Source organism: Mixophyes fleayi, chromosome 7 (genome assembly GCF_038048845.1).
Source record: "Mixophyes fleayi isolate aMixFle1 chromosome 7, aMixFle1.hap1, whole genome shotgun sequence".
NCBI classification, from domain to species: domain Eukaryota; kingdom Metazoa; phylum Chordata; class Amphibia; order Anura; family Limnodynastidae; genus Mixophyes; species Mixophyes fleayi.
The window spans coordinates 5,343,863-5,415,951 of record NC_134408.1 but is presented as its reverse complement, the minus strand read 5'-3'; the positions used below and the strand labels follow the sequence as shown (position 1 = coordinate 5,415,951).

General features: G+C 38.8%; 2 protein-coding genes across 2 annotated transcripts; both read right to left on the bottom strand.

Annotated features, from left to right (window-relative positions):
• Positions 1-16,014: 16,014 nt before the first annotated feature.
• LOC142097162 (guanylate-binding protein 6-like) lies at positions 16,015-38,503 on the bottom strand. The gene is made up of 11 exons (XM_075178783.1): positions 38,405-38,503; positions 34,790-34,972; positions 34,578-34,705; positions 33,381-33,490; positions 29,517-29,704; positions 28,430-28,678; positions 27,866-28,146; positions 24,335-24,547; positions 22,076-22,178; positions 19,965-20,158; positions 16,015-17,559 (listed from the first exon to the last, which is right to left on the bottom strand). The coding sequence occupies exons 2-11, from the start codon at positions 34,968-34,970 to the stop codon at positions 17,344-17,346; spliced, it is 1,863 nt and encodes a 620-aa protein (XP_075034884.1). The 5' UTR covers positions 34,971-34,972; positions 38,405-38,503; the 3' UTR covers positions 16,015-17,343.
• Positions 38,504-48,839: 10,336 nt separating this feature from the next.
• On the bottom strand, positions 48,840-57,896 carry LOC142097048 (uncharacterized). The gene is made up of 4 exons (XM_075178648.1): positions 57,724-57,896; positions 56,260-56,333; positions 55,135-55,567; positions 48,840-49,029 (listed from the first exon to the last, which is right to left on the bottom strand). The coding sequence occupies exons 1-4, from the start codon at positions 57,894-57,896 to the stop codon at positions 48,840-48,842; spliced, it is 870 nt and encodes a 289-aa protein (XP_075034749.1).
• Positions 57,897-72,089: the final 14,193 nt, after the last annotated feature.

The following is a 72,089-nucleotide window of genomic DNA, read 5'->3' as shown; positions in this document are numbered from 1 at the left end:
TTACTAAATGGATTAATATAATGATCCAGTGGTACAATTATTTGTACAGAAAAAAAATGGATGCCTGTCAATGATTATCTGCAAGATCTATGTATATAAGACCATGACATGTCCAGGGAATACAGCAGGTTCATTATAAAATATAAGGCAGCTGATATATATTGAGTTCTAGCAGCCAATAAATGTATCAGTTGATAGTGGGTCCATATCATCCATATCCCAGCAGGTACAGCTACATATATACTAAATACACATTGTTTGGTTATGTGACATAAACGTTGATCCTCCAGCTTTCAGCCCATAGTCTTCTTATTGTTGTATATTTACCAGATGCTTCGGATGTAATGTTTATTCCAGTTTTATTAGTCACAGATTGTCACTTTCACTGAGACCTGTCCTTACCTATTCCTGTATGTAGTGGGAGATGAGTAAACAAAATAGCCCCAGCCTGGTGCTACCAGAGATAGTTGATGATGGGAGAAGCCACTGAGTGTCTGAAGACAACAGTGATGCATGGTGAAGGTTCCTTGCAAGTTTGTTGATACATTTTAGCAAGTGGAGTTGGGGATTTAATCAGGATTAATGGTGTCCTCGTTCTGAGAAATAGAGGCAGTATCTTCATCAGTATCTTATTACTTATATTATTATTATTATTAGTAGTAGTAGTAGTAGTAGTAGTAGTAGTAGTAGTAGTAGTAGTAGTAGTAGTATTAAATAATATTTAATATTCATAAACAATTAATTGAACCCCTTTAGTTTATTGAATTTTTAAAATTATATTTAATAGTAAAAGTTTAGTTTTAATAGTAGGGATTATACTAACAAGTAAAATAATTAATAAATAAATAAATTCAAAATAATGAATTAAAACTAAAGGTTAAATATGATCAGATATACTATAATGTCAAATATGATTAAATAGATCATTGTAAATAGAACATGTTTAAATAGATTATAATCAAAATTCAAATATAATGAAAATCTCGTCTGTAGGTCACATCTAAACATTAATAGCTATGATCCCCTATGTCTGGATAAGTAGGTTACATTGAAACGAAGGGGGTGGGAATATCTATCTGGAGCATGTTCAAATGTCAATCACTGGATTTAGTATCTGATTGGCTTATATACATATAAATACCTGACAGGCAATTGAATCAGTTTGATCCTTTGAAAAAGCAGTGGTAAAATGCGCGTTGAGTGCAGTTTGCGCTGTCATCTGGGACCTCATTGTAAAATTAATATATGCCCTTGACATTAAAATTACTTATCATACTTGAAGCACTGCAGTCTCATGTAATAGGTCTTGTCCGTCAAAAGTAAAAGATCAGTCGACAGTGCTTTATGCTCTACTGTCAGAGATCTCTCTGCAAAATTAATACGGCTCCTTTAATATGTAATGAATGAAATACTTAGTCCACACAGCATAGATAGCTGAGAGGAGCGGACATTTGAACAGTGACAATATCTCAGTTTCAGAAAGCAGAATTAGATTAAGTAAATAATTGATGGGCAGCTGTGAGGAGCGGACCTTTAGACTGTGATAGATATGTAATCTGTATCTGTGTATCTTCTGGGAACACCACCCGAACATTAATGAGTTGTGATAAGATTTAATATATATCAAGTTTCAGGAATGTAATAACCTGGTGCGATGATAAACTTTTTTCAGGACTAATTACGGGGGTACTATACAGGGATCTATATACAGACAGTCACTCTTTGCAGGAGTACAATGACACTATACAGGGGTCTATATACAGACAGTGACACTATACAGTGGTCTCTATACACACAGGGACACTATACAGGGGTCTATCTACACACAGTCACATTGTACAGGGGTCTATATACTGTACACACAGTGACACTATAAAGGGGTCTATATACACTCAGTGACACTATACTGGGGTCCTTATACACACAGTGTGTCAGGTGCCGTCACCGCACCTCTCCTGGGTTGCGGGGAACGGCCGCCTGTCTCCTCTCCGATGCTTGCCCCGTTGCCTAGCAACAGGACATTGCTTTTGGCTCCCTGGTTCCTTCTGTGTGAGCATGCGCACTGCAGCCGCGTCCCATTGCTAGGCAACAGGACGCTCTCTTCGGGTCTCTGTCGGCGGTCAGATGTGCTCTGACCGCCGGAACTCTCCCTCTCCTCCTATCAGGGGCCAATTCTCCCTATATTAGGACCCTCCTTCTCCTGCCTCATTGCCAGAGTAATGATTCACCAGTCTCCAGCATTCCTGTGACCTACTCCTGCATTTTCTATTCTGATTTTGACCTCGGCTTGCCCCATTTGCCCTTGTGATTTGTAACCTTTTGTACGCTAGTTTCTGACCTCGGCTTTCCTGAACATTCTTCTGGTTCCCCTTTTGTACTTCATTCAGTGGCTATCTCTACTACAAAGGTGACACAGTGCCATAATACAGAGGTCCATATACAGATAGTGATACTGTGCAGTGATCTATCTACAGACAGTGGCACTATACAGTGGTCCATATGCACACAGTGACGATATAGAGGGGTTTATATACAAACAGGGATACTATACAGGGATCAATATACACACAGTGACACTATACAGGCAGGGCCAGATTATGGAGGGGTAAAGGGGGCCCCCTCTCTCTGAGGGCCCCCGCCGCCGGCCGCACGCTGATCAGATCACCTGTCAGTTGGTGATTCTATTCTTCTGCTTGGCGCCCTAAGGGAGATGCTGCGGGATCTAGCCAGAGGAGCAGCCTGGACGTATGTGTCCTCATACATTGCAGCACAGCGACAGGCACATTATCCGACGATGAGAGGGAGTCGGTGGATGCTTCGAGGTCGCATGCTGAGTAGTGCTGATGGATGTACATTCCTACAAGGTACCGTGACCTATATCACAAGATAAATATTGCCTGCTCCCCAGCCCTAAAATCCTACCTCCACAAAGATTATTACCTTTAAATACCCCAGAGGGCTCTCTATAGCCCTTCACGAAATAGCCCTGAGCCTGAACCTACATTAATTGCTGAGGGTTTAAGATGGCAGCTGGGCAATACAGTAAGGACGTAATTCATAGCAGTCTGACAGGACACCTCTTCTCATGATTAAAACTACAAATGAATCAATATACATCTCCAGATCCATTACACAACAGAGATGATCTATATCCTGCTGGGGCATTTCCCTAATTTGTCACTGGACTCACATATAAAAGCATTACCAGCCTTATAACCATCTACTTATCTACTAATTAATCCTAATATTCTCTTGGATGCTGCACTATAGTCACACACATTGCTACTGCTAGACCTGAAGGATTGAATGAAAAACTATCGGCGCCATTTGGAGAATCTGGTTGCATACAGTTAAGAACAAGCCGCTACTGACTACTTACTGCTTGTTACAGATATAGGGGCCTATTTATCATCCATCTTTTTTTGTGTTGAAACTTTTCAATCCTTATCTCCTTGATAAGGATTCAAAGTTTCCAGCAATGTATCAAGAAAGTATCAAGCAGTGCAGATATCCCGCTGTCCCTGAGAAGTGACTCACCTCTTCATCGCATTCTCTTCTCATCCGAAGCAAGCTGCGTTGAACGGCTCTTCTTTTTTTTGTTAGTGCGTATGCGCCGACTGAAAACCCTGGGCATGCGCACTAACATCCTGGACTGCAAGAAGGTGAGTCATGTGACAGGGAGGGATCACATGATCCCTCCACATATGTCCTGTCCAGCTCTACTCTTCAGAGCAAAGCTAACTGCTGCGAAAGATTTCAGTCAGGTTAATGGCTGGCGTACATTAACATGTAGAAAAAGAGAAAGATTTCACTAGGCAGACTTTCATACATAGCGGTAATGAGCACTTCCCATAAACTGTTATGGGGAGAGCCCTGGAAAACGATAGGAAATGCAAAGCAGCGATATCTGCTGCGATGCTACAATAATACATAACAACTTTGCGGTAGATCCTCAAAAACAACAGTTTTTGGGGATTTAACATGGGGGGGGCAGTTTGATAAAGAGGCCCCATAGTGTGCTATAGTAGAATTGAGACTGATCTATCTTGCAACTGTCCCTAGTCCTGCATGTCTGTTGGATTATTTGATGATCTGACTATTTCCAAAGCTGGGACACATATATATATTCCGGTGGTTATTGCTCGAACTCACCTTTGAATGTTTGCCGGCTAAGCATACAATTAGCCTAGACGCTTTTGTTTGACCCAGTGGTCTAAAGATTGGACTACAAATTTGCCTGCCCCACTCAAAAGGAGACATACACGCAAACCTCTACAGTTGTTCTGTTTGAAGGCAGTATCGGCACAATTGTTCACTGTCTTTATTTTTCTCCTACAGTTCTGCACTACGGACTGCAAAGTTTCAAATCTGATTACATAGTGCCATCTAGTGTCAACCTCTGCTTACTATGACTAAATATTGTTAGCCTGCAGTGTTCTAATTTACATTACTAGACCTCGGAAGAGTTCCCTAACTGAATTCATAACTTGCATGTATAACTCTATTGCATTTTCTTTTCCCAAATATTTCCAGAAGTTCCTAGTTTTTTATATATCTAATTGAACGAGATTATTACTTGAATGCTAATGGTATAATTCTGTAATATAGCTGACAGTTTGATTTGGGAAGCAGTTAATTATCTGAGAAAATACTTAGTCCTTGGTTGCAACCTAGTGGTCATTTTCAATTACTGTTTGACTGCCAACTTAACTGTACTGGGTAACATAAGTATCTTGTAATTCATTAACTGGGGAAATTCTCTGATTCATTTATTTGTAAGGTACCAATGGTGAGGGAAGGGACCTGTGGGAATATTAATATCCCGCTCATAATTCTAGCAAAGATGTAATTCAATTTCTTTAATGTAAATTTCTTTGGGTGACCGTGCTTTTCAATTCTCTATTTTTATCTATGTGATAGACAAATTTGTAGACAAGCCCAATCCGTTAAAAACAGTCTCTCAGGATACTCCTTCTAAAATAGGCAAGCCTAGGCAAAATTCTAACAAACCTTCCTCACAACCTTCCCCTGACATTGATCATTCTCCACATGAGATGATTCGGGAAGATCAAGTAGTGGTCTTGGCCCTAATTCCATTGCTGAAGTAGCCAAAGCTATTTCTAAAATAATAATGAACGAAATTTACAAAAAATTTGAAAATCTCCAGATATCACTTGACGCATCTCCAAGCTCTTATTGAGTCCAATACTAATAGGATCTCAGCAATAGAACAACGCACGAGTGATGTTGAAGATACTAGTCACTCTAACCAAACTCTGATTGAATCCCAATCATAGGCTCTCCAAACCATGTCAGAGAAGTTAGTGGATTTGGAGAATAGAAATCGAACAAATAACTTAAGATTGGTGCGTATCCCCGAATTAGTCAAAAACTCCCAATTATCAGAATACCTAAGTTCAAAACTACCTACTGCGTTGGGTCTCTCTACTAGTGAGGATCCGGTGCATATTGAACGTGCCCATAGATTGGGACAGGTGAGGCAAGGTGATGCTATTCGCCCTGTCATTGCAAGATTTTTGGATTACAGGGCAAGGGAAAACATTTTAGGAGCCTTAGATAAAATGCCCCAACTGCAAATAGAGGGTCAAAAATGTTTAATCTTTCTAGATTTTTCAGCATCTGTTGCGCAAAAGCGTACAGAATTTTCCACAGTATGCTGCCATTTAGTAGAGCATAACATCCGTTTTGCTCTCCTGTATCCAGCTAAATTAAGGGTGAAAGAGAATGGCCAAACTGATTTTTACAGATCCTAATACGGCTACAGCTCACTTTTTGAATGTCCGTTCGTCTGCACAGTCACCTGATCATTAAATAGACATTTAGGTCATAAAAAATTGTAAATAAGTACCTGGTGAGATTCGTGTAATTAATATGAATCTCACAGAAATGTTTATTGGTTTGGTAAAGAGAGAAGAAGCATTTGATATATTTGTTCTACTTGTGCATTGATTCTCTCTCGCGGCTGGGGGTACAAAAGTGTGATGGAGATCCTGACTCCTCCGTAGGCTGGGACGGAGGTTCAGCAGGTTTTGCAGTTATCTTCCGATTTTTCTCTTTCAACATTGAGGGGGTAGGTTGACCAAATTTAACATCCACTAACATGTAATCCCATCCTCTTTTAAGGTGGTCTCCTGGAATGTAGGTGGACTGAATTCAGTAGTTAAACGTAAAAGAGTGGTTACTCATCTTAAAAAATTAAGAGTCAATTTGATTTTCCTCCAGGAAACACATTGGGATAATAAGGATAGGTCATCCTTAAGAGCACCATGGTTGGGAAACTGTATCTCTGCACTCTTTCATAGAAAGGCTAGAGGAGTGGCAATAGCTTTTGGAAGAAATGTCCTGGTTACAGTTTTAAACAAAATTGTAGACCCTGAGGCCCATTTCCTGATACGTGAAGTAGTGATTTTGAACCATAAATATACTCTTGTTAATGTACCGTATTTGCCGGCGTATAAGACGACTTTTTTTACCTGAAAACCATGCCTCCAAGTGGGGGGGTCGTCTTATACGCCGGGTGCCAAACTCAGGGGTCTCAGGGGTGCCGCGGGACAGCGGGACAGCCATAAAAAAAAAAAAACAGAAACACTTACCAATCCGCGCGGCGCCGGGACCCAGCATCCTCCTCTCTCACGCAGCCTGTCATATCAGTGACAGCTGCTGCGTGAGAGAGGAGGATGCTGGGTCCCGGCGCCGCGCGGATTGGTAAGTGTTTCTGTTTTTTTTTTTATGGCTGGGGCGCGGCAGATGGGGCAAAGTGAGAGAGGGAGAGAAGGACAGATGAGAGTGACAGGAGGGGGACAGAGGAGAGTGACAGCAGAAGAAGGTAAGTGTTATTAGTATGTGTTATGTTATGTTTGTTTTATGTTATGTCATGTCAATGCAGAGTGTGTGATCAGCATATATGTGTGTGTGTGTGATCAGCATATATGAGTGTGTGTGTGTGTGGGGGCCAGTGACTTAATGCAGTGTGTGTGGGGGCCAGTGACTTCATGCAGTGTGTGTGGGGGCCAGTGATTTAATACAGTGTGTGTGGGGGCCAGTGACTTCATGCAGTGTGTGTGGGGGCCAGTGATTTAATACAGTGTGTGTGGGGGCCAGTGATTTAATACAGTGTGTGTGTGGAAGGTGTGCGGAAGAGGGGGTAGTCTTATACGGCGAGTATATAACAAACTCTATAATTTTGAGTGGAAATGTTGGGGGTCGTCTTATACGCCCAGTCGTCTTATACGCCGGCAAATACGGTATATGCCACTAATATAGACACAAAAGAGATAATTATACTCTCATAGTCGGAGGTGATTTAATTTCTGTAGACAATCCTTTATTAGATAAATTTCCCCCTGTAAGGGAAAATAGATTGAATTTGTGGAAACATATCCAGATGATTAAGCATGCACTCCACTTAACAGATCCTTGGCGATTATTCAATCCCACAGACAAGTCCTTTACATTTTTTTCTGCAGTACATCACACATGGTCCAGAATTGATTATTTGTTGGCATCGGACTCACTGATTTCTCAAGCTCATAAGGCTAATATACACAATATAGTCATCTCAGATCAAGCCCCCATTTCTATTACATTAGAGCAGGTAGCACCCCCTTATTCGGAACGTCTCTGTCGATCCCCAAGCTATTTGGCAAACTCTAATGAATTTTGGCAATTCTTGGTAGGGTCTTGGATGAACTATCAGGATGACAATCTTGAACATTGGGATGACCCAGCATTGTTCTGAAACACCTCTAAAGCAGTTTTGAGGGGCCATATTATTGGTTTACTTCCAGGAAGAAGGAGTCCGATGCCACTTATAAGTCTCTTCACAGAGCTTTAGGGGACACTTTGCAGCTATATATGAACAACCCACAGGACTCGTTTCTTTCAGATTATTTGCAGGCAAAACAGCTGCCTGACACTTTACTTCTCTCCCAGGATAAGCGTCAACTGGAATTTGCTAAATATAAATACTTTAGATGGTGAAATACGGCAGGAAAACTATTATCTTCAATGTCCAAACCTTGGCATAAATGTACATATATTACTGCTATAAGGAGAACTACTCCATGAGTCTTATTGACAAAGACACAGAATATATTAGTGGAACTTGAGAGATACTACTCAGAGCTATATTCAGACCAATTTATTGATAAAAATTATAAACCCAGATCTTAGATAAAGCCAAATTACCTAAATTGTCCCTATCTCAACATGAGGCACTACGGGGCGATATTACTCTGGAAGAGGTTACCAGAGTGATTAAAGGCCTAAAATCTGACAAATCTCCAGGACCCGATGGCTTCTCTAATGATTATTATAAATTACTACAACTACAACTTTCGGTGGCTCTGGTAGAGTTGTACACAAATATCCACAGACAGGGTACTACCTGTCCGGGGTGAATGATGCCTATACAACATTAATTCTTAAACCTGGTAGAGACCCCCAGTTAATGGATTCCTATTGCTCCATTACATTACTAAACACTGATTGTAATCTACTAGCAAAGATTATGGTGGATAGGTTGAAAACCATTTTACTCCCCATCAATTGGTTTTTTTTCAGGGGCAACATTCTGTTAAGGGAATTTGTACTGCTGTGGCCGCGGTGATAGCCTCTAAAACTAAGCCAAACATTTAAAACACTCTACTGAGTTTAGTGTTGTGGTCTCACTTATTCGAAATACTTCAATAAAGAGCTTTTGATAAACATTACATAGGTATAATTAAGGGATTATATTTTAATCCAACCACAATGTTAATTGTTAATGGTTGTAAGGGTTGTAAAATCTCTATTCATAGATGGACAAGGCAGGGTTGTCCATTGTCACCTTTACCATATAACCTAGCACTTGACCCACTGATACGCCTTCAGAGTAGTGATATATATACCCCCATACTTCTGGAGAGTGAATTTCTGGATGACTTGGATTTAGTCAGTTTCATACATTTGCATGACCAAGAGATAACGTGTGACAATTCTTTGTTAAGGTCTACAAGGAAGATTTGGCACATTATTCACCACAATGCTGGTCTGAATGGGTACAAAGCGTTTCATTTACATTTCCTGAAGAATCCTGATTTTCAGGATGTGCAACGGCCTATCCCTTCTCCATATGGAAGATGGGGGAAATCGGAACAATTGACTGTCTGAAACACAAGATAGACAGACATCCTTAACATTTACTGAAGCGGTGTCAAAATTTCCTAATGTTGAAGCTTTTCCATTGGCGTTCTTGCAGGCTCAACACTATATAAGTTTTGTGCTTAGGACATTTTCTGAACTAGACTGGGATAATCTGGTCAATAGACTTTTCTCCAAATGCTAAAACGAAAGCTATTTCTTTACAATTTAACTATTGACGCACTCCTATAGATCTTTCTTCATCCACTGTGGGACTGGGTAGATGGTTGTCTGTTTTCCCCACTCTTTCAGTCAAAGAATTATTGTGGGTTTTGGAACTATCTTGTAAACGTCTTCCTTCCAGCATTTATGTAGAAATGTTTATAAATATTTTCCATAGTTCATACCTCTCTCCTCAAAGAAGACAACATATGGGACTACACAATCCCGATGTGATAGATGTGGTATGGATGATGCAGATCCTAATCATTGCTTATTGCATTGCCCTCTGGTCAAGAGTTTCTGGCTACAAGTCCGAATTTTAGCTTTGAGAGATTTGGTTAATTATATGCCATTCACCCCAGAGTGGACTATATTCGGTATTATTCCCAAAAACCAGAAAATTACTAAGGGTAGTAGAAAATTGTTATTAGCCATCAGTGCGGCAGCACATAAAACTGTACTGCACACCTTGACACAACGGGACTCATCCCCTATAAAATTGTTAATAGAAAAGCTTTTCTTTCTTTTTAGAATGGTTGGAAGTGTCACTGGAGAAGGAGGTAAAGGCAGAACGCTATTTTTTCAACATGGCAAAGTTTTATTGAAACACTACCACTAACCACGAAAAAACTAATTCCTGGTATAATTTAAGGGAGCTTACAGGGGATCTGCCTATTGTCTTATAATAGTTATTTTATTCAGAGAGTTACGAATATGTGTCGAAGCCTGTTGTTTGCTTCCAGCCGCGGGAGATATAGAGGCAATAATGAATTAGTTGAGAAATGCTATTTGTTTTATGAGCACATTAATGCTCATGTTAAGCTGTTTATTGGTCTTAATGAATATCTGATTCAATTGTATCATTATCAGTCTCTAAAAAAGGATTTATGTAATACCTTTTTTTTCGATAGCTTCCAATGTTTAAGCTGATATGTTTATTTCCTTTACAATATTGTAAAACATGTGATTGATGTCATAATTGTTACATGTATAGAATGCTTCTAATAAAAAAATATTGTTTAAAAAAATAAATTTTGGACTTTTCAAGCAGGGACTTTGGAATTAAAAAAATTTTTGGGAAATGATTCAAACATTTTTAGATTGAAAGCTGCTGACAACAAATGAAAACACCAAATTGGTGAGTTTTTGGGGGTTTATTATTTTTGAAAAAGGTATGTGGTATGAATGAGGGTGCTTACTGTATTTATTAGAGTTTTATTACTTTTATTAAAAGTATATGGTTTTAATGAGTGTGTTGCGGTTTTGAAAATATTTTCTTTTGTGGAACTACAGGTCTCAGCCAGCCATGGGTTTCAGGGCATATTGGCACTTGTGGTTCCCCAAGTAACAGCATGCCCTGCCTGCCATGGGTATGCTGGTGCTTGTAGTTATACAAGCATCAGCATGCCCAGACTGTTTATGGCACTCTGGCATGGCTGGGACTTGTAGTTCCACAAAACAAAATGGTGTCTGTTTATTTTTTTAAAGTTATTTTTAGCCGTTTTTACCCTACACCCACTGCCCAGGGGTGTGGTAAATGCCCTAGTGCTTTCAGCACTGGGCTGGGTGTCCCTAGAGTGGGAGCCCACTCATTTTTTTCGGTGGCCCCCACTTCCTAAAGAATCCAACCCAGCACTGAACAGCCTGGGGTTGGTTGTCATTATGGCAGGGGGACCCCTGCCGCGTGTGTCCCCCTGCTATTGTGCCACCCACACCGGGCTGGTTTGCCTAGTGCTGGTTATGAGAAAATTAGGGGGACCCCATGCAAATTTTTCCCAGATTTTCACGCAACCAGCAAAAGGCTGGCAGTACTAGGTTTAATAGTGGCGGGGTGGTGGGACCACACCCTTTTTTTTTTAAACTTTTATCTATTTTTAAATCTTTGACAGCCATGGGTACCTGCGGCTTTATAGACAGACAGTGCAACTATGATGTGTTTACTAATCACGCTGCTAGCAAGCAGCGTGCTGTATCTAGCAATTTTCAAAGCAAACACAGAAGAGTTTGCTTAATCGCAGCTTCATACATTTGAGACTTGTACAGCCAGAGTGGCAAACAGTCGGGACTTTGATCTTTATCGATTTGGGAAATAGCGATTTTCACAGAAACACATCTCTGCCGATTTTACATGAAATCTCAGATTCATACATCTGCGAGTTTCAACTCTCCCGATAAAATTGCTGGATTTGCAAAATCGCACCTTGATACGTTTACCCCCTGATGTGGAAATTAAATAAAAACAGAAAATAATTCATATAGTGGACCTTGTACTTCAATGTGTTATAATATTTGAAACAGAGTCGAACACTATGCATTAAATCATAATATAAAACTGTTACAATGAGTGAAACAATCTCCCAAATATATGGAAATTATGGTGAAAGTGCCCTGAAAAGGGATCCTTTCACCCATTTATTGGTTTGAATTAAATAAAAAACATATAATTGGCTTGATCATTCAAACCATTAGGTATAAGATTATTCATTAAAAAGATTTATTTGGATTCTCTTTTCAAAAATTATTGTTGGAGATTTACCCCCCTAATTCCTAGGGTTACTTTTTCCATTACAAAAGCTTTAAATGTGTCTAGATTGCCTTCGTGATATGACAAAAAATGTTTTGCCACCGTCGTAAGTGGTTTTAATTTTTATTTATCACTGAGGGCATTTTTGATGTTATTAACATGTTCTAGAAGATGCCTTTTAAATGGTCTCGTTGTCATGCCTATATATCTCCGACTGCAAGGGCAGACCAAGCAGTAAATGACTCCTGCCGAGTTGAAATTAACAAATTCATTAATTTTCCATATTTTGGAATATCTATCCACATATTCTTCCATCTGAATTGTCTATTTACAAATTTTACACCTGCCGCATTTGTGAAAGCTGGTGATGGACTTTGATGGCTTTTGTTTATTCGTAAATTGACTGTGGACCAGACTGTCCTTCATGTTGCGAGCCCTTCGCCAGGTCATTAAAATTATTTTATCTAAGTTTTGTCTGAGATCATTGTCAAGTAAAAGAATATGTCAATGCTTCTGAAAAGAAATCTGCGATGTCTGTCCGTTCAGAGTAGAATGTGTCAATCATTCTTAATTTGTCCTCAGAAACAGATTTAGGTAGGGGAAGATCAAGGATTCCCTTTCTCTTTGGTTCACAACGCAAACTGGTCTTCTTATAGATTTGTTACTGTAGCTTCTTTGTTTGAGCCTATTTTGTAGTTCTTCTGATCTTTTTTTTTATAGGTATTAGCCTCTGAGCAGTTCCGTTTTGTCCTGAGAAGTTCGCCTTTGGGAACCCCCTTGATCATCGGTGAAAAATGTGCACTTGTATAGTGTTACAGACTATTAGTGGCAGTTGATTTTATAAATACATCTGTTACCAATTTTCAATCCGTATTGATTTGAATTTGAAGATCGAGAAAATTAATCTTCTTTTCATGAATTTCAGAGGTTATCCATAAGTTCAGATTGTTCTTGTTCAGTTGTTCAGTAAACTCATGAAAAGGGTCTCTTCCCATTCCCAGAGAATTAAAACATCATCTATCTATCTTAGCCATAGAATAATATGGCTAGTATACATTTCGTAATTTTCACTGAAAACTATTTCCTTCTCCCACCAACCTAGGAGCAAGATTGCATATGTTGGTGCACTCGTTGTGCCCATCACAGTTCCTATAGTTTGCAGATAATACTTCTCATCAAATACGAAATAATTTTTCGCTAATTGGAATTTCAAGAATGATATTATAAAGTCATTAAACTTGTTTCTGATATCCATATTAAGGAAGTATCGGAGTGAGTTGACTCCATGTTAATGAGAGATATTATAGAGGGACTCCATTTCATAATATGCCAGGCTAGTATCTTGATTGAATGTGATGCCATTAATTTTTGATAAAACATCTAGTGTGTCCCTTGTGTATGATGTGGTGACAAATTTTCGACAAATTTCCTGCCGCTTTCTGTCAAACTACCAACCCCTGAGACTATGGGTCCTGAGACTATGGGTCTACCTGGTGGATTTTTTTCACAATTTATGGATCTTAGGTAGAGCATAGAATGTTGGTATCCAAGGGTTTTGAACCTTAAGGAACTCATAAACTGGTTTGGATATCACACCATTTCTAAATGCACTGGTAATAAAATTATCATACACTATCAAGAAATTGGCTGAAGGATTAAAAATCAGTATTTTAAGCACTGCATGTTGTTAAGTTGTCTATAGATTTCTGTAGTGTATTTAAATGCTGGCCACAAAACAGAGTTGCCCCCATTGTCAGAAGGCTTTATCACAACCTCCTACCAATGTTCAATCTCACGTAGGGATTTAAATTCCTGTTTGTTTAAATTATTGTTGACATTCTTTTATCATATTCTTATATTCTTTTATATTTTAAGTCTATCCATCTTAGAGAATAATTTGATCTGTTATCAATAAGGCCTGTCTTTCATCCTCTGTTTGGAAAATCACTTTTCCCGGGTGCATATTATTTTCGTCAAGATTTGATTTTGTTGTTCATTCCTTAAATTTTTATTACTGTAAAATTTACTGAGTAAGAGTTTCCTTGTAAACAGCATCAAATCTTTCTTACATTCAAAGCGGTCAAAAGATTGAGTAGCTGAAAACATTAAACCTTGACTCAATACCTCTATATGAATGGGATATAATTGTCTATCCGTCAAGTTAATAATCCTTGATAAATCCTATAATATTTCAGGTGTATGTCGCTTCTATGAAAGGGTTCGGGGCCCTCCTGCCCATCCATTTGTTTTCTTTTTCATTCTAATGACATTGTACCCCCCCACTTCATATCAATTTGTGCCCGTACCTCCCCATCCTTTGGTATTCCTGAGACCTCTCACTAAAAAGCTTTTGTATATTGGGGATGGTCTCTTTTCTAGGGGAGATATCAGATATCATCGAGGATTCTATTTCAGAGGTTCTAAGCGAGCTGTGGAACTTATTTTATTTCTGTATATCCCACTTGAAAAATTTATTTAGGGCATAGTCATTCATATCCCATGCAAATTACTTGTGCTTCTTTTCCACAATAATTTTTTCAAATTCATCCAAATCTGATTTGAAGTTACTAATCCATATATCTGTTACTTATAACTATGCAGATTTCATGTTTTTTTTAAATAATTTAAAAACATTTTTTATCCTCCCGTAGTGTGAGTGAACTTGTAGTAAATGAACACAGGTGTTATGGTTGACTAACTGATGTTAGAAGTTTTTATATATATTTTTATACATTTAGAATACTACATTTGAGTTTATACAAAAGTTTGCCATATAATGGTGTGGAAGTATATGAAGGATTGCCCCCTTTTGTTTAACCAATGTGATTATTTTTATCACGGACATTAGGTCATATGATTGGCCCTTGGATGTTTAAATAGTTGTGGACAATCACTAAACAAAAGAACCAGTATGGGTTCGAAACGCATTGGTGGACACATAGTATTCTACGGAGGAGCCTCACACCTACCCGTAGTTTGCAGATCGTTGGCGCTTACCGAGCCGGAGATACATCTAAACTGGTTGATAACGCTGACAGTCCTCAGGAAACTCAGTATGGGTGAATTTGCTACGTACACTATAGGATTTATTTTTTACTTGCAATTTTTATGTACGCTGTTGATCACTGTATGAAGCATTAAAAGATTTTTTGGAGATAACACACTACGTGCTCGGTATGCATATTTTTATCTTTCATATGCAATATACAAATATGAGCACATATCAGAGAATCAAGAACCAATGAATGACTTTGATTGACTATTCACATTATAAAGTAAGCAGTTTGCAAGGGGTTCAAACCCCGCAAACTTTTGAAATGGAAATCACTCACAAAGTGTTAAGTACTATTTAATTGCGCTTTTGTATACTCCACATGTGGTGGTAATTACGAGTGTTTTCTAAACCTACACACTCAGTCTCTAAAGGTTTCCTACTTTTGGGTCTACCTATATTGAGAGAGATCATATACAAGCTCTTGTTTTCTCTTTTTATTTTTATGTCTGTGGAAAATATCGGAGAAACTTCGGCAAAGATCCAGCCTATATAGGCAGGACATTGAGAATATTGAGGACACTGATCCGATATTTTAGAATTTTATACATCATAGGAGAACTTTTTTGCATAGACTGAAATGTATACATTTTATTACTAATGTTTTTTGATACAGTATCTCAACAGAGTTTTTAACTCATATGCGCCCGCCTGAAATATACACATTGCTGTATTTATAGTTTAGTGGATAATGTCTGACAGTAGACAGTCACTGGTAATGCAGAAGGATATATAACACTGATTCAGATTGGCAAACTGTCTCTGGTACAGAAGATTATCAAAGAATGTTATTTGTAATCTGCACTTCCTAAATGTAAGTGTGCTTGTACTGATACTCAGGGAAGGGAAAAGTGGGGGATTCAAGTCCCCTAGAATATGGTATAAATCAGAGCTCCCAGGGTGCAGGGTAGATAAAGAGGAATACATGGTTTGTCTGAGGGGGTGTGAAAGTGTAGGGTGTCAGTAGCATGTAATAGGTAGGATATAACCACGATAGGAAGTACTTTTTATTCCAGTAAACTTAAATTATGCACATTTAATAAATGAATCACAAAAAGCAATGTACAGTCACAATAGAATATTTTATGGCAAATATATATATAAAGTGTTGACCAAAAAAAGCACTAAAGTTGAATTTAAAAAAGTATGCTGTATAAAGTAAATAATTACATGTATGTCTGCTTTAAACAAGAAAGCAAAACATTGTTCAGATTTTCCCCAAATGTGTAGGTACTCACATGTCTGAAGCATATTGCCTCCACTACTTATTGCACCAATGTATTGAAACTCATGCCAGCAGTATGTTGCCTCCGCGTCTGCACCATACTGCCCCATCTTTTATTTATAAATTGCTGATGTCTTCAACAGCGATGTGCATTGAAGGGATCATGAAACAAATAAATTGAATACAATTACATGAAACAGAAGGTAAATATTGCCCAAAATGAGCTTACAATCTAAGAGCTGTGGGGAACACTTGAATCATAAGGCAGTGGAATAACAACTGGAGCTGGAGCTTGGGAAAGTGTGTTTGACTACTGTAAGACAGAAACATTATCAGTCATAAATATTAAAGCAGCAAAAAGCAGCTGGCAGTTGAGTGCAGCCCCCAGTGGTGCGATATGGTCAGAACAAAGAGAGACAGCAGAAGCTGGAGACTATTACATGAGCTGTAGAAATCTTAAAACAATTAGTTGATGTCAACTATAACCTTTCTTCACCATTCATCTTAACTGAACATTTGTTCAAGAAAAGGCTTTTCTTTTGTGCTGCATGGACATTCTTGTGGATATCTTGTGGTATCACGTTTGCCCCTGGAATTAGTGCCAGTACAGTTGTTCCTCATGTTTGGCGGCATATGCAAGGGGGTAGCCGAGATCACCATAGGAGGAACAGCGATGGCAGCAGCAATAACAGTTGTCAGCAATGACACTTACACTGGTGCAGCTGAACTGAGATGATAGATAGATCTTCCTAATAGCTCGGTCTTTGGCATCATGACAGTCATCAGCCCTATCATGTCATTTCCCACTGCCTTCATACTGCATTGTTTGACATCTAAATATTTGTGAGAAGATAATTATGCAGGATATAGTGCTGATCTAAAGCCACTAACTGCCATCCACATGCCCCATAATACTCATTGACTTAGTGAAGGGACACTGCAACTTACAGAAATGCCTGGTGACCTCTCTTGTCATGTGTGTGGCCATAAGATCTTACATTATCTGGCTGCACTGCCAGAGCACCAGAATATGGACAATTCAGAAGGAAACAGGGACATATTCGGGTTTGGGTCTATAAAAGGGAGTCATGTTAAATAAAGTAACATATGCCTTATAAAATAATACCCATGTAATTTTTTTTTTTTATTGAGAAGATATCATTTACCAGTGCTTGATTATTATGAATAAAATAATTTTGCTATTCCTGAGATTATCTTTCCAGCTATGAAGATTTCTGGATATAAAATACATACAATCCCTTCAAGAGCAGTAGCTACTAAAGGCACCCATCCATGATTCTTCACTTCACCTCTCTCCTTCTGTAAGTCTTCTATCTGTGCCTTGTACATTCTGGCACGATCGTCAAACCCCTGTGACACGTATGCCTGCTGCTCCTAAGTACACAAAAGTTACAAGAAATACATTAAATGGGTGAACATGTGGAAAAATTAACAATAACAGTGAAATGTTGTCTACAAAATTATGTTACGTGGTTTTTAAATAAAATAGTTGTGACTTTTTAAAAACGTATTCTTAAGATCCCTGAAATAATACACAAAATGACATTTATCACCATATATTAAAGTTAGTCTAAGGGATACGCAGTTAGGATGTTCTTAACTCATGACTTCCAATGTGAAGGAACATCACAGTTACACAACACAGTTTAACAAACAGCTGAGGACTAAATACAAAACTCTACATCTGTTACATCTAGACTCTGCATTTTTACATCTCACTGTCTGACTGTTGAGTTTATATTTCTCTACTTATTTATTTGCATTAGTCCATTGTCAGATAGTTCCTGATGTTGAGTTGACCTTACACTAGTGTGCATAGCATAAATTGCCAAATTTGTACAGTGCATGGCCAAAAAGAGGATACACGCATGTGCGTGAGTGCAGACTTGTGTGTCCCTTGAAGCTGGAGAGGAGAAATAGGGGATTTAAGGAGGTGTGCAAATGCAGCCATGGAAAGAAAGGCGTGTGCATGCAAATGCGGGTCATGCAGATCTGCAGAAATACGCTTATACAGCTGTTAGGGGGTGTGTCTTTTGCTTCTCCTTCTTCCACCAAAATATTCCCTCTAATCTCTTCTCTTCGCCTCTCTCAGTGGACCGGCTCTTGAACTCACTCTACTTATTTCTTAAACACTTCTTTCCCTATCTTTGACCATCACCCGATCACCTGCAAGCTCTTTTCCAACTTTGAACTCTACCAAGCCTCCTCATATCCACAGAAATCTCAACTTTATTGCTTTCAGTGTTCTTGTCTCTGGATCCAACTCCTCTCCACTTTTCAATCAGCTGGAGTATCACAAGGATCGGTGCTAGGCCCTCTACACTTCGTCAAATGATGGCCAAATTTATACCCCCGGGGTCAATCACTATCTGTGTTGACTTGCATTAATAAACTCTAATCCCCACGTATTACCTGCTCCCATTCCCAGTTACAGGAATTGTTTTTCTGTGCTGCATCCAATCTGTGGAATTCTATCGCTCGTACTAGACAACCTTCCCCTGACTTCCAAATGTTCATCCATATTCTGTAAGCCCACCTAATATATCCAATTACCACTACTCTACACAGTTCACTCAAAAGTACATGTATTCTTTTTCTACATTCAAAAGCCCCCTGACCCATGACCTAGCCACACTATGCACTTTTCCTATTACTATCTGGCTGAACCAATGTCCAAGAATTGGCACTTAACCTCATGTAACATATTCCTATTTTCCTATAGATGGTAAGCTTGCAAATAGAGCCCTGTTACCTCGTTGTCTGTTTTATAATACCCAGGAATAATAATAATAATAATAATAATAATAATAATAATAATACCAATAATAATATTAATACCTTTCAGGCCCTAGGGTAAGACAACAGAAATTTGAATAGGCATGATATCAATGATAAATTATCAGAATCTACCAAAGAAGCCACAAGCCATGTGGTTTAGACCTCTTTAAAGATTGGTCTTTAACCTAAAGGTTACTCTTTGTCGGTAAAAAAGTTGATGGAAGTGAAGGACCAGACTAAAAGAGGACTGAAATAATTCCCAAAGATGTGCTGTCCTGTACAGATACTTGCTTCCTTCTTTATGCTGTCCCCCTAGCAGCCTGGAACACCCCATAGAACCTCTACAGACAATGGCATTTTATTCCAATGGGATTTTGATCATGAATTTAGCACATTGGCATTTCATGGACAGCAAACAGGTAAATCAACTCTCCACAAACAGACCGCGCTCAGATTCCACTTACAGGAGCTCAGCAAATATTGCTTGGTGGAAATTAGAGAAATAGCATTGACATGTCCCCTGCCTTTATTTACTCCTGCAAAGACTTAAGGTAAATGAAGTATAAATATTATTACTATACAGGTTACAAAGTTCTCATATGAACTTATTAACCGCTAGGAGTTAATCCAGCCATAGGGCAGAATTTTGCACCTTGGCAAAACCATGTTTTGCTGCAGGGGAGCAAATTGAAATTGTGCGGACAGATTAAGACTTGGAGGACACGTCCTAACTTAACTCTAAATCACAGTGTAATAATATGCCCAATATTGGTGTGATGCATGTAAAATCAGGTAGTATTTTCTCTGTATGTAAAAAATAGCATCAGAACATGGTTTGTCCAGGTGCATATTTGCTCCCTTTAGCTGATTTGCTCCAGGCTCTGGTAGTCACATAGTGTCTGGTAGTGACATAGACCGATTATCAATTCACTCACTAACAGAAGAAGGTGAAGAAAATAAACAGATACTAAATGCAATTTGCAGTCTATTACAGTACTTACCCTCTTCTTCTGCAGAATGACAGACGTGAGTTTATCATCCATCATACGTCTCTCGGCAGAAGTCTTCTCCAGCAGCTGTTTAGTGTTTTCCTCAATGGTTCTTATGTGATCTGTTAACTTTTCATTTTTATTTAATGATTCAAGATCCTCAATTTTCTTCTTCATTTCATCTTTTTCTTTTCTCACTTTATTTTCTAATATTAAAAAAAAAAAAAAATAATGACTTGTAGTTGTCATGTCTCATATTAGTTATACAGAATGCTACATTGCAGCTAATATTGTGCAATTAGGCAATATTACTGTATGCATGTCACCTACAATGAGTGAGAAGCTCAGTACTAATACTATTAAAAACAGTTGTTATAATCATTATCTGGCACTTTAGTAAATGTGGTTGGACAAAAGCTATTGACCTGTGTATGTGATCAACGACTGACCACTAATACACCCCAGTGTAGACCCTAAGTAACCTGGGGCCTGATTCATTAAGGATCTTAACTTGAGAAACCTCTTATTTCAGTCTCCTGGACAAAACCATGTTACAATGCAAGGGGTGCAAATTAGTATTCTGTTTTGCACATAAGTTAAATACTGACTGTTTTTTCATGTAGCACACACATACTTAATAGCTTATTTGTACACTGAAATTTAAAGTTGATATTTGTGTGCTCCATGAAAAAACAGTCAGTATTTAACTTATGTGCAAAACAGAATACTAATTTGCACCCCTTGCATTGTAACATGGTTTTGTCCAGGAGACTGAAATAAGAAGTTTCTCAAGTTAAGATCCTTAATGAATCAGGCCCCATGTCTTTAAGTGCTGAATAGCTGAAATTAATCCAAGTTGACCACTCATGTGTGTGGTCACATTGAACAGTCATGGCTGCATTGTCTAATTTGTAGCTGAATATTAAATCTTCTGAAGTGATGTCATCTAAATGAACTTCCTAATGTAAGACAATGTTTACCAAACCTAGATAACTTCCATGACAAACAGTCTGTTGTTACAAAGGGGTAAAGAGTGTACAGGTCATACTACATACATGTGAGAGAGGACCAGTGATGTTGGCATCTGTAACATGCTTGAAGATGATGGCGTTCCCAAATTGATTGCATTTAAAATGTTCCTCTGTTTAGTCACAGTTTGGATTTAATCTTCATGGACAAGACTAAGTCTAACTCATACTTACCAACCTTCTGTTCTTCAAATCCGGGAGCCTGCAGAGGAGGTGGGCATAACGGGGGGCAGGTCTCCAAAATGCACGTCATGACGTGATGATGCAAAACGCGTCATTTGACAGCGGGGCGGGGCCAAACACCGCGATTCACTGGGAATCGCGGAGTTTGGGATTTAATTCTGCCCACTTCACTAGGAAGTGGGCAGAATAATCCAGATGCGGGAGATTGCCACACTCCCTCGGGAGTCCGGTAGACTCTCGCAAAATGCGGGAGTCTCCCGGACATTCCGAGAGAGTTGACAAGTATGGTCTAACTCTAAGTCTTTTGATATTAATCTCATCCATGAGTCTGGTAAGCCCCAACCCATTTATTTTACGACATGTAAGTGTAAACAATGAGAGATTAGAGAGTGTGATCTGACCTCTTTAGTCACCTTTATGAGTTGGTACCATATCTTAGTCTGTATATTACACAGTCCTTGTCACTGCAAAGAAATGTAACTCGATGAGACTCGTTAGACGTCCTTCTATTTCTGCTATTATATCTGCCCGAGCTCATATCTCCATTGTAGTCAGTGACTGGTACTTTATTTCCTTATACTCGCACAGGAAACTCACTATAGCCGCCAACAATGACAATATCACATGGTAAAGGCTGCGTGACTTATTTCTATGGGTTTACTAAATGTTTATAGCTAATACGATAAATAGAAACTATAACTGTATATTTCCCTTTCAACAATTCATGTTCTTAAAGATTTAGATTGATTATGTTATTATATGTTTTTAATGTAAATTTAAGATAACCAATTCATTTTCTTTTTGCAGACAGCATGCATACACACATTGGAAAGTCCCATCTCATAGATAGATTATATAATGTCTTATGCTAAATGGACATCAAACACGGATCTGTAAGCCATGATCACGGACCTTCCTCTTTCTTCTGCAGTTCAGTCAATGTCTTGTCATTCATCATAATAGTAATCCCAATTGTTTCTTTTGATTTTCGAAATTCCTGAAGAATTTCTTCAGCCTATAACATGTCAGGACCAGATGAAAAAAATGGAATGTGACAGGAAAAACAGATCAGATCTTCCGCAGAGATGTATATTTAAATCATACAGAAGGGTAAATTTATCAAAAATTCTAAAAAGGAAATGCAGAGGTGCTGTAACCAATCAGATCCTACCTATAATGAATCTAGTACATTCTGTAAAATGATAGCAAGCATCTCATTGGTTGCTAAGGACAACGCCTTCTTCTTTCCTTTGTAGAAGGTTTGATAAATCTACTGCAGAGTATTTTTTTAAGGGGCATGAAAACAGTTTTTGAGAATTTGTTACTTTTAGTCTTTTTTAATTTATTTCTAAAGTTTGTTTAGATTTTTAAAACTATGCAATCGTCAAATGTAACATCACATGTAATGTTTACATGTAAGATCAATGTTTTCCATACAGCGCATTTTTAGCCATTAGCAAAAATATCTTTAATTGTTCACTGTCAGCGTCTGTGTTTCTATATAAATCATTCCCACTTCCCAATTCACAGACTTTGATCAATAAAAATAAACTGCCCTTTTAGCAGTTATGCTTTAATACTGTTTGGCAATTGTGCTTTAACTGTTCCATATAGATGTAGCACACTGCGCTGTCCCCTTGGACTAATTTGTCCTGCTCCAATAGGGTCTGATTCATTAAGGAGAGCGAAGCAGAAAAAAGAGTCAATTTGCTCCTGGACAAACCATGTTACAATGCTTTTTCATGTAGGACACACATACTTGATAGCTTTATTTTCCCAATGAAACTTTAAATATGTCCTGACATTTTAAATTTACCACCCCCCCCTTCCAATCTAACATAGTTTTGCCAAGGTGAAAAATTGACTACTTTTTTTTGCTTTGCTTTCTTTAATGAATCAGTCCCTTAGCATTTATCCTGTGGCTGAATATGGAAATTAAGTCACATTAGGGAATAAGTGACATTCCGTAAACATAAGTCGGAGCACAAACTGGGTGTAGTATGGGTGTTTAAAAAGAGTACGCAAACTTTGCGTAGTTCCACCCATATTCAAACCCAAACATTTCATAAAATACGTTATGATTTCAATAGGGGTGAATATATTCTCTGTAAAAATGTACTTTCCATAAACACAGATACACATACAGGCTGAAGTCATTTCTAGGAGTAGACATTAAAAAAACAACTTCTAACACTATAATAATAAACCAACTAAAAAAAAAAATGAATAGATTTAACTTATAATTTTTTTTCAATATCTTTTAAATGAATCTCTTATTTTAAAATAAGTAAATAAATAAATGAATAACTCCTCAATATGTACATGGCATACAATGCATATTGAAAATAAATCTTCAATGCTCTGTACAAACTACTGAGACGCATGCACCGTTACTGTACATGGTCTATGCCTTTCAAGTTGTAAGAGGTTACAAGTGTTAAATGCGTGCGGGTATGAATTCCATGCAATTGTCTGCAGGTGCTTAAGTTTGGATTCTGGACATGCTCAGTGCGAAATCGCTCAACATATGCTACACAAATGTTGTACGTCCAGACTTGAATCAGACATTGTATATGAATCGTATTTATTTATTTTTAATGGACAATACTGGACAATGTCAACACTTCTCTCTGCCAATTTCCCCACCTCCCCATCAGGGACCCGGAGTTATTTTCAATTTGTTTGGTTACAGTCATTTTCCTTTAAACAACCATGTTTTATCTATTAAATAAAATGACTGAATGACTGCTGAAATCGATAGACTCCTAAACCATGTATCATTTGGTCCCGTCCCAAATTGGTGGGTTCAGACTCTGACACACAACTCAGTGAGACAGGAGAGTATAGTGAGCTAACTTTGTAAAACCAGGAATATATTTTCTTACATTGGGAAAATGCTTTAAATTGTTCAACTGATCTCATATATATTTTTAGAATTGAATGGTAGATCCCTTTAAGCTGAAATCACTGCCAGCCATCATGTGTGTAATTTCAGCTATTCTACATTGCCAAGTATGTGGTTTTAAAAGAATTTGTCAAAAGTCCTGATGTGCTAAACAGATAAAAAATACACCATGATAAATTAAAAGAGTCATTGTCAAAATCCTTAAAATTATAGACTTTCATAAATACATCTCTTTGTCATTATAGTAAAATAAGATCTACACCAACCTGTGTGCCTTTTTTAGGTTCCCTATTGTATTTGTCTTCTAGGAGCTTCATATCCTCCTTAAACTTCTGGTACCCACCAGGCGTGGAGTACACACCTTCCTTCAAAGCATTCTCCAATACTTCAGATTGTTTTCTAATCAGCTCCTCACAATACCCGCGAGACGTCAAATCGTTCATCTTGAAAAATTCACTTTTTTTCTCCTCTATTTTGATCTGTAGAAAAATCAATCATCCTCAGCGTTTACTTACAGAATTTATAGCACCTTACGACCAGCCATACACAAACAGAGCATAATGCAAATAAATATTGGAGCAGGAGAACAAACGATATCATAAGACATATCTTAGAACAGAAAGAAAACTTTACAAGAGTACAAGGGAGTGAGGACAGGAGACGAGAGGTAGAGAGAGCCATGGTCATAAGAGCTAACATTCTAGAGGGGTGAAGCAACAAATGTAGATGATATGGGAGGTGGGATACAAGTGGAATGGGCAGTTGTAGTGTAAGGATTGGGTTGTCTTAGGAAATGGCATAGTGGTGAAGCATGAAGAGATGAGATTTGAGCAAGTGCTTTAAAGGTTTAATGTTTGGCCTGGTCAGGCAGAGCAGGGAGTTTCAAATGTGGGTATCAGCACAGGGGACGTCCTGCAGTTGGGGCTGAGGAGATAGGAGTGGAGGCGAGGCAAAAATCATCGGCAGAATGGAGTTTGCATGTCAGTGAAATTTCTTGACAAGGGCGAAGACATTAAAAAGGACTTTATAGGTGAGGGTCAGCAGCTTGAATTGTATTCTGGTTTGAATGGGCAGCCAAAGGAGGGCTTTGCAGAAAGGCACGGTAGAAGAACGTCGGGAGAGAAAGATCAGATGTGATGCGGCATTCAAGATAGACTGCATGCAGGACAAATGTTTGACAAGTAGGCCAGAGTGGAGGAGATCACAATAATCAAGGTGGGAATGACAAGAGCATGAACAATGATCTTGGTGACAGTCAATAACAAGAAAGGGCTAACCTTGGATATGTTGCAAAGTGAAGACAACAGAATTGCGGATGCGGGGAGTGAAGTTGAGGGCAGTAAATGATGAATCCCTAGACAGAATTCATGACTAACAGGGGTGTGGGTCTTGTTATCAACTTTGATAGAAGTGGGAGGAGGGGAAGTAACAATGGGTGGTGGAAAGATGACAAGTCATGTAATGATGTTAGATCATACAACGTTCACATTCCAAAATGAAATGGTTAAAGTAAAACTGATGAAAAATAAAAAAAGATTATTAATATTCCTCCGCCCAAGAGGTTGGGAGTAGCTCATCCGTGCGGCTGCCAATAATGTTTAAAGTAAACAGACTGCACTGGATGCTGTCAATGCAGATGATTGGACATGCTGAGCGAGTTGTGAAGGTAAAGCCCAGTCCAGCCTGTTTAGATTCACATTTCTCCAAACTATTATGACTGAGGAAGCAACTATACCAACAGCAGTGGGGTGAGTAGCTGCCAATTCACATGCATCTCGGCATCGAACAGCACAGTTTAATTTGTTCTGGTGAAGATGGTGCATTAAAATAGATTTTATTTGCTTGCAGTCCTCCTTTAAGCCCACTTGTTTTCAAATTGTTTTTTTTCTAATTCTCTCTTAACCAATTAAAAAACAGAGGGTTTTAACCTCATTGTGACTACACCAAATTTTGGACTTTGCAGGTCATTGATTCATCTTCAGCTATTTATATAGCGCAACTATTTCCGCAGCACTGTACAGAGAACTCATTCACATCAGTCCCTGCCCCATTGGAGCTTACAGTCTAAAATTCCCTAACATACACACACACAGACCAAGGTAAATTTAATAGCAGCCAATTACCCTACTAGTATGTTTTTGGAGTGTGGGCGGAAACCGGAGCACCCAGAGGAAACCCACGCAAACATGGGGAGAACATATAAACTCCACATAGATAAGGCCATAAAATAAATTTATTATGATGTCATTAATGTCTACTGTACATAACATGCAATTTTACAGTTGCTTTTAATTGCAGACACATGTTCTAGAATGCATAAATAGCCATCATCTCTAGCAATCAGCACTTACACCAGACGTGTAGCTAGTGCAAGTGATACTGTCACGATCAGCCTGCAGCTTACTGCTTTGCCTGGCAGCTCCTAACCTGGACTATCAGACTTTTACTATTTGTGTTCATTTTGTGTGTTAGCAGCAGTACCTCTGTTCACCAGAGGTGCTGCTATTGTGCCTGTTCCTATTTCCTTAGGAGTTAACACTGCCTCACTCATTATCCCATGCACCTGGGTGTGTTCCATATATACCTGTCACTCCCAGCACACATGGCTGGTTATTGTTGTCATATCCTGTTGTTACACCCTGTGGATGCTTCCTCCTGCTTTGCTTCTGTGTTCATGCTGCCTGGATCTCTCCATATTACCACTTACCTTCATCAGTCATCTACCCGGTATTTATGTACTGTCACGATCTGCCTGCAGCATACTGCTTTGCCTGGCAGCTCCTAACCTGGACTATCAGACTTTACTATTTGTGTTCATTTTGTGTGTTAGCAGCAGTACCTCTGCTCACCAGAGGTGCTGCTATTGTGCCTGTTCCTAGTTCCTTAGGAGTTAACACTGCCTCACTCATTATCCCATGCACCTGGGTGTGTTCCATATATACCTGTCACTCCCAGCAAACAGGGCTGGTTATACTGTCACGGTTCAAATACAAGTACAGCTCAGGAGCCAGGAATGAAGTGAAAGCACACAAAGTTTATTGCTGAACACACAGGAACATGCAGGAATAAATACCGGGTAGATGACTGATGAAGGTAAGTGGTAATATGGAGAGATCCAGGCAGCATGAACACAGTAGCAAAGCAGGAGGAAGCATTCACAGGGTGTAACAACAGGATATGACAACAATAACCAGCCATGTGTGCTGGGAGTGACAGGTATATATGGAACACACCCAGGTGCATGGGATAATGAGTGAGGCAGTGTTAACTCCTAAGGAACTAAGAACAGGCACAATAGCAGCAACTCTGGTGAGCAGAGGTACTGCTGCTAACACACAAAATGAACACAAATAGTAAAGTCTGATAGTCCAGGTTAGGAGCTGCCAGGCAAAGCAGTTTGCTGCAGGCAGATCGTGACAGATACAATATAAAAATACCTACCTTACAGATGCACAACGCTTGTATCGGACACTGCTGCGTGTGGTCAATCTTGGCACGCCCATACTGTATATTGACTACGTGCATACACCCAGCCCCCTCCCTATGCCGACTCTGAAATTGTATGCTGTAGTAAGGGTCCTTTGCCCTCGACGATGAATTAGACATTGCAGCATTCTTTGGCGTATGGTTTATTTCAGGGTGTAAGCAGAGTGATTTTATGCAAACTATGGCATTTATCTGCATTTACGTTGCTTAAAATTCAGGCCCAGAGACTCCAGTCGGAAATAAATCATTGTGGCCAACCATGAGCTGGTTTAGATTACTCTATTAAGGATATTTTTAGAAAAACGACTCACCATAAAATCTTTCTGGAACACCTGATCATTGTCCTTGAAGGCTATTTTCAGGAATATCTGAAGAGCTTCATTCTCACATTGTCTACTGAGCTCTATAAACTGATTGAGTGTCTCAGTAAGGAACACAACACAGTCCTTCATCTTGGTTTCATAGTATTGTATTGCGTCCCGTACAGCTGCCTTGTTTTGTGCCTCAGATATATTTACGATCACATCCGCCATACAGGCGACATTAGAGGAGCTAATAGCATCTGTGTACATATGTGCCAGATCCCCAAGTACTGTAAATGGAAAGTAAATGTATGTGATATTAACCCTTTGTCCACAACCAGAAAGAAAGTCACAGATGACCTCTGTTATAAGTATTTTTGCAATCATGCAGCTTCTGGACACCAAACATATACGTACTTTATAGGTTAAATAAACACACTAAGCAAAGACATTAGGACCATTATAAAGAATTAGTTATTTTGAAAGCAACATGTATTTATACATACTACATGCAGCCTATATTGCAATACTCTAATAATAAACACTTATAGATTTAAAAGGAAATATTCTCACTTTTTCCAGTGACCAGACGTATATCATCAATATATTTAACATCAGCCTTCTCATAGATGTAGTCACAGAATGTCTTTGTCTGCTCTATAAATGTAGGATTGAGTTGTTCCTCAGATACCTCATCCATCCTCTGGAGAAAATCTTTATTCCCCGTAGGAAAATCAAACACAAAACATTTGCGAGAACTGAAATACATCCGGATGCAGTCTCGGCACGCGTTGCGCTCTTGTATCTTCCTTGTGTTCTCAGCTTTTAAGGACAGAAAACACAATTAATTAATCAATCAAAGTTGTAATTTGTCTATGATAAGACAAACCTGCTCTTGCTGATTCTATCCACATATTACCACTACAGCTTAGTACATGTATAATGCTTCTCTGATCTAAGTTACAGTGATATAGAAGTCACTGGGGGTCATGTAAGATGAGTGGTGCAGCACATGCTGTTTCTACCTCTGTGTCCAAACTTAACTTGGGGTTTGCCAGTAAAGTCAGCTATTTACTTATCTATACACTTTAGAAATGGGTTATAGATATTCTGTATCCTATAGATATTAGGAATACGGAGCTCTGCGTTGATGTGTTCTATAGATCAACTAAAAGGACATTATGTTGGCACTGATGCAAATGACTGCAGTGAATATTCAGAAGATACCAAAACACCAAATTGTTTGCATTGTTTAAACTCTTAGAGAGATTAATAAATATTGACCACAGATAAGTAGACAAATATGACCTAACCATACATACATTGAGTTGTAGGCTTGGGTTAAATTAAAAATAAAATATATAAGAACACTCAAAAATTATAACACTTTTACAAATAGTGCACAGCTAATATACACTTATCACAAATGTCTTTACAGTCTTCCTGTACATAAGTTATTATGTGTAGTTTCAGACCTGCAGCCTTGTGACAATGATAAACCCCACCACCACTATTACTTCCCAAATTTAAGTCACACAATTTACAATAAAGGAAAAAGACTAATTTTCATTAAATGTTTGTTAGTTTCAAACATTGTTATAAGTGTAATAAAACTTTATCCACCATGCACCACCTTTTACCAATGTGTCCCACTTCTTACATTCCTGCAGCTTTAGAGCATTCTCCAGGTATTCGTCCTCCGTAATCTCTTTCCCGTTTAGCTCCAGTTTTAAAGTGATGTCTCTCACCACCCAGATGAACATGGGAAAGTGTCTGGATAATTCAGCCTCCTCATCATCATTGTTTTTAGTTTTCACTTTGATTAGTTCAGATATTTCCCCCACAAAACTAGTGAATTTAAGAAAGGATTTATAATTCAGATTTATAGACTACAAAAACGGTTATATCATCATCATCATCAATTTTTATACCGCCAACATATTCCGTAGCTCTTTACAATTGGGGACAAACATAGTAAACTAATAAACAAACTGGGTAAAATGGACAAAGAGGTGAGAAGGCCCTGCTTGCAAGCTTACAATCTATGGGACAATGGGAGTTTGACAGATTAGGTTAAGTCTTCATTTTGCATTTCGGCCCAGCCAGACTACAAAGGTAAAAGTGACTCATAAGCTAAATGATCCTGTCACACAACAATGTTGGTCAAGGGTTAGTTGTCTTGTGTGAAATTGTGTAACCAGTGGTAATAGGGTAATGTAGTGAGGTTAAGAGGGTGGTTGAGGAATATTATAATCTTGTCTAAAGAGGTGGGTTTTCAGAGAGTGCTTGAAAGTTTGTAGACCAGAGGAGAGTCTTATTGTGCGATGAAGAGAATTCCATAGAGTGGGTGCAGCCCGAGAAAAGTCCTGTAACTGGAAATGGGAGGATGTAATGAGGGTGGATGAGAGACGCAGATCTTGTGCAGAAGGGAGTTGGCGAGTTGGGAGACAAGAGAGGAGATGTATGTTGGTGCAGCTTTGTTGATGGCCTTGTAGGTTAGTAAAAGTATTTTATATTGGATTCGGTAGAAAACAGGCAACCAGTGTAGAGATATACAGAGTGATTCAACAGAGGAATAACGGTTTGCAAGGAAAATCAATCTTGCCGCAGCATGCAAAATAGATTGTAGGGGTTTGAGTCTGTTTTGGGGAAGACCAGTAAGGAGGGAATTGCAATAGTCAGTGCGGAAGATGATAAGTGCATGAATTAAGGTTTTTGCAGTGTCTTGCGTGAGATATGTGTGATTCCTGGAAATGTTCTTTAGATGTATGTAACGTGATTTAGATATAGAGTCAATGTGGGGAACAAAGGATAGGTGTGAGTCAAGGATTACACCTAGGCAGCGAGCTTGTGGGGTGGGAATTATGGTCATGTGATCAACAGAGATAGAAATGTCAGGTATGCTCTTGTTGGTGGGTGGGAATATTATTAACTCTGTTTTAGAAAGATTAAGTTTGAGTTGGCGAGAGGACATCCAAGATGAAATGGCAGAAAGACAGTCAGTTACACAGGAAAACACAGATGTTTAGAGAAAAGGAGAGGATAGATAAATCTGGGTATCATCCGCATAGAGATGATACTGAAATCCAAAGGAACTTATTAGAGTTCCAAGAGAAGCGGTATAGATAGAGAACAGCAGAGGACCTAGCACTGAGCCTTGTGGTACTCCAACTGCTAAAGGAAGCGGAGCAGAGGTGGCCCCAGAGAAATTAACAGTGAAAGAGCGATTAGAAAGGTAGTATTAGAACCAGGATAGAACAGTGTCTTGAAGACCTAGGAATTGCAGTGTTTGTATGAGAAGGGAGTGGTCAACGGTGTCAAATGCAACCGAGAGATCCAGGAGATTTATCAGAGAGTGTTGGCGTTTAGTTTTAGCAGTGATCAGATCATTGACAATCTTAGTCAACGCAGTCTCTGTGGAGTGTTGAGAGTGAAAGCCAGAATGAAGAGGATCCAACAGGTGTAGGCAAGTCTCTCTAGAAGCTGGGAGGGGCACGGGAGCTGAGAGATGGGACTGTAATTTGAGAGAGAGTTTGGGTCGGAATTTTGTTTTTTTGGAATAGGAGTAATCACTGCATGCTTGTATAGTGATGGAAAGATGCCAGTAGAGAGCGAGAGATTACAGATTTTAGTTAGAGGTGAAATGAGCACAGGAGACAGGGATCTGCCAATTTGCGAGGGAATAGGATCAAGAGGACAGGAGGTAGAGTAGGAAGATAAGAAGAGAGTAGAAATTTCCTCTTCATTTGTGGGGTCAAATGAAGAGAGGGTGTCAGAGGGTAGTGGGAAGGAATTGAGCTGATTGCTTGTCAAGGAAGAGGATACCATTTCTAGTCTGATCTTATCAATCTTGTCCTTGAAGTAGGAAGCAAGATCCTGGGCATTGATAGTAGACTGAGGATTTGGGGTGGGAGGATTGAGTAGAGGTTTAAATGTGTTAAAAAGGTGTTTGAGGTTAGAAGCCTGAGCATAGATAAGATATTGAAAGTATATTTGTTTTGCAGTGTCCAGAGCATTTTTAGGAGCGGTAGATAGAAGTATATGTGAGGAAGTCATTAGAGGTGAAAGATTTACGCCAGTAACGTTCTCCTTTACAGGAAAGTTTTTGAACATTTTGCGTTGCTGTAGTGTGCCACGGCTGACATCGATGTCGACGTGTAGTATGTAGTGTAGCTGGAGCCACTTGATCAAGGGCTGTTGTTAAGGTTTGGTGAAAATGAGGTACTGCCATCTCAGGGGAGGAGAATGTAGGGATAGGTGAGAGAAGGTGTTGGAGAAAGGTGGAAAATTGTCGAAGATTAATAGAATTAAGATTTCTGCGGGTATGAGGAGGCTTGGTAGAGTTAGAAAGTAGAGAGGTTAGAGCAGTGGGGGTTAATGTGTAACTGATAAGGTGATGTTCCAAGAGGGGGAAGGGTGTGTTAAGAAAATTAGAAAGTGAGCATAGTCTAGAGAAAACAAGATCAAGGCAATAGCCATCCTGATGAATAGACAATTTAATCCACTGGGAGAGGTCAAGTGAGGAGGTTAGAGAAAGTAGTTTGGAAGCAGCTTTGGAAAGTGGGTTATCAATGGGGATATTGAAGTCACCCAGGATGAGGGTGGGGATGTCTGAAGATAAGAAGTGAGAAAGCCATGCAGAGAAATCCTCAATAAACTGTTGGTGTGGACCAGGGGTGCGATAGATGACAGCAACACGCATAGAGAACGGGTTAAAAATCCTAACAGCATGTACTTCAAAAGATGTGAACGTGAGTGATGGGACATTTGGTAGAACTATGAACGTGTACTGTGGGGAGAGAAGTAGTCCAACCCCACCTCCTTGTCTGCCTTCAGGTCTGGAGGTGTGGGTGAGATGGAGGCCACCATGTGAAAGTGCTGCAGGTGAGGCAGTGTCTGATTGCATGAGCCATGTTTCTATTATTGCCAGAAGGTTGAGGTTTTTTGAGAGAAAGAGGTCATGTATGGAGGTAAGTTTGTTACAAACAGAGCGTGCATTCCAAAGTGCACATCATGAGACACCTGGTGGCCTTGGAGTGACCTCTCTACATCTAATATGGACACCACAATCATTGTACAATAAAGCATTCATGTCAACATACGTTATAATTTTCTGATTCAACTGTATATACATTCTACCATACAATGTGTATTTCTTGTTCTAGATTTCCTAGTTAGATTGCATCCCTTGCCTTCTCCCAGTTCCTGCCTATTGATAGTATTTTTGTGTTTAAATGGAAGGGAGTAGAGTATACATAGAACTTTAATATTATAATTATGGTGTTTCTGCCTCGTTTTGCTCAATAAAATTGGTGTTGTGTCACATTCTTAGTCCAAGCTACACCAATATAAGTGACCTGAGGTGGAAGCATGGGGGCAAGGTCAGAATGCTGGATTATCCTCTCCCCACAAATAGTAAATAGCCTCAAATCCATTGATGACCTGGGTCTAAAAATATCTCAGCTTGTCAGAGAAGTAGAACAATTTTTATAGATTTATTATTGAATAGGTCATTTAAGGATACCGTAGCTTTTCAATGGCATCCTCATCAATTACTCCTTTGCTGTTATACACGAAGGCGCTGCTCAGCAGGACGGCCAGACAAAATATCTCCATGTCGTTCTTCGTGTCCCCCTGTAATATAATGTGACAATATTTTCCACCATACAGAACAGCAGGTTTAATGAACTGAATAAACCTTATTGTTTTTGTTTCTGGAAGGTGAATGTCGAGTGAATTTACTTATCAAGATTTTGTCTATCTCTTAGTGCATTAGCCAGGAGTATTGGGTGGAGTAGGGTGTTAGGCCTATTTACTTGTTTCTTATTCTCAGAAAGGATACGTGTATGAACTTCCTGTAAGTGTAAGGATAGTTTGAGCTGTCCATGAGGAGAATAGTGTAGCACAGTCCCCATAGTAATTCAGGGTGTCTAAGGTGAGAAGAGCAATGGATGCTGAACAACAATTGTCCTTGTGCAATGTATATATTCCCCATTAATTTGGGAATTCATTGCATCGACTTGCTGGACCACAAGTTAAGGTCTCTTGAATGTTCTACATGGTTTTACTTGTGTGTGATCCAAGCAAGATGCCCCACCCCACTAACTCAAGACTGGTTTGCTGAACACTTATGGAAAAATAATGAACATCTTTCATTTGTAAAACATGAAAAAGGGACAGGATCTCTTGAAAGACAATCATTAAAAATCAGCAGTCCAAATAAGAAGCATCATGAAACACTACAATAAAACACTCAACCTAATTTTAATAAATTGTTGTGAATGAAGAGGCTGTTTCAGTAATTAACTTAGAACATAATCAAATGTAAATAGATAGAAATCATTTCTAAGCTTCTAGAATGGACAGAATTCCAGAGAAACCCCCATCCTGCTTCTCTTTCAAACCTTATTTACCATGTTAGCTAATAGGGAATTAGGCTGTGGTCTTTCCCATATCAATATTCAGAATAGTAGAGACTATATGGCATCCATAGCTTCAAGTAAATTTGCTTGTGGTTCCAGGAACTAAACTTGACGTGTAGAGAATCATAGTCAATAAAGAAAACCCAGTTTCAGCAGACAACTTTCTTGCTCTATACCAATGTTTGTGCCATTAGATAATTATAACATTATAACAACCTATACAGTACACTGTGAAAAGTGGGACATCGAAAAGCGTGTGAAACATTTCAGGTCACATTAATTATGTGCTATTAACTCACCTTCTCCACATCTCCCAGACCTTCTGTGTCCAGCAGAACCAGTGTGTGATTCTCCAATGTGGGATGGGGAAAACACCACATCCAGATGCCCTTGGTCTTAGCTTGGACAGTTGAGCCCAAATCAAACCCTGCCAATACATGAAGATTATATGTAAGAACTCACCAGGACAAACCCCCTGCACATAGACAGATGTTACATTCACACTTCTCACCTCTTTGGGCTCCATACAGCTTGTTCATTAGATAGGACTTCCCTGTACGATACATTCCCACAATTGCCACCACCACCACCGGCTGGTTAATCTTGGATAGGATGGCAATTGCTTCAGCATTTACCTGGAATTTTCCACTTTCAGGGTTTTCAATCAGGCACAAGGGAGCTTCCATGTTCATACCTTGAACAAACCACAACCAGTTTATTTAGATTTGATAAAGTGTGAAAAAGCAGAAAACACATTTGCAACTTGTTATGCTATCAATTTATAGGTTTAAATTTTTTAAAACCTTGATGAGATACGGCACCGAATCACTCAACAGTACAATAACAACAATAATCAGAGATATGACTTATGTACACATGCAAAGTTTCTCATATATATGTCTCTAAGCAGGAAACAGATCGCATCTGATTTTAACTTTGCTTAAAAGTAGCACACATAGGTATTATAAAAAAAAAATTGAAGACTTATAAAGTCTTATAAAATGGGGATTGATACTTAATTATCCCTTTATAGATAATACAATTAGATATGGTTTATTTTGCAACTCACTAGATGAACAACATATATATTGTGACAGAAGCACTGGGGAAGTTGTTAATGGGAGATATATATGCCCCAGGTTACTGTTGTATGTGTTTTAAAACAACAGGGAGAGTGTGTGTACTGAGAGTATGTGTATTTGGTTTCCTAAGAGCGGTCTGGCTTAAGCAAGTTGGTGTAAGGGTCCCTCGGGTTATGAATGGAGAGTGAAGATTGGGCTCTATTCATTAAGTCCATTCCTGGTCTTACAACCTGCTAGTCAATTGCTGGCTAATTAGGAGTTACACCTGTGAGGTGCAAAAAAAATGGCTGTGAGGCTGTCCTCTCAGTCTCTTACTGCCTGGGTAAAAAATCAGAGGCCTGCTGAGAGACAGCGCTAGGCTCATGAGTTCGACTACCAAACAGGGCCTTATGTGTGTGAAGTTTGTATGTTCTCCCAGTGTTGGCAATGAACAATACATCATTATCACACTGATTGCATCTTCCCACTCAGAGGCAGTGGAAAGGAGTGTGGGTAGTGATGAGGTTGGAGATGTAAGGGGGAAGGATTGGTTGAGGGCTTTGTTGTGACATAATCCCACAGATGAGGGAGGACTGCAGCAATTCGCTGTCAGAACATAGGTCAGAAAAGAGGCAAGCATACGCGGAATAAACTTTTATTTTATTGCACGATAAACTATTGTTAACATCAGATGGTTCAGAACATTACCCAGGTGTGTAAAAAGGAAAGAAGTTGTTGTTTCATAGAGCAAAACTTGAAAGCATCTTGTTACACTGTAGACATGGATATTATCTCATTTACTTTATTGGCAGCTTTAGAAAACACATACAGTACAATAGTTACCGCAATAAACATTGCTATAGCAGCTGTACTCCCAGTTATGTTACATTAATCCTTAAAAACGCTTAAAAAACATATATAAAGAGAAAAATAAATAAGGGCTGATAATATTACAGGTGTTAATCTTGCAGTAAATAAATCAAGATTTTCTGTAATAAAAACAATACATTTGTAAAAAAAAATAATAAATATAAAAACCTAATAGCAACAAGTGTAAATCAAATTATAAATACATTATAAAAATTGTGGTGACACTGAATGTTTTCCAATCTATAAAAAAGTTGTTTTATTATGTATCAATACAGTAGATCTCTGGTATCAAATGCATTTTAAATGTAGGTAATCTGAGTGCAATTAATTATCCAGCATCCCTTAATTACTGGTTTTCTATAGCAAGTGTCCATTTTAAAGAAGAAAATCATGGGGAATAAAAACACTCAGAGGGGTTACGCCTCCATCAATCAGTACACAGTCACATATGGCTCTCAATAGATTGATTATTGGCAAAGTTGCTAGAGCTGTAACATTATATATATAAAATATACTGTACTGTATGAATCCTTTATATTCTGATCTGAATAATAGCAACAGTGAACCTTATGATTCAATATTTATCATATAGTACTTTCAAAAAAATTTCCATCATTCAGAAAAACAAAAAGTCTTCTTAGTCTACATCACTAACGCATGTCTCCAATCATAAAAGGTGGCATCTTCAGAGGCTCTCAATGTGGGTGTAATTTTCTTCAGAATATGTACATCCTGAAGAGCCAATCGGCAATCACTATCAGTAAAAACTTCTTATTATTATTACATATAATTATCATTGTCATTTAAATAAAAAGTCAATAAAAGTTGTTAAAGTTATAATAATCTAAATAAACCATTACTGAGAAATGCAGTAATGATGGAATATAATTAGTGACTGGAGCTGTTGCAGTTCTGCTGAATAAGGAAGTGAGGAAAGTGTCACGCTCCCTGTGTGTGTGTGTGTGTGTGTGTGTGTGTGGGGTGGGGGGGGGGGGGCATAATACAGTCAGCTTTCCCTGAGGAGATTAAACAGTCATCACTTCCCCAATTTATGGAAAAATATCCATTTATAGATATTTAAAGTTTCTTGCATTAATGCCAGAAATTAAAAAGAAAGCGTACAAGAGGCAGGTGTGCGTGGCATTGAAGGGATGTTTGTAATATTATAAATTAATATTCACTGATCCCCAAAAAATAATAATACATTATATAACTATCATTTTAAATTTTGAATACCATTGAAACATTGTGTAATAAATATAATAACTAATAATAATAATGCATTTTATTTATAGTTATATAGTATTGTTATTATTACCTCACTAACTAATACTAAAAAAACAAATAATAAAGTATTTTTTGTGATATATAGTGTATATATTTTTTGTGTATGTATATAGATACATAGATAGATAAGTATATAGATATGAGATAGATAGATATATAGATAGATAGAAAAATAGATAATTATATATATGAGATAGATATATACTATCCCTATGAAACCTATAAATAAAAAAGATATATTACTGAAAATGACTATGGAATTTGGCAATAGTGGGATTTCTTATAATTGAAACATAATTACTGGAACATCTCATCATGCTATAACTTGGCTCTTGCTATTGAACTCATTTGCATATTGTATACATTATCCACTGTTAATTTATAACTATATGAAAAAGATAAGCTGTCTTACTATATCATTGAATCAGACAGGTTATATCCTTTCACTTTCCCTTTTACACGCTGATTTATGGGTCAACAAGAAGGCATTCTTATAGCCTATTAAATGCTAAAAGTCCAAATATACAATGTAAACAACTGGACCCTGTGTATACGTGCTTTATTAGACAAGTCTACTGTTTGCAAGAAAAAATTCATGTTGCATTCTGCATGCAGAGGTGATATTACTCAGTAAAATACTTTAGAGTTCTATGTCAGAGCGTGTTTAGTATGAACTGGGAACACAATTATAATGTTCTGTTAAAAGAGACAATCAGTAAAAGGTTTTTCAATGCATTTAACAGGCATTGTTTAATGCACATACATGCAAGGTATTAAAGACACCAGTTATACAATGTATCTGTGACATCCTAATAGTATTTACATCAAATCACAATTACATTCAAGCAGGGATTTTCATTTGAAGAGAAATGTTGGTATTGCACGGTGAGATGTTTATAGAATGTTACCTGTTCTTCACCATCTATTTCCCGAGCTATCTCAGAAGTTTCGTTCTCAGCAGCCAGTGACAGTTATGTTATAATAACAGCCAGAGTGTGAGAGAGATACTGACACAGTCTGAGGGTTAAATTTCTTTATGACCACACCTATATCTGGTAATGTTTAACTTCCTGCTGTAAGGAACAAATACACATTATTGTTCTCTATAAACTGCATAGTGCTGATGTTTCTTTTTCATTACACCAAAGCCCATTTCATTTGTTAAGACTTATTACTGTAAGTAATTAAATAAAACACTGACACCCGTAAATTTTGGTAATAAAGGTCACAGTTTATTAAATCAAGACATGGTGGCGGAGAAGGCAAACTACGTGTCATCCGGCACTAACTACTGGTCCTAGGAAATAATCCTTTACGATTGGCTGGTGCTAAATCTGGTGTCATATTAACTACACCCCTTCTGCACTCACAATGATGAGCCCACACAAAACAGGACAAAGGATCCCCCACACGGAAGGAACATGAGTCAGGTTACTTCAAAAGGGGCAGTTACCTGCGGCCAATCAGCGGAAGCACCGTATGAATTAGCCGCTGACTGCAAATGCCTTCACGCCCAACTGTGCCTGCTCTGTATGGAGGGAGAAAAAATCATTAAACCTAAACAGACCAATGCAGGGGCAAACGCAGGATTCGACGAGGGGGGTTTCCACGCCACGATACCAGAGGGCGTGACCAGCATGTGTAGGGGCGTGGCTACAAACACACATTGGGTCAAACACACAGACATGTAAATTGTCCCATACACAGACACGCACAGACTCACATATACACAAATACGTAGACATGTAAACTGCCACATACACAGTTAAGCACAGACACAAGCATACACAAACACACACAGGATCAAACACACAGACATGTAAACTGTCATATAAACAGATAATCACAGATAAACACAGACAGGATCAAACACAGACATGTAAGCTGTCATATACACAGACAAACACAGACTGACACACATACACAAACACACACAGGATCAAACACAGATATGTAAACTGCCATATACACAGATAAACACAGACTCACACAAACACAGATATGTAAACTGCCATATACACAGACTCACACATACACAAACACACACACACAGGATCAAACACACAGACATGTAAGCTGTCATATATTATACACACACACACATTCTTACCTTCTTCTGCTGCCTCCTGCATTACACCCATGCTGGCTGTGTGGGAGAAAGGGGCAGGGCCACACTGCCGGCAGAGAGCTGAGCTCACACAGCAGGGGACTGACTGGGAGACGATCCTCCCAAGCTACAAGCAGGAGAGGGGCCACTGTAATCATACAGCACCCAGGTAGGACAGGGGTTTGTGGGGACTAGGAAACCCCCCTGGGTGCGCCCCTGCAATGTAAAATAGCACAGATACAGATGAAGGGAGGGAGGGTGGGATTTCCTGCAGCAAGAAAGAGGTCCAGCAATCACTGGGAGGAGAATATATAGAGAAACTGAAGCTCCTCCCATGGATATTATTGGCTGGAAAATACACTGGAACTGAGACAGAAAAAAGTGACAGCAAGAATGGAATGTGGGGGATGGGATGTAATATTAAATTCTGTAACTGATGATGGTGATACACAGGAAGGTTCTTTTCTTATAGTAGCAGAAGTATTTGGTGTAAGCCTACAGTCACAACGCTTCTTATTTAGGTTTAGAGTGCAGCTGGGCAACTGTTATATTTAGAAAAACTGTCACACAGAAGTAATGCGCTTACGTGGGCTCACACTGAGTTACGCGTACAACCGCTTGATAAGCGTAAAATACACATATTTGAACTGGGAATGCTAAAAAATGGATATACCTATATCTGTAAGCAGATCTGACATCTTTGCCTACTTACACTTGGACAGTCGGAATGGAGGATGAAATGTAGACCATGTAGACCAAATACAGCAATTGTAAACTGAGCTGGAGGAGTCTGAGTGCTGGTGTGAATACACACTGATAATGGTGACGCACATCCAATGCTTACATAGCTGTCATGGCTTTAGTGATCCACTGTGCAACAGGATCCTGGCTGTCCTACTTGGTTCTTCTTGCAAACACTTTCTTCACAGACAATTGTTGTTTAAGACTATGCTTACTCTTCTTGGTCCCCTTCTGTATAGAAGTATCACCCCCAGCAGCAGATGCCTCTTGGGAATCATGAATTGGAAAACCTTTAATGAAAGAGGGCATCATCATAGACACTGATGCTACAAGATGTGAAGAAGAGGTCATCAAACTGACAGCAGCATCATTAAACATTTAGACAAGTAGAAAGACAAAAGTGGACTATACCCATAATAAAAAACTTGAAAGACTACGCACACAATACATTTTGAATGGTAGAGGGCATCCATCGTAGACATTGATGCTGCAAGCACTGAAGAAGAGGTCATTCAATTGAGAGCAACATAAATAGACATTTACATAGACAAATGTGGGATTTAACCATAATAAGACACTTGAAAGACTACGCACACAATAGAATTTTACCGGTATAGGGCATCCATTCCATCTATGACAGTGAAGTGACAAAACCTGAGTAAGATGCCATTAAACATAAGAAATACAAAGGTGGGCATTACATGTAATAAAAAACTTGAAAGATTACATACACAAAACATTTTCAAGCATGCCTCATGGAAAGTAGAGAGACAGTAAAAAGCAGAGTTCACATAGCAGATGGCTCAAGATGCAATTGATGCAGATGTGGTTACCTAAAATATCTGTCTTGACAATGCAATTGAAATTCCACATTCTGAGAAATTTAGAGGACAGAATTTGGTACTGGCAGAGCATACATGTATAGATGAAGATGTGATGGCTGACGATTTATGCCGTGTGATGACCTTAGAGAACCGTGTAGACTGATGAAGCGTTCTTAGAATTGATTTGGAGAAAGCAAATGCATCAATGGCAGAGTTACAAAATCCTTCTACAACACGATAGAGAGAGCCCTGTGGCGTATGGATCTTTCCTGATATTGAAATTATTGTTATAATCTATCATTATGTGTGTGCAGACATTCAGTTGTGTCTGTAATTTAGTTGGAGAAATGTATCCATCCATGGTAGTCAAAGATAAAAATTGTCAAAGAACAGGCCATGTCACCGATACGCAGATGGCACCAGCTTACTTACATTTACAGATTGCAAAACATCCTTTGAATATAACCCAAAACTGTTTTCTACTTGTATCTTAGAAAAGGGACATTTTTTTCTGACACTAGTACTTTTAGGAGAAGCTGAAGCAGGAGATGTGTTATGTGTGACTTGAGCAGACAGCTTGCTCACAAGGAGCCGTTTCTTTAGAAGTATCACCCCCAGCAGCAACAGCTGTAGTGTACAAGGATGTTATTTGGGGATTGTTGTATTACTGCTGTGTGGTATACCTTTAAGTCGCTAGTTGCATGTGAAGGGTAGTTGTCAGGATTGGTGTGCAAGCAATTATTGGAGTGTAGCTGCAGTTAGGGTAGGGACAATTTAGGTAGGGAAATTTTACTCTGTTTTCAGGCAGCGGTTGGCAGATGAGGACATTGGAAGACCCAACAAGTTAGATAGCCCCCTGGAGTAGCCGGAACAGCAAGATTCACAGTGTTTGACCAGCATATTGTAAGTATAGTAAGGAGTGGGCCATTCCTGGTTGTGAGCTCACCCTGCAGAGCTGTCCCCCTTATATTTCTTCCACCTTCAAAGCAAAATGAGTGCTGCATTTGGATATTCGGGCACCTTTACCCTTTTCCCCATTCGGTGCAGACACTGTCAAAAACAGTGAAGGCACTCCCGGGGAGGACAGGATATCCACGTGGTGCATAAAGTAAGTATTTAGTCTCCTCCCTTTTCATAGGTACCATCCTCAACCCCCTTACAAGAACATGTGAAAATTGATCTGGGGAATGTAGATCCTTAAAACTCCAGCATGAAACCGAAAACAATAGAAAAATTACAATAGTTTACACTGTGTGATTGATCAGTTTGATTTAAACGTTAAAAAGACACTCACCTATTGGTGGTGGTATATGCACTTTGACACAGATGCCTGCCATTGGATGTATGGAGTAACATTGTTGATTACGGTGTCCAGACAATCAAGGATTATTTTATCCTCTGATTTGTCGATTTTCTGGAGGCAGTGTGTCCCCAAAAAGAGAAAGCCCACATAGCAGTCATGTACGCTGTCGAGGTTTGTGCAAAATGCAAGGTTGATGCACTCACCCATGTTAAAAGAATATTGCACTTTGGACATTCATTATACTGATGTCTGTCAGGAGTCTTAAAAATCTTTCTTGAATGAATATTCTCACAATAAAATCTTCTCATATGTGAAAAAAAAAAAAATTAATGGAAAACATATTTATGTATAATTTAGATTTATTTCAGACCGAAAACATTTTAAGCAAAATGGCACAAAAAACGCAGTAAGAACAAAGTCATTAAAATCAATCAAAAAATATTTATTAAAATATTTAATTTCATGATAAAAAAATAGAAAAAAAATGTAATGTATTTTTATTAATGATTATATTTTTACAGGTGTAAATTTATTTAATATATACACATGCATTGTGCATATGCTGCAGTGTGTTCTCTCTGCCTAAATATGGCAAGTGTCATATAGGTAGAGCGTACCTTTATAGCTTGATGAAACCTCTCCCCATGCTCCTTACTGAAATCCCCAAGATTATCCTGAAATCTGTGTAAGATCAATATCTGCTTTATCATTTTCAACAGTACACAAATAAAAAAGATTCCTTCCACAGCTAGATACTTAATGTACAATTCTGTTGTGCTTTAAATATAAAATATATACATAATGCAGGATTAACACTTTATATACATTTATGCTGTACAGGATTTTTTCCAGTGGTTGTTCTTACCCATAAAACAAACCAAAATCTGAAACAAGTTCAGCAGAACAGATATTTGCACTTGAAAATTTCACCCCAGCAGATCACTTAAAGACAAGAGCCAGACACGAGGAGGTTCTAAAGTTTTTCTTGAAGTGATTAAAGATATTGAGTTTCGGATGGAAAGGATTCGGGATCCAGAAATTGAAAGACAGCGAAGGAAAACTTAGCTAATTTTGTCCATGAGCGTGAAATGAAGATACAAAAGATAACATGAAGATACAAAAAGATAACATGGAAAATCAATTAAGAGCAAAAGAAAGAGAGAGAGCGAAAGAAATTGCAGACAACCAAACATGTGTTTTACCGTAAATCCTGAAGTCTAAAAGTAAATGGTTTGTTCTCACATTTTACACATTTTAATTTCTGTTTGCATCTAGTATATTGCTTTGCTCTTTCTCTTTTTAAGGTTATTTTACTGCTTATTATAACTAAATAAAAATTTCGATAAAGAGCAATTTAAAAATAATTAGAAAAGCTGAGAAGGCAGAAAATGTGTTTTATTAACCCTTATAGCAGCTTCCTGCATACTATCATACAGCACCTAATCTTCTTTAATCTCCTCAATAGTATTCTCATACATGTGTAGAATTATTTTTAACTAGGTAACTTGCATTTACCCTCATTGCATCTGCTATGTCTCTATATAGATTATCACCATGTATAAATCTTCTTGTTATAAGTTAATGTCCTGTGATAATAATCTTATATAGATGAATTTTAATATAGATACCTAACTATCAATTTCACTCTATATGAACCTATATTTGAATATATGTAATGAATAGAATGGGCCATTACTGGTCCCTAAGCTCCTTCACTAATAGTAAATATGTTCCATTTACTGCAGCAGTAATAAATGTTTTTGCTGAATCCAAATTTCCCCTCTATTATATTGCATAGTAATAAGCGACTGTTTCTATGTATTATACAGCACTTATTCTGAGTTGAATTCATGAGACAATTTACGTATTAAACTTGATTTAGGATACTATGCTACAGTTTCTGGATCCAGAGCCCCAGTTCCTGGTCCTAATATGATTCTTGTAGTATATGATATTTTAACTATAACAAAGAAGAGTTTATGGTTTTCTTTATGTATCATTCCCCATGTCAGGGATAACCCCCTCTGGCTAGTCCCTGATTTAATATCTTATCATATATTCCAACAGTCATACAATATATCATCTCTATTTTGTCAAGAAACCGCTCATGATCCCCTTTATCTGTCACAAGCCACCCTCTGCGCACTCGAGATTTGGAAGCTTACTGTAAGGGAACACACAGGTTTCCAGCCCATATCTCACACTCACCTCTTTCTCTAAGGTTACAGATTTACTGGTCCCTTTTCCAACAGAGAGACCTGCTTCCACACCTCTCCACCAACTGCCACTAGCTATGTATAAGACCTACAGCAAACCTATGACTTAATTATTCAATTACGCACACTCTGTGCTCTGGTAGCTAAAGAGTTAACCCTTCACACACTGGTTCCTAAAGAGCCTAACCCCAGCCAAGCAATCTCTCTCTTCTAAACAGGCAATGGATTTGTTTAAAGCAATAAGGACATAACTATTAAATTGTTAGATTTAATATACAAAAGGTACAATGCTTACAGATAATAAAAAAATAATTACATTAAGATTAGCAAACAGTTATAAAAACAAATGGGATGAAAGTACACATCATAATTTACATATAATAATCTGTCTGCCTGGGGATAGGCAGAAAAGATGGACAGTCCTTCAATTAGATTGATCTCCAAGAAACTGACAATTTGTTGTAACTGGTCTCAGCTTTTTAAAGACACCTTTACACCTTTCCCCACCTCCAGGGGGGTTGTGGTCTGTGACAGTTTTTGCAATCTCCATTTGCATGTTGCCTAATTTACTACCCATTTCTACTATGTGACCTAACTATTTTGTGGAGAATCACACAGACCATTTTATTAATAATAGATTCCCTATGAATTTACTTATCTATTGATACCAAACAAGCCTAGGTACCGGGTATCAGTTGAGCTTATACTCATTTCCTCAACTTCTCTGTGTGACAGAATTCTTAATTTGACATATGAGCTGCTTTTCATCATACTATTGAGGAATATGTGGTTGATCACTACTTTTATTGATTTTAAGGGGCATATATTAAAACTGAATTATTTTTGTATATATAAAATATGGCCAATTCAGCACACAGACTCCTTGAGCCAGACACAATGCTGAGTGGTTCCTAAAAGTCTATTCAGGTGTCACTACAGTTATGAGTTAGTCCTTATTCCCCACAATATGTTATTGGTTAACTCTTATAGATAACTGTAAGTTCTCTATGTTCACAACACCTCCCCTTTTTAAGAGATGGAATGGGGATTGACTGACAGGTCATTGCCCAGCCCAACTCCCACAGATCCACCCTGGTTCCACTGGGATAGCTGTTAACTGGTTCTCACTGCGGTCTCTGGTAAGAAGGGTTAAGAAGGGGTTAAATACCTCATTCGGCTGGGACTTCTGGTCACTATAGGACTAACTAAGCAGGGTGTAAATGTACCAAGTGCGGAAAGACTTAAGTAATGATGTGGATTAAAATAGTTAGAGGCCAGAGTTCTGATACGTCACAGCTAACGTCAAATGACACAATTACAATAAGTTTATTTTATAAGGTTATAGACTGGAGACTTTTATTGATCCTTGATGATTGACTTTTTTACATTACATGCACTGCGATTAGTTTAATTCTCCAGCGGGCCTAAAATGTTCTGAGGATTCTGAATGTATCTATAGTAACATGAGCATTGATTTGTGAATCAATGAAATTCCACTGAATTTCAGAAATATACAGAACATTTTGCCTATATCTGTCTAACAGGTGTCCCATGGGCACATTCAACAACTAACAGAGAGTAAAAGTTATGTTGTCCAAGAGTCTCTGACTACAGTGGAGCTGAAGAACAAACCATCCATTTACATACTCAGCTGGCCATGCCCCAAGAGTTGCCCTTATTTATTGCCTATGTTTCACATTTTAAAAAAGATTTGAGAATTAGAAGACTTTAGCTGGTATTGTGGTGGATCCACACAGAGGGATATGATGAGTTATACTTTTTTTTTTCTTAGTACCTGTGCAGGACAGATAAATAACATATGTGTGATTTCTATGTATATCTTTGGAATGAAAGTTATGTTAAGTATTCACATCCCAAGCCACATGAAGAATCCTTACATGCTTATTGAATTTTTTTCCTTTATTTGAACTAATTGTGAAATAATTGTTGGCCCTTCAGCTGCAAATTGTTTCATTGGCCACAAATCACCGCCATTAGCAGAAATTTTATACTCACCATATCCATAGTTATTCCAACTATGTAGCACAACATAACATTACAGGTGACTGTATCTGTTTATTATACAGCACTTATACTGAGGTTGAAATCAGTTTATGTAAATCAAATTATTTGCTATGAAACAAACTAACATGACAAAAATAAATAAACATAGTTTAGGATAATATGCTACACATTCAGCAAATATTTAATCATAGGACATGCTACTGGCCAAAAGCAGAGGTACTAAAACTCAGTCCTCAAGAGCTGCCAACAGTTCAGCTTTTCAGGATTTTTTTAGTCATGTACAGGTGAGTTAATCTTTTTTTCTAGGTCAGTAATTTTCTCACCTGTTTCTACAGACAGAAATCCTGAAAATATGACCTGTCGGTTGTTCTTGAGAACTGGGTTGGAGCACCTCTGGCCTATAGCATAGAGTTGATTGGTACGCAGATGACCAAGGTCTTGTACACGCTACTGTTGTCATTGACCAGTGTGGCTACAGCTGGAGATCAACACAGAGCAAAAAAAGTCAGACAGGGAGGGTCAACGTGGAACAAAACCACCCAGCAGATGTCCAGGTTAATAAACAAGTAAAGAAAAGGTCAGAATTGGTGGCAAAAATCTGAGGTCGGAAACAAAGCAAAGGAAGGTAACAAAATAATCATAATAGACAATAACAACCAGGTTAGGAAAAAGAACCTTTAAGGGTGGCTAAGTGATGCAAGGTCTGGACTTATATAGATGCAGGTTACCAATTGAGGTACAAATCACCCACACAACCTTGTGGGTGCACAAATAATTGAGGACTGGTTGTATGTGTGCTCGTCTGTGATGGAATATCTTGAGACGGCTGTGTAGATAGTTTATTTTATTAAGCAGGTTTAGTATAGATAGAAGCGTTAGTTTGTTAACATAGCATATGTTACTATTGTTATAATGTTGGTTAAGAAAGTTGGTGGTTAGCATAGGACAATAGTGTTTAATTAGGTAAGATATATATTGGTTAGATTAGAGTATAATTTTTATAAGGGTTAGGGGCATGAGAAAGACTGGCAATCAGCTTTTTAATGCTCCTCGAGACCGGTGTTCCGAACTGTTTGGGAGTTATAGTTAAGTTGATGTTTGTCAGTTATTTAGTTAGCTGGGATCTGGGTTCTCATGCTCTATAGCTCTAATCTGATCATCTCAAAATAAAATCGTGTTGTACCATAATCCTGGTGTCAGTCGAGATATCAAAGTACCCATTTACTCACAACGTCTAAGAAGACACTGATCAGCTAAGGACCTGACTTTATTCAAGCACCAGCATTCCTCATATGCTTCTCAGTTCCCCAACATTATACATGCAGTGCCCTCATATGATACCAGAACTACTGTTCCCTACACTTTCTGCATCAGTGTGCACCTAAATTGCCATCATTAGTATCTATGACAAAAAGTCTGTGCCAACATATGATTGCAGGAACAGTGGTCCCCACATAAAAATCAGTTATTCCGGATTATGTAAGAACCAGTGTCCACAACAAACTTGCCATGACTTGGATGCAGAGCTGTTCCAAACAAAGAAGTTAGTGCTCCTACTGCTAATTTGTGATATGTAATTATGTCTGTATTGCACATGAGGAAGCCAGGTTTTAACTCCTTCTGCAGACTTATAGTGTCTAATAACTCTTACATCTATCGTGAGAGTTAAACTAAATCCTCAGTATTTCTGTTTTGGGACTTACTCAATGCTTTAAGCACATTTATGAAGAATAATTTTTGTCAGTCTCTTCTGAATTGCAAAATATATGGTCCACACCACTTTTTTGTGTAAATGCACAAAATTGATGTTCCAGAATAGCACAGGGTGCAGTTCTAGGTGCATTCCCACTGCCAGGTCTTTGCATTGCCCTAGGAATCAGTCTGCATTTATTTTGCATGTTTGCAGGTACTCCTGAAAATTTGTAATGTGGAAATAATGTAAATATCAGGTCAAAGTTCAACCTACTGACAATATAAGACCACTTCCTTTATTCACATCAATGTTTACATTTTACTTCTATAATAGTTTCCGGTTTAGCCTTGTTAATGTTTTAAATTAATTATGAAAGGTTTTCCTGTTGTATTTTCCCTGCAGAATTATTACATGAAGTAATGATGATTGAGAACTTACAGTTTATACTTCACAATTGTCACAGGTGAAGCTTCAGTCCCAGAATGATCAACATGTACAACATCATCACCCTCATCACTATCAGCAACCTGTACAACATCATCACCCTCATCACTATCAGCAACCTGTACAACATCATCACCCTCATCACTATCAGCAACCTGTACAACATCATCATCCTCATCACTATCAGCAAGTACAGTATTGTTACACACTGGTGTACAAATAAAATGTTAATGCATGGCATGGCCATATGGTTTAACCCAAAGCAGACTACCATGCCTTTACTTATATTTGATCAGGAGCTCTGAACTGTTTGTGCAAATTCTACACACTTGACCATTGCCATTTTATCCATGACACTCATTTCCACATAGATACTTTTTGGCTTACTACAGTACTTTCTTCAATACCACCTACACTAGCATTGCTTCTTGTGTTGTACAGTATATTTAGCGATGTGGGGTTGTCTGCACGCTATGAGACAACCCTTTTATGCATGTGCCAGATGTAGACTTATTGCTTGGTAGAAAATTTGCATCTGCATCTGACCACTTTGGAGAATGGAATGAATGTAAATATGCACCCTCATCATCCCTCTGTGTATGAAAATCACATTGAAATATTGATGTCTCATTTTCATCCTCAAACTGCTGCAAAACTTTTTTGCCACTTAATCTTGTAATTGATGATTTAATTTGTTTTCCCCACTAGTAGTACCTGACAAATAGTTTTCAAAGTCTACAGATAAATGGCTAAGTAAAGAAAGTTTTGTGTTTGGCTTTGATATATGTGAAGATAGAGATTCACGAGTTTCTTTATAACGTGAACTGCCAACATGCGCAGCCAGTACATCATTTCATGTGCTTGACTCATACTGACAAAATCACATCTTTTGGATTAGTTCTTTGTATCTTTGGTGGTACTTTGTTTTCTTCACAGAAGTCATTATTTTCTATAACATAGCTTGTAGACACAATAAAAACTTGATAATGTGGCTTCCCTATACAATATGGTTTTTTTTGTGTGCAAGTCAGTGAATTGTATAATAAAGAACATATTTTGAGATAGCAAGACATGTATTGCTTGGGTATTTGAACACATATATGAGCAACTAATGCAATTGTTTTTGAATTTATTGCAGTATGAAATAATATTAAGAGGAGGAGCATTAAAAAAATTATGTGCAAATCTTTTGGGCTCCAAATAGATTGAGTCACTATAGGGCTAACTAAGTAGGGTGTAAATGTACCATGTTTGCATAGAACATGTGAGGATTCACAACACTAGCTCCAGGTAACAGCTGTCAGAAAACAATTATTGTGAGGTTTCACAACACTAGCTCCAGATGGCAGCTGTCAGAAAACATTTCACAATGAGAGCTGCAAACACCTTCTCTCAATTACTGTAATCAGCACCCTGCTAAGACCAACAATCTAGCTAGTCACCTGCATCCGTCCCTTCAGTGAAAAAGTCATGTCAATCAGAACAATTTATTTTAAAAATCACTATGTGTCAGCATAAACATAAAGGAGAATTTTGTGCACAATATAGCTATATTGGGGTTATCACCACCTGCCAGTGTCAAGGCTTCTCCTGTAGGTGAGTCCTTAGGCTAGTGATACAAATTTATATTAAAGGTGTAGCACGATACTGTCATGATACCCTCCGGTATTGTGACCGTAGTTGGGCCTGTACCCTTCAACTGGATGCATTAGAGAGTGAAGCAGGTGCCATACTCTCCCAAACTGATGACAAGAATGTCCTACAATCTTTCTTTTATAAAAAGTTCACCTTTGCTGAGGTCATCTATGCCAAGGTCAACTATGATGTGAACTGATGATCATCATACTGGCTCTTACAGAGTGGAGGCAGCTTCCAGAGGGGGCCAGATTCCCTCTCTCTTTCCTCACTGACCACAAAAAACTATTAAGAGGGTCAAGAGGAACTGAACTCTCAACAAGCACAGTGGGTACTATTCTTAACAAGATGCAACTTCATTAAAACATACAAATCGGGATGGCGGTTTCCGATCAAGCAGTTTTGATTTGTGCGCTTTCATTTGCAGTTTGCCTTTTAATGAAACACACGGTTTACAAACTGTCCCAACTGTATATCTGTCCCCAGTCTTCTTTATTACTGTGTTTGCTTCTAATTGTAAAGTGCTGTGGAGTCTTCTAGTACTATTTAAAGAAATATCCATAACAATAATAATACTCCATCTGATGGAGCAAACAGAGAAGAAATGCAGACCGTATAATCCAGTAAATATATCTCAGTGGTTTATTGTGTAAAATTTATAAAATCTATGTATTGTTCTCTAAAAAGTTGATCTATGAATAGTATAAATTTATGCACAATGAAAATTGCATTGTTTTTATAGAATACAAAATAGAAATTACTGAAAACCTTTCTTTCTCAAGTTACAGGCAACTGACAAAAATAACTGTTCCACCTTTGGCTCTATTGAAGTCTATAAGTGATGGCAGCTGTTCTCCAACTTCTCATTGTGTGTGAGCATGAAAGAAGAGAACAATCAGCACAATATAAATTAATCAGACATGGAGACAATTCCTGAAATGACAGAACACATTACTAACTTCAGTCTAAATGATTGTGCCAAAGGTGATAAGTTTTTTTTCCTGCGTTCAACTCTTTGGGTCATGGAAAGTTTCCTCCCACCTTTTCTATACCAAAAGTAGTGGAGTAGGGTCATCAAGCAGTGGGGGTGCATTTATAGGCCTACAGCAAATAATGTTGGATTATATCTTAATGTCTGCATGCAGGGACTGGATTATAGGCATGAGCACAGCGTAAGCTGGCTTCATGAGGACCATTGGTCCTTGGTGGCATAGAGGGCAGTAAGATTCCTATCCCCTGCACTGATCTCAGTTCTGTGCGATCAGTGCATTAACCACAGTGCACTTTTAAATTTCCTGCCCCCAGGTCAGTGCAGTGACTAAATTAAGCAGGAAATGTAATATGAATTCTGTTACAGCAGCCTCTCCGCTGCTCAGACTGATTAAACTTTATAAGGAGAGCACTGCCAGGGCCAATAGTATTACAGTGTCCCCTTCAGCCCTCAAACACCAACCAGCCACCCTGTAGTTGGAATATATGGATAATTCCTCCAGCTCAGAGATGAAAATATCTAAACGAGAGAAGTCAGCCATATTTTACTCTTATGTTAAGCCACTCTGAGTATAACCCTCCCACACATCTCTTTGACATGCTGTGAAATCTCCAATCATTAAAATGGGCAGATTTTACTAAATTGTAAAAAAAAAAAAAATTCTCAAAAATATCAACCCTCAAAGGCTCTCCACTCTCATAGTAGCTTTCTAACAAAACAATACCCTAGAGTTAAGCTGTTCCCAAAAAGCTTAACTCTTTTCCACTCCCTGTTTTGCAAAACAAAAAAAGCAGAGAGAGTTTCTAATTTAGATTTTTCCTAACTTATCATTTTTTATTCTTTTTATCTGGAATTTAGCACACAGCACACAAAGACGTTTCTCCATTGGTATGCCAATTTTTATCTTAATAGCTCTAATACTTTTTAAGATGTAACCCCTCAATCTCCATACTCCCCCTCTCACAAAATTAACATGGCGGAATGTGATTTATTAGAGTCAACCATGCAGGAGTGAGGAGAAGGTAGTAGACCTGTGAACAGAGGAAATCTCAAATTTGTGAACATCAGACCTACATCAAGTAAAGATTTGGGATAGAGTATGGTTTTAGAGATTTCACTCACAACTGAAATTCATTCTTTAATAAATAAACTCGACAGACTGGATGGACTATAATAATTTTTATGTGCAGTTATCAATCAATCATTACAGATAACCATTTAATACATGAATTTACAATTGTGGTCATTCTTATTGGGATCTAGAAATGTTGAGATCCAAAGCAAAAATATTAGTGGGAGCCCTGGGAAGAATGCCAGTTATAACAAAAAAAAAATGTTGACAGAGGATTTGCCATTGCCAATGGTAGGAAAAAATATTTGCAATTACTACTGGCCAACCATTTGTATTTTGTATTTTAGAAAGAGGCTCTGCTCACTATTTGCAATACCCCTAATCTACATGCACTAACCCCTTCTCTATCTGAGCCTCTCTATGTACAGCAGATATACCTGGAATAGAAATACATACTTATCGGACATTTGCTTACAGGGGAGAAGATTGGGAAAAAGAGTAGAAGTGTAGGGAGCAGGAGGGACCTCTGATGACCCTTCATGGCTGTTTACAGTGTGTAAATAACCTCAGTGGCCCTGATTTACTGAGGAAAGAAAATAAAAAAAAAGGAGTAAATTTGTACTTTGGCAAAACCATGTAGCATTAGAGGGGGAGGTAAATTTAAAAAGTTGGGACAGATCTATAGTTGAGATAGATCTGTCCTAGATCAACTTTACATTTTAGTGTAAAAATAAAGTATTTATGTGCTACATGAAAAAACAACCAGTATTTAACTTATGTGCAAAATAATAAACTAATTTGCACCCCTTGTATTGTAACATTGTTTGTCTAGAAGCAAATTTACTCCTTTTTTAGCTTTGCGTGCCTTAATGAATCAGGCCCTCTGCCTCAAACAGAAATGTCTTTATCAAAACACAGAACAACACACAATATTTCCATGTTTAGTATCCTTTACACTGCACAAATAATAGTAAAATATTAGGATGAGTGACCCTTAGTATTTCCCCCTGTGAGAAAGGAGGTTTACACAACTCTCCTTCTCCTAGACTAGCACATTATAGGGGTCATCATTACGGGTGTTGAATTTTTTCAGGCTGGGCAAAATAGTATAAATTATGTAGAATAGGGTGTGACCAGGCCAAGAAAGTGGCATGCCTAAGCGGCAGGGGGCATTTCGATATTTTATGCACAAATTCTATGTATAGACACATATATGCAGAGGTCAAAGTGGAAATTTAGAAGTAGTGATATGGAAAATATAAGTGAAAATAATGAGATAGCTTTACAATCAAAGCAATCAAAGCAGTAAGAGAAGTTATGGTATGACATACCACCATTGCCCTACATTGACCAACTTTGACCACAGTGTCTGTGTGTATATATACATATATGTGTATATACATATATATATATATATATATATATATATATATATATATATATACTGTGACAGACGCACTAGGAATGTGGTACATGACAAATATGTAGGTTCCTGGCTTTTGTCTTATGTGTTTTGACACTGTCTTTGGTTGTAGTAAAGCCGGTATTAGTCTCCCTGGGGTTATATATCGAGAGAGAAAAGTGAACTTTATTCATAAGGCCCATTTTGGGTCTTCCAGCCTGCTAGCCAGTTGCTGGCTAATCAGGAGTTGCACCTGTAAATTGCTGTTAAAAGCTGTGAGGCTGTTTCTTCACTCTCTCATTACCTGGGGAACAGATTAGATGCTTGCTGAGAAACACTGAAATTTGTTACCAGTAAATTCTGTTATTTTGCATGTGTAGAACAGTAGATCCTTCACTTTAGAGAGGGCGTTCCTTGTTGTATTGGTTAGAAGCTATACAAGCTAAGACTTTTTGTTTATGTTTTGCTTATTCTTGGAGCTGCTAAATAAAAGTAGCTGCGGCTATTTGAACCAAGGCACTGGACTGAGGCGATATTGTGTGGCTGATACATAGAAAGTGAAGCTGTTTACCCCAGGAGACGGCAACCCTAACCTGATCTTGTGACTATATATAGATAGATATATGTGTGTATATATATAGCCAAAAGATATATTCACATAGTATAGGACTCATGCAATGAGTGTTGTGTTATGAATTTATAGTATATTAGTTCTGACTATTAAATCGGTGTAGTACACTTCACTGTGACCGAGCTGCACTTTCAGAGCCAGGTAAGCACTTCTGGTCTTTCAAATTAAATACCTTTCAAATTAATAATGATTTAACAAATACTACACATACTGGTATAATGATTTAACAAATACTACACATACTGGTTTATCAGAACCAAAACATGCAAAACAAAGCAAAATAGGTGAATGATAGAAATGTGATGAACTATCACACTTGTTATTAGCAGATTAGCAACTATGTACATGGTCTTTAAATCCATTCAGACTTTCCTGCACAAGAGACCTCTACTGTAAAGCTGCAGGATCTCTCTCTGTAAGACACTGATAGCAGTGACAGATTCTGATTAGTTGGTCCTGGCAATTGTCCAATCAGGAGCTGTGCTGATGTCAGTCAGAGCAATAAATCCCTCCTCTACTGCAGCTACACAGACATCAGACATCTATACTGCTACCAAAATTTCCACCATGGACGTTTCCTCTTCTTCTTCCTTTGCTCCCTCTCCATCTCCTCCATCTCCTCCCTCACCTCCCTCTCCCTCCTCTTAGTGTCCCTCCTTTTCCTCTCTAGTCTGTCCTGTTGTCTTTGAAGTTCTGCTTTCGCTTTGGTCTCTTCGGCATCGTGTATATATTTCAACACAAATGTCTTTCTATCTACCCGCTCTGCGATCGGATCTCTTATCTGTTGCATGTGGAGCTGAACTTCTTTTATTGCGCTGTCAATAAACATGAGGAATTCTGTGGAATTTCCCAGAGTTTTTATATTTTTCTCTTTGGTGTAATTCTCTACTGATATCACAGTCTCAGCCCCCATATCCTTGAACTGCCTGTCAGTCATGAAGTAATTTCCGCTGGTTTTGTTGGTGAGGACAACGATGGGAACAATTCCTGAAGAAGGGAGAAATGTTTCAATATGTCTATAAATCTTGTGGAAAAAGTCCTTATATATAGATGTAATTTAGCACACATATTATACACCAGGATGTCTTCCACTAAATGTTATTGTGTCCACTGGTTGTTGAGCTCTATAGGGGTTACTGTATAATTATGGAGTGTATAGTAAATAAGGGATACTCCATGCAACTGAAGTATTCTGAAAATGGAGTAAAGGTCAAATATTAATGTAATGGATATAGTTTGTATAAAACTGGGGCTGATGTAGAGTTGGACACAAAATGGGAGTAAATTATATTTTTTTTGATGACTTATGATAATCCAGGCACATTTGCTGCTGAATCAGAGGAGGACACATCTCAAGCAACTGCCCTACAGCAAGGGCAAATAATACTTCTTCCAACGGTATATGCATGTTTCTGCAGGTGTACGTGAGCCACAATTGTGTGAACACACCTTTACTGAACATGGCCGGCGTTTGCATAACCCCTTCCCTCCCCTATCCCACCTCTCCAGGCACATACTGCCATATGTGGCAGAATCACACAATTCTGTGTAGGAGCATAAATAAATTATTTACATTTAAAATACCATTTGACAAATTGCAGAAAATCTCCTTGATAAATACTCCTCGATAAATAATGTCCTTCATCTGTTCTATCTCACGTGCTTTGGGTCATAGTTACCGGTCATTTCTCTACAGTTATCCATAAATATTTTCACTTCTGGCATTTTCTCTTCTGCAAGTCCGGCTTTGACACTAGAAAGATACATTTATGAAAAATCAGCAATTTCCTGAAACACAATAGATTAGTTTATGGTAGAACATCTATGTTTTTATAGATTGCTGAAATATTCTAATATTACAGTCACTGAGCTATAGTGCTTTCAAAGTGTTATTAATTTGTTTCTAATTAAGGATAATCTGCCATAAACATATTAAAATTGTTAATATTCCAATGACTCCTAGGACAAGTGTGCTCAGGAGTCAAACAATGAGGACAATAAAAAATAAAACTCATTCCACTCACATGACAGGAAATCACAATAATACATACTGTATACCTACATATGTATAACATAGCACTAAAACAAGACTGGTTAATAACGAACATACAAGAGAGGTAAGAGGTTCCCAAGCTTACAATCTATATTACATTATGAGTTTGATACAAGACGGAAAGTATTAAATCTCCAAATTTGTCGACATGTATGCAGAGGTCGTGTATGCCTGTTCCTGGACTCTGAACCATTGCCTGTGACCCTGACCCTCTGCCTGTACCCGGACCCTGAACCAGTGCTTGTGACCCTGACCCTCCTGGTATTTGACATCTCCACCGGTGCTCTGTCCAGTCCGCAGATCTCTGGCCTATCCTACTCTGTGCAATACCTCCTGTACCTGTGCGCCGCGTGTAAGCATAAACTTGTACTACTTTGCGCATAAGTCCTGGGGGCGTCTGAGTACGTGTGAGCATAACCAGTCTCTACGGGAAAGGCGGCTGCTAAAGGTGAAGACCTCTACCCTTTGTTCTACAAGTTTATGCTGCATTGGTAGTCATAACAGTTAGGAACTGAGTAGCGGGCTCAGTTTGAGGTAATTGTGTGTTATACAAGACCCAAGTAGGTATGAGGCTGATGGCCTGGCAGGATGATGTATTGTCCTTAAAGAGAAAGAAAGTGACCCCAGTGAATTGCTTAGGAAGGTACATGGACTGTGTCATTCATGTGTTCAGTCATTAGAGGAGACTGCTAAGTGGGTGGGCTGGTTAGAGATAGTCCAAGCAGTGAGGTAATGCCCTGCATGGGGACTACGGGTTTATTGTGTTCATTGAGACAGTATTATTGTACTACAAAGCTCCTGATAACTAAAGATCATTTATGTTCCAAAGTCTGAGTTTTTGGTTGGAGACACATCAGTGCACTGAAACATTGACCAACAGTCTGTCTGTCTATCTTTCAGCTAATTCATGGCACAAGATATAATAAGCCACCATGATTTTTGTTTTCCACACTTACTGTGCTACATTCAATGTGTTATTTGCATTATTTTTTTAAGATTTGTGTATATAGTACTTGGAAATAAGGATGGTGTTAAGTGGCACAGATTGTATACTGATCCAGTCAGATAGTGATGGGAACAAGTAACTTACCTAAACACAAACACAGGAACAATGAAGTCTGTGTAATTTGGATCCATTTCAGATTCCTCCACTAGTTCCATCATATCATTGTAATTATTTTTCCACTCCACCCTATTTAAGGGCATGAAGTTTCCTGTAAAGAACAGAACAGAAACAGAGGTGACATTTTGCTGTATGACCATAATCTATGTGATCATTTCATTTCCCCGGTTTTGTCTCACTCAAAGGTATCAGGATGGGTATGAAAAGTCGACAGTGATAATGTCTACAGAAAAATGTCTACAGTCATAAGGCCTGAGTCATTAAGGAAAGTAAGGCTAAATAAAGGAGTAAATGTTCTCTGGGACAAACCATGTCACAATGCAAGGGGTGCAAATTAGTTTATTATTTTGCACATAAGTTAAATACTAGCTGTTTTGTCATGTAACACACAAATACTTGTTTTATTTTTACACTGAAATTTAAAGTTGATCTAGGACATGCCCTACCCCCAACTATAAATCTGTCCCCACATTTTATATTTAATTCCCCCTCCAATGCAACATGGTTTCAACCAGGTGCAAATTTACTCCATTTTTATGCTTTGCTCTCCTTAATGACTCAGGCACACTTGTCTACGAACCTGATTTATTAGTGATCTTATCTTGTGCAAAAGTTAAGATGCTTATTTTTAAGAAGAAACAGGGAGATAAGAGTGAAGTTAAAATGGATTTTCATCTTAACTAAACAAATTCTTCACTTAAGCAGTGGATTTTGCTTCTTATCTCCCTTTTATGGGCATGCACAAAGGGGATTTGCTTAAGATAAGCAAAAAACGTCAGATAAGATTATTAATGAATCAGGCCCTACATGTTCATAAGTTTGACACAGTTAAAAATGTTGATATGTAAAATTTGCACAATGTTGTAAAGTCTACGGTCAAAATGTCATGTAAAATTTGCACAATGTTGTAAAGTCTACAGTCAAAATGTCGACATAAAGCATTATATTTAAAACAACAATACATGTTAAGAAAAAACTAAATGCAAAAAATAATTGGAGTGCCCCCAGAACATTTTAACCAACTCTAGTACTGCCAGCCTAGCAAAATTGGAGGGACAAAAAGCATGGGGCAGCCCTGATTTTACTATTACCAGCACTAGGGACCCCACCCCAACTATAGTGAAACCAGCCCTGGTAATCTTTAGTGCTGGTATAAATTCAGTGGGGAGGCCATGCTTTTTGTCCCCTTGATTTTGCTAGTACCAGCCTGGGCTGGCAGTACTGGGGGGCGTAAGCTGTTTTGGTGAAGGGTGCATTTTGTTTTAATTATTATTTATTTCTTTTTTATTTTATACAGCAAGGTAATTGCTAATGGTCATCATCAGCAGCACGGATCTTGCTCTATGAGGAAAGCAGACGTAATAGATATGCCTCCTAGAGGTGTATCTGTGGCTACCTTCCCCTCAGCACAGTATGCAAAAGCATTAACACACCCTTACTTTACTATGCTCGCTCACTGTCCCCCCTGTTCCGCCTCTCTCAGTATATGGAGGCGCAAGGAGGAGACATGTCTGAGCTGTATATTTGGCTATTGCCCATGCACAGTTTGAAAAGCACTTGCTGCGCTTACGAGCCTGATTTAAATTCAACTCTACATGAGGCCCATATTATCCAAATTGAAAAAGTCTACATATGAAGCAAGAGGAGACAGGGAAATGGCTTCTGGAGAGGTCAAAATTATCATGTAACAGATATTTTTTTTATTTTAAAACACCTTGTTCAGTAGTTATGATTTACAAGTTAACCCGTGCATGATACTCATGCATTCTAGTCAAATCAAGCTACTTAAGGTGTTAAAAAGGTTCTTGTCATGCATTTGGGCCTAGCCCAGGCCTCCTCAGGGGAAGAGCGTTACTTCCCGACGCACGTGCCCTTTTTTAACGTGGTTTTGTCCACATGTCACCACTTCATCATTTTTCTCCATCACCTCATCCTTCATCTTCATCGCCACATCCTTCATCTCCATCGTCTTACTGTTCTAAAACCTCTCGATACACAACGTTTCTGCTAAACACCTTATCGCTGTGCTCAATCAGTCTTCCTTGAAGGGCAGTATTCATAACCTGCACCTTCACATCACTGCTTCTCCGTACTCGTGAAAATGCAACATACAATTGTCCATGACCAAAAACAGGCTGCGGTAAATAAATACCCACACGGTCAAGTGTTTGACCCTGTGACTTGTTAATGGTCATAGCAAATGCCGCCTTCAAAGCGAACTGCCGCCGTCTTAGCTTAAACGGCAGTCCTGTTTCGGATGGACATAAGTCAATCCGAGGTATCATCACCTTCTCTCCTTCAGCAGAGCCAGTCAAAACTTCTGCTTGTATCACATTCGTTTTCAGTGCTGTCACTACTAATCGAGTGCCATTGCACAGTCCTCTCTTAACATGTGTGTTCATGAGGTAAAATTACCTCATGGAAATGAGTTTGACCCCTCAAATAATGTCAGCATACCAAATTTCAGCCCTTTTTGAGGTTTTTTTCCCACACACACTAAGAATTTAGTAGGTCAGTTAACCCGTGCATGATACTCATGCATTCTAGTCAAATCAAGCTACTTAAGGTGTTAAAAACTCCCCCGGCAACCACCAACCACTCCCAACTGTGACTTCTCCTTCAAGAAATATATAGGTCAGTGTATAACTCTGCCCAGCAGGTGGCGCTGCAGCTTGGTTGTTTTCTTTTCACACACGCCACTAGGCATTTATATAGTAGATATGGTTATAGATGTTACATTTCTTGATCGTTGTTGATTGGCTTATTCTGTTTCATGAATTGTGATTGGCCTGATTCTGGGAAAATCTCAAATTACAGACTTGACCCAATCGATTCGCCCATCGCTACTCACGACAAACTTTATTTGCAGAAATGGGTTTTACCTGTTAGCAAAATTATTTTAAATTGATATGGTTTAAAAGTTAATGTTTAATCTCAATATCTTGTTCTCCATAAATGCTGGGACAGTAATATCAAATTTTTAAATTGTGCTGTAGTCAAGCAACTCAGAATTGAGATGAAAAATTGAACATGAGACAAAAGCTCAGAATATCCCCTTTGTGTCTGTGTAATTATGCACTTATGTTGTTCCCTGAGCTGTAATGGCCATAAAGCAACATCTTTCTATGGATGGTAGAGGTAAGGTGTCTAACTCACCTGAAGTCCCTCAGCCCCCTCCTGCTCTACTCCCCCCCCCCGTTACAGAACTCCCTGACTGCAGAGTAGAGGATATTGTGATAACTCAGCTGCACTTCCCCCTGCAAACCGATCCTTATTAGCCCCGTGTAGTATGATTGGAAGGAGATACTCCCCCCGGGTTCCGCTCTTCATGCGGCCAGTCACCACACTGATAGTGATATGACTGCAGGTGTCATCACACTGATCTATTCTATCTGATAATGTGTTTGTGGGACAAAGAGGTTCTGTGGAGATCTCAGGTGGCACTAGGCACTTTAATATCTTTAGTTATTCAGTTTTAAATTAGTAACATTTTTCTCTAAGTGTTTTCTATTCTCTAGGTGTTTCCTATTGGTCAAGTGATTTCTGTTGCTTTAATTGTGCTCACAAGAGCCATATGCGTGTTTGCTTTATATTCATCCTTTCATCTTAAAACCAAGTTGATTAAGTATAAAGCAGAAATAGGAATAGTTAAGCACTGTACATCTACAAGTTATTGCAATAATTTATGTGACAAAAGAATATGGTCACTACAATCATAGCTCTCACCTACCAAGTTGGGCATAAATTTCAGCTGTTTGGAAGTAGTCCATTGTACTGAACCCTCTGTTGTCCACAATGGTGATGTTATTGGTGAGCTGATAGTCTTTCCTTATCATAGTGAGACCTCCAGATATATCTTTAGCCTCAGCATGTTCTATAAATTCCCCATCATCATCCAGAACGTATAAACAAGAGTTGATCAGAGAAGATTTGCCATGACCTGTAAAACCAAAGAGCTGCAGGAGAACCCGCTGATATCCCTGATTCCCCCGGGGACAGTCATCAAGGCTGAAGTTGTTGAAGTTTTCTTTGAGCTGTCTGGGAATCATTTCTCATAGACCTTCTCTGTCTGTCTTATATTTGTTGTGTTCAGAACTATATATACTGTACTTTGACCTTTACACTAATCACATCTACATCAATGGAAAATATACTTTTTTGTGCTTAGTGCATTTGCTATATGCTGGAATGTTGTGTTGCTAACTGCATAGTTCAAGCTAGTTTTCTTTGAGCTGTCTGGTATCCATTTCTCATAGATGTTTCTGTTGCACCATCTGTCGGTCGTATATTATCGGTGTTCAGAACTATTTATACTAACTTAATGCCTCTAAATTCTTTCACTTTCATTTTAGAAACTTTACAATTATGTGAAGCTTCATGCACGGTACACACGCAAACCACAAAGTGTGAATGATTACAGAAGAACTTTATAGCAGAGCCAGTAAGCAATACAGATTGGAGGTAGATGGTGGTTTATATGTAGGTAAGGGGTGGGTGGGTGCCGCAGTATAACTTTAGCACTGTGAAAGTTACAGGGCACAGTGTAGATGGTGAGAAAGGGACATACTCTCTAGGTAGTGGCACCAGGACTGGTAGATAGCTATCAATGAATGCAGGAGGGATCGCTGTGCAATTTGTACGGAAGTACAGATAAAAGGTTGATATGAAGGTGTTTGGATATAAAATAGTGTTTTGGGTGTAAAACCAGAAGAGGTTGATCTGATACAACCATGCATGCCCACTCTCCCTGACCTCTGGACGAGTAGGCCTCCTCTCAGGTTGCGGTGGAGGTGGGGCTCATTGTCGCGATTGCATCATCATGCCCTATTCCTCTCTATGCAATGCTGTGAATTTTATAGCAGGGGCAGGGCCATGGTAACGTGATGGTCACACCACGCCCCCATTATGCACTTGCCACATGACCTTCCCTCGAGGGTCTCCCTAAAGGGGAGATTTTAAAAGTGGGCAAGTATGGAAATAACTATTAGAGATGTGTACAGACTCCTGTGTTTTGGTATTGGTTCTAAAACCATGGCAGATGATTTTTTTTTTTGCAGCTGCTGCTGCAAAGTTCTACATGCGGTCGCTGAATGTCGAAAATGCCCAATAATTTTAAGGCCCACGAACAGCATCTCCTGCACTGACCTCTCATTTTTTAAGAAAATTCTGCACCACCAAATTTATTGTGTGTGCATAACATGGTACGTGTTAAAATTCACACAGTTGTAATGCACACACAATGTTCGCTCCATTATTGGCAATGAGGAATCCTGAGGAGCATCTTAGCGGGGTGAACCATTTTACTATGACATTCCTGAGTTTTTCCAAACAGATTCTTTGTGAAACCAGTGATATAGAGAGTAACTTGTCTGTGATTGACATGGGATTGTGTGTGATCAGTCACACAGCAATGTTGGTCAGATTATTGTCGTCTTGTGTTAGCTGTGAAGAGGGTGGTAAAAGGGTAACCTAGGGAGCTAAGATGCTGGTTGAGAAATATTATAAGTTTGTCTGAAGAGGTGGGTTTTCAAAGAGCGCTTGAAGGTTTGAAGACTAGAGGAAAGTCTTATTGTGTGAGGGAGGGAAGTTCATAAAGTGGGTGCAGCCCGAAAAAAGTTCTGTAACTGGGAGTGGGAGAATGTGGTAAGAGTGGAAGAAAGATTTAGATCTTGTGCAGAATGGAGGTGTCGAGTTGGGAGATATTTGGAGGCAAATAAGGAGATTTATGTCAGCGCAATTTTGTTGACGGCCTTGTATGTTAGTAGAAGAATTTTATATTGGATTCGTTAAAAAAACTAGGCAACCAATATAGAGACTGACAGAGTGGCTCAACAGAGGAAGGACGGTTTGCAAGGAAAATCAATTTAGCCGCTGCGTGCAAAATATATTGTAGGGGCTCAAGTCTGATTTTGGGAAGACCAGTAAGGAAGGAATTGCAATAATCAATACGGGAGATGATGAGTGCATGAATTAAGGTTTTTACTGTGTCTTGTGTGAGATATGTGTGTATTCTGGAAATGTTAGAATCGATGTGGGGAACAAAGGATAGTTGTGAGTCAAGGATTACACCTAGGCAGCGAGCTTGCGGGGTGGGATTATGATCATGTTATCAACAGAAATAGATATGTCAGGCAGGAAGCTACTGTTTTTGGGTGGGAATATTTTTAATTCAGTGTTTGAAAAATTGAGTTTGAGACATCCAAGATGAAATGGCAGAAAGACAGTAACGGGAGACAACACAGATGGTGAGAGATCAGGAGAGGATAGATAGATATGTGTATGAGGAGAGAGTGGTCAACAGTGTCAAATTCATCAGAGAGAGATTCAGTAGAATTAGAAGAGAGTAATGGCCTTCAGTTTTTGCTGTGATCAAATCATTGACAACCTTGCCCAGCATAGTCTCTGTGCAGTATTGAGAGCGAAAGCCTGACTGAAGAGAATCCAGTAGGTTGTTTGCTGTAAGAAAGTGTTGAGGCGAGTGTAGGCAATTCTCTCAAGAAGCTTGGAGGGGCATGGGAGCTAATAGATGGTGCGGTAATTTGAGATAGTGTTTAGGTCAGATTTTTGCTTTTTCAAGATAGTAGTAATCACTGCATGCTTGAATAGTTATGGAAATATACCAGTAGAGAGAGAAATTACTTATTTTAGTTAGATGTGTAATGAGCACAGGAGACAGGGACATACCAATTTGTGAGGGTATTTGATCAAGAGGTCAGGAGGTAGAGTAGGAAGATAAAAAGAGGTAAGAGGAAAGATAAGAATACCTCTTTATTTTTGGTATCAAATGAAGAGAGAGTGTCAGATGGTGCTACACAGAAATTGAGCTTATTGCTTGTTGAGGGAGATGACACCATTTCAAGTCTGATCTTATCTGTCTAGTGTCAGCGGCCACGGGCAACGCCGCGACTTTCTGTCCCCTGTTTCTGGCGTCCCGGCCATCTTCATGAAGACCGGGGCATCACTTCTGGTTCCCTCGTCCCGGTTGCCTAGGCAACAAGTGGGATGTTGCCGCGCCAGGTCAGCTGTCAAACAGCCAGGTGCGCGCGCAGGGCTGTTTAGGATCAGCCAATTATGGCTGATTAGATTTAGACGCAACTCTTTTCAGGGCCAGTAACTAATTATGCAAGCTCTGGGAGCACTTGTAGGGCTTTGCCCTGATTGGCCCTTTGTACTATTTAAGGCAGTGAGTACTGAGCCTCACTGCCATTTATAGTGTTCTGCTCCAGTCTGCTACCTGCTTCTGTGCTATATTGGTGTTCAACCTATGATTGCTTTCTCTGTGTACGACCTCTGCCTGTTCCTGGACTCCAAACCTTTTGCCTGTGACCCTGACCTTCTGCCTGTACCCGGATTCTGAACCATTGCTTGTGACCCTGACCTTCTGCCTGTATCCGGACTCTGAACCATTGTCTGTGACCCTGACCTTCTGCATGCACTTGAACTCTGAACCTTTGCCTGTGACCCAGACCTTCTGCCTGTACCCGGACCCTGAACTTTGCCTGTGGCCCTGGTCCTGCTTGTACCTCACATCTCTGCTGGTACTGTCTGGCCAGTCAGACATTATCGTCACTGTCCAGTCCGCAGACCTCAGGCCTGTCCTTACTCCGTGTATTACCTCCTGTACCTGTGTGCTGCCGTGTGATCATAAACTTGTACTACACTGAGTGTAAGTCCTGGGGGCATCCAAGTACCTGTGAGCATAACCAGTCTCTACAGGAAAGGAGGTTGCTATAGGTGAAGACCTACAAGTTCTACAAGTTTATGCCGCTCTGGTGGCCATAACATTTAGTACTTGAAATAGGAAGCAAGATCCTGAGCACTGATGGATGTCGGAGGGTTTGGGGTGGGAGGGTTTAGAAGAGATTTAAATGTGTTAAAAAGGCATTTGGGGTAAGAAGCCTGAACGTAGATGATAGATTGGAAGTATGTTTGTTTTGAAGTGTCCAGATCATATCAATTGGAGTAGTAGATAGCAGTATATGAAAGCATTTGAGGGAAAATTACGCCAGTGACGTTATGCTTTACAAGAAAGCTTCCATAGAGTTTGTGTTACTTAAGTGTGCAACGAAGTCTACGAGAAGTATGAAGAGTCTACGGTTTGGTGATAAGGAGGTACTCCCCTATTAGGGGAGGAGAACATAGAAATTGGGGAGAGAATATGCTGAAGAGAGGTGGAAAATTGTTCAAAGTCAATAGATTTAAATTTCTGTGGGTGTGAGGAGGCTTGGAAGAGTTTGACAGCGGGGAGGTAAAAGAACTGGAGGTGAGCTAGTATCTAATAAGGTGATGGTCCAAGATGGGGAAAGGAGTGTTAAGGAAATGAGAACCTGAGCATAGTCTAGAGAAAATAAGATCAATACAGTGCCCATCCTGATGAGTAGTGGATCAATCCACTGGGAGAGGTCAAGTGAGAATGTTAGAGAGAGTAGTGTGGAATCAGCAATGGAACGATGGAGTAGCTGAGTTCTTGCAGGGTCATGAGAGAGGAATGTGCTTCAAACTCAGTTTAATTTAATGATGAATCTACTGGCGCTGCTACTGAACATTGTGTAAAACTCTTCTTACTCTTCTTGGTCCCCTTCTATATATATGTATTACCCCCAGTAGCAGCAGCTGTAGCATTCAAGGATGTCTCTTGGGAATCATGGAATGCATTAGTGGAGTCAGTTGGACTTGGAAATTTGGATACTTTACTATTTACTAATAATGAGGAGTTTGATGATGAACATGTTGACGATGAAGTTTGTATGAGGAGTCCATCCATTTGGCTGTTTGTTGACGCTGGGCTACTTGTTATTATACACAGTTTTCCACCTTTTGATAAACTACTTGAAAGATCTGGCTGCAAATGACGTAACGGGGAAGAGCTGCCTCGATGATCAATGACGCTATCTCTACTTATTGCATAACAGAGGCTACAGATCCCTTGACATATTTTGTCTGGGTTGGAACAAAAAAATTTCCAAACAAAAAGGATGATTTATTTGGTCTTCTGCCCTGACAAGACAATGCACTTATCTTGGGTGTGAGGTGGTACCACTGGTAGCTCCCTTACTTCAAAGCAATCATCATCATCCTCCTCATTATCTTGTTTAAGTACAACATATTCATTTTCAGATCCACAATTATCCCCTCATCCTCTTGCACATTTTCTAGTTCCAAAGTAATATCCTCTATTTTTATATCTAAATCATCATCAATACTACTCATCCTCACATTTCCAAAAGGTTGAGATATTTAGGAAGGAGGCTCTCTAACTACAATGTCAGTATATGAAGTGTCAGACTCCATACAGCACTCATTAATACCCTTAGACTTTTCTCAGGATTCTTTGAGTGCCCAAATTGACTATTGTGTTCTTTTCATGCCCTGATGTGACTGTTTTGGAGGTGACAGACCTACCTTCTGAGTGAGAAGGTGGTGCATTGAAGGCTAAGGAAGATGCATGACCGTGTTGGGCACTTTTTTCTGAAATGGATATTCTAGTATGTGTACCAGCAGTAGCAGGACCGAACTAGCAAAAGGTGGGCATGGTCTGAACCTTTTCTTGCCACTGTGGCTGGTGTATGGATTACCTCTTTGTTAATCTTTGCATCAAAAGGTGATTTTTCTTTGAGATTGACAGATAATGTTTGGATTTTGAGCATGCTTTCTAAGACTTTGTTCCCGCATGTTCTTTTTTACTAATAGAAGTCGAAAAAATACTACTACTGTCAGTTCTGGTACTGGGGTGTTCCTGATCTGTAGACTGACCCATGGTTAACAAGAGAAGTAATGCTGCTCTAAGTTGGAGTTATTTGTAGCTGCCACCACACCAGTTGAACACTCAATAAGGGAACAGAGGAAATATTACCTTACAATTGTGCTCCACAATATAATTTCAAATTTAGACAAATGGTTCTTAAGAACAAAATTGCATATTGTTTGGGGGGCTTGTGCTGCTAAGAGTAAAAAAACATTCATTTTTTTGGCCACTTTCTAATGATGTCACTGGTAATGCCCTTCACAAAATTGTTTTCAGTTCGAAACGCTTTGGTTTTTAAAAGAAAGAAGTCTATTTGTTTTTTGGGGTGTGCTGCTCAGAGTCATACAGCACCCTCTTTTTTCTTGAAACAGTTCATATCTATACTATATATACTATAATAAAAAGCAGTAGCCACTACTCTAAACTCTCTGAGATGCAATTGATCAGCACACAAATCTACCAGACTAATTTCTAAATAAACTGAAGTAAAATCACAGCTAATGCTATATAAATTGCTTCTTTTAGAGCCACCCTCCTCCCAACATGCTATCACTTTTAAAATGGCAGATGAGAACAGGGGGAGGGCTATATATAAAAGATATTGATACAAAACTCGGGAGAGACACATTTTTAACATAAATTATGTTTTGTCTCATTTTCAGATTGGAATTTTGTGCTAGAAACTTACTCATGACTCTTTTCAACTCGATACACCAATATTCAGATCTATTTGATTTCACAGAATCAAGATTGCTCATCTCTTATAACTTTGTAGATATATCACTGCAGAGAGTGACTAGTATAATGTGTTTAGGGGTATGTTGAAGTTTTAGAGTATGGATTGGAAGCCATAGTGTAAAATGTGTTGGTGTCTCTGTGTAATGTACGGAGTATCATCATCATCAAAATTTATCCTTGACAAAGTCCATTAGGACAAAATGCGCTGGAGACATTGGATACATTGAATAACGGATATTGCAAGGCATTGAGGAGAATCAACACTTTCACGTTCCACATGCAGGGAAAGTGCCACAAACAGCCGGAAGTTTTATCTCTGGATGGAGATTTAGCCAAACGATCACCCAGCAAGCAACAAGTGTCAGGGTAAGAATAGGAAATAAGACTTTATACAACACTGCCCCAACTAAATATCTGAGTTACTCATTGCACCTTACTTTATCCAGAGAGTTATAAACATTTTAAACCGATAGTTGTTATTAACATTTATATTATATTTTATTTTATTAAGATTTTTGTTTTAGTCTTCCATTGTTCAGTACATTAGTGGTAAACTGCAACCTCAGTAAAACCCAGTGGACTGTATTACTATTTATTGTGATCATATTGACCAGATAGGTGCAGCAGGCTTCAGAAAGGGAGCGCTCACCCTTATATCTAACTGTATTTATGTGGTGCCAGAGACTCTGTAGCTCCGTATGGTTAACATACAAGAATGCAGCACAAATATATAAATACAGCCAGGTCAATATCAATACAATAATAGTACATACGCACACAGTAATGAACGAGCACAATTAAGCATAGTGATAAGAATTTAAATGAAAAAAGATAACAAAACAGGAATTCAATAGGCAGAATAAAGCTGGGTACACACTACACTGTTTTCGTCCAATAATCGTCTTAAACAGCCGACATACGACCGCTCGTTCAAAAGTCGGGTCAGTGTGTGCAGTAACACGATGGTCGAAAGTCTGCCCAAATGGACGATTGTCGCCTCATTTGGTTGGTCGTACCGTTTAATATTTTCGGTCCAATCTCGTTTCCGCTGTGTAGTGTGTATAAACTTCCGACCGATCCACAACAGTGAGTACGAAATTACAGTCATTACTCACGACAACATGGCTGTAAATAGTCGCTAAAGGGACGTCCGCTCTTCCCTTTATCGTCCTAAACAAGGCTAGTGTGTGTGCAGTCCATGGACCGAGCGATCGGACCATCGGTCGCATGTAAAATCGCCGGCATAAAAAGTTGGTCGAAATTTCTGTAGTGTGTACCCAGCTTAACAGCATGTGGTGCAGGCAGATGGCAACACACCAATATTCAGCATAATATACTGTATAACAGACACGCCGCATTGGACATTTACAGGTGAAACACATTATATTACTCATCAATATTTTGGATAAATATTTCTGTCCAGAATCCCACTAAAAAGTCTTTCCTGGCCAGCGGACTGGATCCTCAGGCATTCTACATCATGCAATTATATTGCTTAGCCTAATATCTGGGGTGGTCTGACTGTGATTTATTTTGTTCATGCTCCTTTGAATGATTGCTGGGTTTGATAGTTCCATGGAGCTTATGAATACCAATATGGTTATTATGTTCCACTGAAACAATTACTGGTTGATTGAGACATTGTTCTCCAGCCTGGAATATTATTTTAGTATCTGTGGTTTGAACCTCCTGCCGGATTTCTCTCCTATGCATCAAACCTGTCTTACAATTTTGGATCTTAGCACAATATGTGAGAAGTGAATTGCTTCAAAATAATTGCAAATGTTTGTCTATACCAGAGTATCATTTTAAAGTTGTCTGAATTCCTAAAAGCGTTTGTTGATATATTTATGTTTTTAAAATATTTTTAGTAACACTGCAGTGTTCTAGAAACATGTATTATTTATTAATTGGTATATATTTCTCATAAATGTTATTGATCTTTGATACATACATGGATTTTATATACATATATTTATATCATTTGATTTATCATATATTATTTTTGTTTTGCAGCATCCAAAACTCTGTTGGATTTCAGAATTTTTCTTTGTCTTTTAATTAAAAGTGGTTGACTGACAGCTACTCTATTAAGTAATTGAGCACCTATAGGAGTTTTCGTTGACTTGCAGATCTTTAAATAGCCTAATAGGGTTCAAGATTGGCTTCATGCTGAGACAAATGACTTGTGTGACCCTCTTTAACAACAGGTCATGCTGAACCAATGTCGATGACATAGAGGGTGTACATTCAATCCTCATCTCCCTCTGAAGGTTCTCCTACATTTTGCTGAGTTCAGCATGTAGCCATAATGGTCCTTTAAATTTGAACATATGTCTAAGGAATGTTTTATGGTGGCATGTTGCTGTCATTACCATTGTTTTAAGGTTGCCGCACCAGATTCTCCATCATCTATGGTTGGATCCACTGTTGCTGGGGGTTCTTTGCATGAGGATCTTGTTGATGAAACAATTCAACAATATCACTATTATTTTATTATTTATTATTATTAAAATCAAATATATGGCATATTCCTGTACTTATGTATGTAATCCTATTTGCACTGATTTGTACACATCTATCATGCTTTTGTTAATGTTTATAAAAACTATTTATGCATTACATAAATGTATGGGTAGAATTCTAGCTATACTCACCACCCTGTGCTGTGCTACTGGACTGTCACTGTCATGCGTATTAATGTCTTGCAACAACTCCACTGGCAGGATGCTCCTCAGCTCCTCCTCAAATGGGAGGTATTCCACAAGCAGGGGAGAGCTACTTCCTGTGGCGGCAGCAGACCTCTTTCCTCAGACTTTCTTTTCTCAGATTTTCCTTCAATCACCTCGTATTGCACTGTGCCACACTGTGCTCTAATAATGAATCTACTGTTTATTCAGTATGGAAAACCCCATTACACAATTAGCATTTGTGGTTCACTGTCTTTGCTGTCTGACTCCTCAAAATCTGTTCATAAAAGACTAATATACTATTATAAACAACATAGTTCTCATCATGTCAGAGATTAATTTTTCAGCCAGTCTTTGTTTTGAACGCCTGGTCATGACCCCTGGAATCCTCTACAACTACCTTCACCACCTCCGTGCCTACTTCCCCTTCTTCTTTCTCCACACTCTCACTGAGAGCATAATGGATCCTGTCCCAACACCCTCTCTCCTTTCTCCATCCATCAGTGGCGGATCCAGGGGGGGGGGGCGATCGGGGCGATCGCCTCCCCTAGCAGGGGCTTGCTGCCGGCAGCTGCACACCGTGCAGGTCCATTCGGCAGTGATAATGTGCTGCCCGGCTGCTCTGCTTGTGTTTTAAACACAATCAGAGCAGCCGGACAGCACACTGTCACTGCCGAGCGGACCTGCACATAGTGTGCAGCCGCTGGCAGCCTTAGAAATCAGAAAGGGGGCGGCGCCCCCCCCCCCTAAGATCGCCCGGGGTAAACCAATTGTCTAGATCCGCCCATGCCATCCATAGCCTTCCCCAACACAAAATACACACAACCTCATGGGGAAACTAACTACTGCACCAGTCACATACATCTCACACACAAACAACGCACATAGGACTTACGTAAAGAACACAGCAAACAGTAAGAATAACAAAGTAATAAATGACGTGACTACAAAAGTGTGCAGGAGAACTCCTAGAAATCTCTACTTGACAACTAAATTTGCCAAGTTCTGACTGAAACTCTCCTTTCATATCCCTGCTCTCCTCTGGCCCCTATCAAAGATAATGAGAAAGTGCTAAGTTATTTATAGATGATCTGAGGTCCTGTATGTTTAATAGATGACCTGCGTGTTTAATGATATTTGGTGTGAAAGCAATAGTTTGT

What these genes read in the sequence shown, in the direction of transcription:
- LOC142097162 (XM_075178783.1), bottom strand. Translation starts at nt 34,970, where the DNA reads ATGAACATGGAAGCTCCCTTGTGCCTGATTGAAAACCCTGAAAGTGGA. An exon ending in GCTGTATGGAGCCCAAAGAG is followed by an intron (nt 34,706 to 34,789) that starts GTGAGAAGTGTG and finishes ATGTATTGGCAG; the next exon opens with GGTTTGATTTGGGCTCAACT. An exon ending in AACCTAAAAAAGGCACACAG is followed by an intron (nt 22,179 to 24,334) that starts GTTGGTGTAGAT and finishes GACATGTTATAG; the next exon opens with GCTGAAGAAATTCTTCAGGA.
- LOC142097048 (XM_075178648.1), bottom strand. Translation starts at nt 57,896, where the DNA reads ATGGTCATACAGCAAAATGTCACCTCTGTTTCTGTTCTGTTCTTTACA. An exon ending in TAACTGTAGAGAAATGACCG is followed by an intron (nt 55,568 to 56,259) that starts GTAACTATGACC and finishes TCCCTTCTTCAG; the next exon opens with GAATTGTTCCCATCGTTGTC. An exon ending in CGTCCATGGTGGAAATTTTG is followed by an intron (nt 49,030 to 55,134) that starts GTAGCAGTATAG and finishes ACTTGCTGATAG; the next exon opens with TGATGAGGATGATGATGTTG.